Genomic DNA, 72,089 nt, shown 5'->3' with positions numbered 1-72,089 from the left:
GATTATTACCTTTCGTATTTCATGATACTACCTTGAACCTGTTTTCCTGTACTTTATATTTGATTCCCCCTGTCACATCCTGTGACACAAAATATTTGTGACCAATCCTCATCTTGTATATTTTTACCGTTGAGCTTGTTCCCATAGCAGACCAATCTATTAGGCCCTATCACATCACGATTCTATCTTTTTGATGGAATCCCCACTCCATTTGCCATCATATGCTTAATACTAACAAGATCCTCTCCTTCGAGTGCCTAAACAGATCATAGCTCGTAGAGAACAGTGACACTTTTTCTGACCACAGTACATGATGTACACATTCGGAACATACATGCTATATGACTCTATTTTTCCTCACCTGGTCCACAAATGTAATCTGTTCGAAATGGCTTGAATATATATTGTGTAGACTTGGGATATTTCGAAGAAACTCTAGTAAGTTAGACCAGTCTAGTAAGAATGCACTTTTCATTCCTTAAAAAAATGCCAGCCCCAGTCGGCCAAATACTCCTACCCTCTTGTAACCTCAAAGATTTTTTACCAGGGCTAGTATCATCACTCTGCAGTCTGATCCTGTTGCAGTCTTTCCCGAGCTTGAAGGGCAGTATTCCCACCTGTACTTGTGTGTGTAGTTAGAGGCGTTTTTTAGCATTTCTGCCATGTTTATGCCTTCCTCTAATATGAGGGATGTAGCCAAACTATTTGGACTAGCTGTAAATCCCCTTGTGTCCTTGATTCATCATGGGTAAAAAGAGCTTTTAGTATAAAATCTGGATCCACAGGTGAGAGTTTCGTAGGAAGGGTATGATGTTGCCTTCTGCCTTCACAGGAATGTTGTTTTATGGATTTTGTTGCTGTTTCTTGTTTCTCTTTTTCTATGTTTTGCTTTGATCCTTTCTAATTTTAGTCCCTGAACTCAAATCTTCTTGCGCCGTTATACTTACTATTTGATTCCTTAACGCACTCCGAAATTTTTGTCAGCCTCTGCTTTTGGTTATAAGATTTTGTATGTTTAGATTTGTTCTGCTTTCTTGTTCTTTCCTAGCAACACAGTCACAGAGTTTGTCTGATGGTCCAAATGAGGTTCCACCTCAATTCTCGGCACCAGCTGATCCTGTATCCCCTCATCTTCTGTGGGGGATTCAATAACATGTATTGGTTTTACCATTTTATGAAGCTCCTCCACAATCACATGCTTGGTATCTACCCTTTTCCCCCCTCCAGGTATTATTTCCAGATGTCATAAATCTCATTTAAGGGTCCTCATGCTGTTAAGAACGAGCATCTCCACTGCACCACCTCAGGACTGTTTGCTGTTATGTATCCTTCTAAAAAGCATAACTGTCCAAGAGTGCCCATGTGACTCCTGTATACCTAATTTTTTGCATTTTTGTCAGTCTAGGGTACGGTCTGCAGCCCGATATCTGACTGGGTCCTATATTGAGCGATGAGGGAAGACACCCCCAGAAACCTGGGTCCGCCAATATATATATAAGCAGCCATGGACCGGGACCTCCCCTTCCCAACCCCACGATGAAGGACCATCCACGTATTAGCGTGGTGTTAGTCATTGCAAGGCCCTGGTTTGGAAGGCCCTAAAAGATGACAGATAAAGCAAGCAGCAATGAAGAAGGAAAGAAATAATTTGGAAAACCAGAAGTAAAAAAGAAGAAAAGGGCAGAGGAGGGAAACCCAGGAGAGAGGGCTTCAGCAGGGATGTTGGAAACCAAACGGATTGGCAAGACCTGGAACAGGAAAGGAGAAATAAGGCTGCAATTACTGGGAACAACGGCACAAGGCAGTAAATAGGTCTGCAGCAGGCAGAAAGTCCAGCAGCAACTACCCTCCCTTCAGAAGAGATTGTGATGCACTGACGACTATGTCTGGGGCCTCTTTATAGGTCTGGAGGCTTGCGTCCGTGATTTGTGTTGCTGTGAGCAACCACCAACATTGTTTTTACTGTGCATGTGCAGAAATTGGCTACTAGTCCCATGTGCATGCACAAAGGGATAAAGAATGCGGCCCCCATGAACCGGGGTTGCCACATCGAGAAACGCTGAGGGAACCCCCACGGTTTCTAGTCATAAAGCTTCCAGGTAAGTCTCCAAGAAGGCATGGTGCAGCGCGAGTGGTAAGGTCACGCTGTGACAGTAACTTTGTATTTGCTGTTCTAATGGATGGGTTTATGTCTCTCATATCATAGCTGATGTTTTCACATTAGTACACTAATGAGTTAACAAAATGTTTAAGGCAGAAATCAAACTCTCCCTTAGTTGGTCCTGTCATTGAAGTGTGATCCTTTCCCTCACTAATAAACTCTCTTCTTGCAATTATTGTGATGGATCCCCCCATATGATGCTCCACGTGGGTTTCATACTTAAATCGGTCCGATACATCCTACAAATTGTTGGAGGTGTTTTGAGCACGAGGCATATTTTGAAGGATTGCTTCCCCAGGACAAGAGGTTAACCATGCTACTCTACCTCCCCCAAGTAACTGAACCTGGTGTAGAGCAGAGGAGGTGAGTATGATCTGGTGACCTTTTCTCCAAAATACCCTTGGATTCTGAGGTGACTGGAGTCACTGGGATCACTGGTCCAATTGACCTCGGAAACAAACTCATGATTTGAGAAGTTCCCATGACGTTATCAATGGTTGAGAGGGACTGACTCTGCCCAAACCTACATAGAGACGGTAGTTGAAACATCAAGACAATTTGAGAGGAAAGAGTAGAGTCGATTCAAGTGGTACTAGTTTTGTCCTGCCTGTGAGTATTCTCCCAGAGATTCCCTTGTGCCTACCATTCTTGCTTTCAAGGGCATACATCAGAATCACGATAAAATCAATGAATACGTTTGCTCACACACTTACCACTGCCCCTCTCCAAGTGCAGAAATGTCACTTTTCTGTGCACTTTGCACACGCTGCATGCTGTGGAGATGCTTATAGTTGCCTAGTCTTCCTATTCCACTCATTGCTGGTATTGTAGAAATGAAAGGTGGACCCAGAGCAGCCCGCCCAGCATGATCACAGACACCAGCACGGTATGGCAGGGAGGAAAAGGAGGTTTTCTTACACAGCTTCACTGAGTCACCTTTCTTTTCCCCAACACCTGCGCAACAGCACTTTGCTGTGCACTTTGCACAGTGCAGAGATGTTTATATGCTCCCCATTGCTGGTAGTGTAGAAAGGAAAGATAGGTGGAGAGTAGCCCGTTCAGCATGGTTACGGTCACACTCCTACATATATAACAAATGCCATTCCAAATGAACCAGCCGGCAGAAATGCAGTTTACAATTATGGAGAAAGTCTAAGATGTTCAAAATCCAGTCTAATTTGCCATTTAGCATTATCCTTCAAATCTGCAGAAAACAAAGAATTCTATTACATAGCTCCGCTTCAGCTTTTCAAACCTTTGTTAAAAGAGGAAGCATTATTGGGTGCCCATTATTTATTTCATGCTGTGTTTAAAACAAATCAAATCAGCCTAACAATTGACAGATTTAAACAATACAAAGACATGTTAGTAAATTAGCATCACCAAGAAGACAGAAATTGGCAAAGAGACTCCCATAGTTCGTCAATCTTCTCTTGCAGGTGGTCAAGAAGCACTAGGAGATCACACATTCAAAATGAAGCAGCAGCAGCAATGACCAATGAAGAAAACATCATCGTACAATCCAACCAATCTGAAAAAGATATACGAGTGCTCATATTACCGTTACATGGTCAAAAAGTTGTGTTTACCTAAACATCACTGAAGAAATCGAACATGGATTACACCATGAAAACAGAACATGCAATTGCAATAATTAAATCCTCTGCTCTTGTATGATAGTGGCAACGCTGGTTCAGGCAAAGCCATTCTCATTCAAATAGTTAATACATTTTTGCAAGATAAAAAAAACAGATTACAAAATTTTAGGCGTTGTTACAGCCCCCGCAGGTCTAGCAGCGTTCAAGACAAGTGGTTTGACTTTTCACTGACTACTACTGCTCGCAGTTGAGTATCACTAACTATCCAGAGAATCTGGATTTGAAGTAGGCAGAATTCTAAGACAAAGGAAAGCTCTCCTGGTAGATTAGTTAAGCATGGTGTGTGACGTAATGCTAGCCTTAACTCACCTAAGAATGCAAGAGGTCTTTAAGAGATGATATGTAGAATTGTTTGTCGGAAAACATGTCATTGCTTTTGGTGATCTCCTTCAATTAACATCAGTCAAAGGCAAACTCATATTCAAAATATTAGGACACAAAGAATGGCATGCAACACTTGAACGCATAGTGAACGTTATTTATTTGTTGTTATTTATTTATTTGTTGGTAGCACCCACCCAGTATCACGGTGCTAAGAAGGCATTACAGTACAATACAGGCTGGTTTGAGACAGTAGTATTACATTTCATCCATAGTCGGTAAGAAAGCTCAGTGGGTTGAGCGCTCGCTGCTGCGATCTGAGCATGATCATCTGCAGGTTGCAGGTTCAAATCCCGGGAAGGCAAACTCAGCCTTTCATCCTTCCGAGGTCGATAAATGAGTATTTCGGTTGGTGATATTGTATGTAAATATGTGCTCTGTAAAGCGCCTTGGATTAAGGCGCTATATAAATAGCACATCATTATCATGGATAGTTAGTCATTTACAGCGTGCACATGGTGGTTTGAAACAGTAGGATTACATTTCATCATAGATAGACACGTAAAGTGTGTACAAGTGCTGTAAGAGTTGCACATATTTGTTAAACAGTGAGGTTTTTAATTTCCTTTGTAAGTGTTTACAGGTAGGTTTGTTTTGGATATGCTGAGGCACTGTGTTCCAGAGTGTGGGAGCGATGGTGGTAAAGCAGGAAATTCCTGCTCTCTTTCTGGCAAATCTAGGTATGTGTAAGGCAGATGTGGTGGAAGAAAGGAGAATGCATGAGTTGTGTTCCTTGGTGGTATGGTTCATGAGGCAGGGGGGCAATGTTGTGTAGGCAGCGGTGGGTGATAGTCATGAGTTTAAAGTTGATAGAAGCTTTGATGGGCAGCCACTGAGGACCCCCTTCTGATTTGTGAGATGTGATTGGAGCGTTACATGCCCCAAACAGCTCTGAGAGCGTTATTTTGAAGCAGTTGGAGTTTGTTAATGTTTTTGGTTGAGTCCCTGCAAAGATGGCATTGCAATAGTCCAATTTGCTGCCTGTGATGGCTCTAGCTAGGGTAAGGCAGTTGTTAGGAGTAAGGAATCTTCTGAGAGGTTTATAAGTTTGGTGGAATAAGTTGCTGAGGAAGCAACATGTTTTTGCATGTTGAGGTCAGCGTCCAGGTAAACGCCTTGTTTTTATACATGGGCTGAGTCCGAGATGATGTTGCCGTCTATGCAGAAGGAGGAAAAGGCAGGACTTAGGTGTTTGAGGCAGTGTGGAGATCCCACGATAAGGAGCTCTGTTTTTTCTTCATTCAGGCAGAGATGATGGGTAGCCATCCAGGTCTGTATGATGCTGAAGACGCGGTTAATGTTGGTGTAATCTAGTGAAGTTGGTGTAGGGTATGTGGAGGCTATCTAAGTGGTCAGAGAGGGGTTTGCTATACATGTTATAGAGGTAGGGGAGAGGCCCGATCCTTGTGGAACACCATATGGAACAGGTATGGGGTCAGCTGATTCAAGCCCCGCGAAGACCGTAGTGGATCGGCCAGATAGGAAGGATTGGATTCATAAGGTGGCTTCGGGAGCGAGGTGGAAGGTTGTGGTGAGGTGTTTACAGAGGATTTTGTGATCCACCAGGTCGAAGGCTGAAGAGAGGTCTAGTAGGAGGAAGACTGCAAGCTTGCCATTATCCCTAATGTGGTCCCTAACGTGGTCAAGCTGGATCTTGAGGTCAAGGAGGCCAGATTCTGTACTGTGCCTGGATCAGAAGCCTGATTGGCTTGTACCTAATAGATTGTTGTTTTCAAGGTATAATTGTGTGTAGTCAGTGTGGTCCAGGATTTTGAGGAGAAAAGGTACTGTGGTGATATGTTAATAGTTGGTGGGGATGGTGGGGTCTAAGGTGGGTTTCTTCAGGAGGAGCGCAAACCATGCTTCTTTGATGCTAGTTGGAATTGAGTGGGATATGAATGATGCATGATGCATTAATGAAATTGGCTATAGTAGGAGCCAGGGGATCTGCACATCTTTTGATGACATGAGCTGGGCTCATGAGGGGGGGGGGGGTATGGCAGAGATTTGGAACTGGGGGTGATGGGTTGTGGTCATGGAGGTGAGGACCAACGGGGTAGGTGGCAAGGGTAGAAGTAGGGATTTTTTGAGGATAGCTTTGTCCCTTCATTTCCATGTTTTGGAGTCCAGGGAGGATTGGACTCTAATTATTTTGAAGAGCTCTTTGGTTTTTGAGTTTGCGTCAGAGATTCTAGTGTTGAAAATGTTGGCTCTAGTAGCAATCATAGCTGTTTTATGAGTGTCAGCTGAACACTGGAAGGCAGTTTTGTTGGTGGAGGTAGGGTTCTCCCTCTAGTGATGTTCAAGAGCATGTTTCTTTTTCCGGAGACAGGCTAGATCATCAGTGTACCATTTTTGGGGGTTCCTTTTTTCTGGAGGTGGTTTTGAGGGGAGCATGTTTGTCAAGTACAGTTAGCAATACAGAGTTTTACGACGCTAGTAACACTTCGGTGTGGAATTGTCTGGGGCTGATTTGAGCGAGTCTAGAATGTTGGGAGTTAGAGGTTCGACTGTGAACTTGTGGGTGTGTCTGGCAGTGATTAGATTTAGATTTAGATGTTATTTGCTTATATAGCGTGCTTAACCCTGAGGTGGCTAGGCGCTTGACTTAGAGGGAGTGTTACATACAAATTATACAGTGTGAGGATGCATAAAAATAAAAGGTACAGGAACATATACAGATATGGTACATATACAAATGTTTTACAGGTTGCAGTCATAAAAGGATACAGTAGTATACATTATACAAATATACATTAATATGCAAGAGATTAGTTGTGAGAGTGTATTTTTAGGATCTGGTGGTCGCTGAGAGGAGCCAGGATTTCACTTTGAAACGGAATGCTAGAAAGGAATGTTCATCTCTGAGTGCCGGGGGTAGGGAGTTTTCGCAGCTAGAACTGGGAAGCTGGTTCCCCCTGATTTGTGGAGTCTGAATTTAGGAATGCTAAGGCAGTGGGCATAATTGGCTCTGGTCTTGATGTGTTTTTCCAAGTGAATTTATTGGTCAGATATTTAGGAGCTGCATTGTTGAGACATTTGTGGGTGATCACGAGTGTTCTGAAGGTGATTCTGTCTTTTATGGGTAGCCAGTTGGCCGACTGTCTGGCATGGGAGCTGTGGTCAAAGCAAGGGATATTGAGGGCGGCTCTAAGGACGTTATTTTGCATTATTTGGAGCTTCTGGATGTTTTGTTTACTAGTTCCTAGATAAAGGGAATTGCAGTAGTCAATTTTAGATACTATCAGGGCTCTGGCCAATGTGATACAGCTTTGTGAAGACAGGAATGGTCTGCAGGCATTTATCAGGTTGGTAGCAGAAGAGGAGGCTATGGAGTTTACTTTTGTCTTGATAGAGACAGTGTGGAATCGAGGTAAACCCCTATAATGTTGGCGTTATTGGAAACCCTGATAACATTTCCATCTATGTTGAAGGAATTGTAATGTGGGTTGAGTTTGTTCAGACGCTGTCTGTATCCAATGAGCAGAAGCTCTGTTTTGTCATTGTTGAGACACAAGCGATGCTTGGTCATCCAGTCTTGTATTTTGCTGTAGATTTCGTTGAGGCGGGAGGAGTCAGTCTCATAGGTGCCAGTGAGTGTGATGAGGATCTGAGTATCATCCGTATAGCTGGTGTAAGGGATATTCATGTCATCTAGGAGGTCAAATAACATCTTGGTGAAGATATTATAGAGTGTGGGGGAGACGCAGGAGCCTTGGGGAACTCCGCATGTAATGGGGGATGGGTCTGCTGATGCTGTGCCTGAAAAGACCCTCATGGATCTTTCAGATAGGAAAGATTGGATCCATTTGGCTGCATTGGGAGAGAAGGCGGTTGATGAGGTTAGGTGGGAGGTTAGTATGCTGTGGTCGACTAGGTCAAAGGCCGCAGAGAGGTCTAGGAGTAGGAGTAGTGAAGGGTGGCCATTGTTTTTTGCCTCATACATTTAGATCTTCAGATCGAGAAGGACTGTCTCGTGCCATGTCTTGGTCTGAAGCCAGGCTGACGGAGATGTAGAAGGTTGTGAGATTCGAAGTGGTCCTGAATTTGAATGTATGCAGCTTTGTCAAGGATTTTTAGCAAGAGTTGGATGATGGTGATGGGACGGTAGTTTGTGGGGATGTTTGGGTCTAGTGTGGGTTTCTTAATCAAAGATTTGACCCAGGCATCTTTTTGATTTTTGGGAACTGTGCATAAGGCAAAGAATGCGTTGATCAGTGTGGTGATAAAGGGGGCAACGTCTTTGGCTCATTCTTTGATGATAGAAGCTGGACATATATCTCCTTTGCATTTGGAGGGTTTGAGATTGGCAATTATGGATTCTACCTATGAGTTGGTGACCAGTGAGAATTCGATGAGGTTGGTGTCGTTGATGCGTTGGTTGTGAAAGGCAGTACCTTTAGTGGCTAGGAGAGTTCTCTTAGTTTCAATGTTGGCTTGGAGAAGCGTTATTTTATTCAAAAGGGCCTTCTGCATGTTAGCACACCATAAGGCGTCTTTGTGACATGAGGTTTGGGGGGGTCTGAGGGATTCCATTCCCTTGAGGATTGTGAAGAGTCCCTTCACATTTGAGCTAGCGTTTTGGATTCTGTTGTTAAATGTATCACTTTTGGTTTTGATGATGGCTGTTTTATAGTTGGTTGCAGCTGTTTTGAAGAGGGCCATATTTTTGGGGGAGGAGTCCTTTATCCATTTTGTTTCTAATGATCGTTTAGTTTTCCTTAGTGCTTTTAATTCTGGGGTAAACCATTTGTTTATGTGGCTGGGTTGTTTGGCTTTTCTGGTTTTGAGGGGGGCTATATGGTTAAGTGCTAGCAATAGGTTCTTGTTGAACATATCAACTAGCGTTTCTGGGTCTGATTCACTGGCAGTGGTGGGATTTATGATTGACTGGATGAGGGGACAACGAGTTTCTAATGTGATGGACTTCTTGTTTCTAGTAGTGGATGGAGGTGCTTGGGCAGGCGGGGTCTGGGTGTGGGAGAAGGCTTCTAGTTCAAAGTGAATGATGTGGTGGTCTGGCCAAGTACATGGGGTGTTGGACAGTATGTTCAAGCTGCTGTTTAGGTGAGCAACCCAGTCGAGGTTTCTGCCTTTGCAGTGGGTGGGCTCGGATACGAGTTGGTTGAAACCTAGTTTGAGAAGGGATTGCTTTATCGTTACTGCGTTTGAGTCGAGAGGGTCTTTGTATCCGAGTTTTAGATCTCCTAATAATAGGATTTTGGACAGGTGCTTGGTTTGGTGTGAGAGTAAGTTAGAAATGTCTTCTTCAAAGGTTGATGTTAAACCTGCAGGCCTGTATATCAGGTGTATTAGTATGGTGCTTTAGGAGGAGATGGGCAGTTTGACAGACATGAGTTCCCCTGATGAGATTGACAGCAAGGTGTATTCTCGTAAGCCTAGTTGTGTTTTGGAGTTGATGGCAACACCACACCCTTTGCTAGTAGTCCTGTCTGTTCTCATACTGTTGTATTTATCTGGTATAGCAAGCATGAGGTGAGGACCAGCTGCTGGATGAAGCCAGGTTTCTGTAATAGCAAGAAGATCTAGGTTGTTGGCTAGTATGAGGTCTGCTATTTCCAAGGCATGTGCTATGAGAGATCTGGCATTTATGAGAGCACATTTCAGATTAGGTGTGGAGGGTTGCGGTTTTTCTTTGGAGAAGGTAAGGATTGAGTGGAGTTGTGATATGTTTGTTAGATTGCATGTTGTGGGTGGTGCGTTAGGAGATGGGATGGTTAGGTCTAGTGCTGTGTGGTGATGTGCGGTAGCTTAGTAGGTGGTTTCTATGTGTGTTGTTGGGCAGATTGTGTGTGATGTGGAGGGTGGCAGTGAGGTTGGATGTGTCATGTGGTGAAGTGGTGAGAGGTGTGTTAGTGAGAAGTTGCATGTCTGGTTTTGGTTTGCAGGGGAAGTGGAGGAGCTACTGTGGAGGAGGATGGCTAAAGTGAGGACGGTGTGTCTGGCAGGTGCCATGGAGGTGCTATGCTGTCGTGGTAGTGCGCTGGGTTTAGGTGGGAAGCAGTTTGTTGGCACTGCTGGTTTATGCTTGCAAAATATACATATATCAGCTATTATTTTTCAGTCAATGGCAGTGCTTACAAAGTACAACACATATATAGGCTATATCGCTTTCTGTGTCTGTCGTGGTAAAATGCAGGTTGTTTCAATCAGTGGAAATGCTTACAAAGTATAAAACAGATATATGCTTATTCACTTTTAGTGGCTGTCGTGTCAGATGCAGTCTGTTTCAATCAATCTAGCGCCTACAGAATAGATCATGGAAATAGGCTATTTCGCTTTCTGTGTCTATCATAGCAAATGCAGGCTGTTTCAATCAATGGCATCACTTATAAAGTACAACAACAATATTTGCTTATTCACTTTTAGTGGCTGTCTTGTCAGATGCAGTCAATTTCAATCAGTGGCAGCACCTACAGAATAGATCATGGAAATAGGCTATTTTGCTTTCTGTGTCTATCATAGCAAATGTAGGCTGTTTCAATCAATGGCAGTGCTTACAAAGTACAACATAGGTAATGGATATAGGCAATTTTGCTTACTGTGTTCGCTGGAATACGAAGGGGTTCGCTGAAAGTAGGAGTGTTTTTGGTCATAGAGGTAAAAGAGAATATGATCAGGGAGTAATCTGACCAAGGAAGGGGGAGGATGGAAGATACTTGGAGAGGAGTATTGCAGGGGGGTATCCAGTGAAATGCTCTGCCTTTTTCGTGGGTAGGTATGAGAACCACTTGAGTGAAGTTCATTTCTTTGAGGGTGGCTGCGAGGGCAGAGGCCTTTTGGTCCAGGGGGTCTTTGTAGCCTAGATTGAAATCTCCTAAGAAGATGAATTTAGTATTGGGCTTAAGGAATGGAGTGATGAGTAGGGGGATGTTCTTTTCTGAGTTGCCAGTGTGGGAAGGTTGGCGGTAGAGGAGAAGTAGATTAATGTTGTTCTGAGAGGAGGATTCAAGTTTGGCCAATAAGATTTCATAACCTGATAGCTGCTGCAGAGGGGATGTTCTGATGGGGAGGGTGGATTTGTGGATGAAAGCAACTCCAACTAGTGGGTCTAAATTGTTAGGTAGTAGGAGGTCGTGGATGTTGGGAGCATGAGCGCAGATGGAGCGCACATTGATCAATGCACCGATGAAGGCATTTGAGGGGGAGGGGGAGTGGGAAGAAGGTCCGGTATGGAAGGGAGTTGATCTATGGCATCAGTTTCACCACCTACAAAATATACGCCTATCAGCAAACCTACAGATGCTTAACAAGTACAGTTTTACAGGAACTCTATAGGCAACATAGAATAGGCCCTCAATTGATGGACTAATTAAAACAGCAAAATCAAAAAAAGGTGTTTAAGGTCAACCTTTGTAGACTGTGCCCAAATTAATCAGATAATGTTTCAAAATTAAAGGCAACCCACAGTCCACACCAACTGCATAGAAAAATTAGAAGTCCATGGCCTGACACTTCATATTTGTCCGAAAGCCACTGCATGCCTAAATCTCCTAGAGAAATCTAGATTAAACCAAGTTGGATTAGAACAAATATTACCTCTCTTCCTCAAATGCAGAAACATTCTGAGACGCAACCTTGATATAAATTAAGGTTTATTTAATGCAGCAATGGAGTTGTGGCTTACAATCATATTTAAATGAAAATCACCTCCAATTTATACTCATCATGTACGACAGAGTGAGTACACAGTGAAACTCTCAGGGTACCCAAGCAACCAGCCGTTGCTGCAGATAGGCAGGTCAGCAGGGTAGAGAGAGAGAGAAAGCAGTGGAGAAAAGGAAGGTCTTGAGCTGGTTCTGGAACTTCAGGTGATCCGCCTCAAGAATGAAAGGGACAGGGAGGGCTTTCCAGAAGGAGGGCACCTGCAGAGGAGAGAGATCTACATCCCACCCTCTCACTGGAGAAGCATCTGACCCTCAGAGAGTTTGTGGTAGTTGAGCGAAGGGCTTGAGAAGGAAGGTATTTTGGAAGAGAGTTGAATGTAGTGTGGGCCCCAGCCCCAGAAAGCCTTGTGGGTGATACAGAGCATCTTGAACTGTATCCTTGCAGCCACTGGGAGCCAGTGGAGAGATGTCTGGGCTGGACAGATATGGTGTCTGGGCTTGAGACCAAGGACACATCTTGAAGTCCTGTTCTTGATTAGTTGCAGGGGGTGGAGAGTAGAGGACAGAAGATTGAGAAAGAGGCAACTGCAGTAGTCCAGCCTGGAGAGCACCAGAGCTCTGGAGGCAGTGAGCTTTTGGGGGAATGTGAGAAAAGGAAGAATACCTCAGAGGAGGTGCAGCCGATAGTGGGGCTTCTTGCCAAGGTCCGTGATGTGAGGCAAGAAGGAGAGAGTGGAGTCGAAAATGACACCAAGATTTTTTGGCTGACAGGAAGGGAAGGAAGAGCTCCCAATGAGGAGGATCTCAATCTTACTGGCAGTAAGGCAGAGTTAGTTGAAGGTACCCCAATCGTGAATCACGGAAGGACAGTCAGGAATGAGCGAGAGAGGAGAGGAGGCTGAGGAGTGCCATCCACAGAACACTGAAAGTTAGAGGAGAAGGTAGAGATCAGGTGGGCCAAAGGGGCCAAGTAGACATTGAAGGGCCAGGGTAAGAGTTTAGAGCCTGGTGAATACTACATGTGGAGAGAGAGGTGGTGGAGAGTAAGGAACCAAGTTGGACCAGACAGTGTTAGTCCAGGAGGAAGGATGCACAGGTTCTCACAAGGTAAATGAATCAGATGGCGTGATTGACTGTGTCAAAAGCAGAGGAAAGGTCAAGGAGGATGAGGACAGAAGGAAGGCTGGAATCAAGATTAGTGAGCATATTTATGTTTATGTTTATGGTTATGGATTTATAATGCACCTTGGTCCCAAATGGGCACACATAAAAACAAGAACAAACAGCACAACATAAACCCTAAAAACTCTAAAACCATAAAAAACACATTGAAAAATAGAACCATAGGACACAAGTCATAAAACACAATACAGCAATAAAAACCATCAGAGGACAATCTAGGATAGATAAATGGATAAATGTCCAGAATTAGATACATGTCTGGACTGCTTCTAGAGGGCACTGTGTTTGCGGCCTAAGTCCTTTGCTAGTTTCTGCTAGTTCAAGCCAAGGGTAGTTGTAAAGGATGTTTCCTGTCAGCCCATTGTCCTTGGGCCTCAGCCCTGCCAAAAGTGCTAACATCATTAAGGCAGAACCCCTCATAGAGGTAAGTTGAAATTACACTTAAAATCTCTCCTACATTCCTAGTAAAATATTTGTCTGAATTTACTCACTGTATGCATCTGTACCAGTAATTCTCTTTTGATCATGATAGTTATGCCTTAATACCTTAGGATACTGCTGGAATAATGAATTCTGCTAGCCACACATGTTTATGGCCAATTACAATTCAGCCTACTTCTGGCCCACCCACTAATATGGCTCATTTTGTTTTTTGCCTGCATACTTTACACATAGCCTTTTTAGACTTACTAGTTCATATATGCACACCACAACTGTTGAACTTGTAATATCTGCCCCAGAACATCTGGCACTAAGTTGTATAGAATTCATGTGTTAGCCTACAAAACCATTTTAATTGGTATAGCTAATCTGCTTGCCCCATAACATGTAGCTAGATTGTTTCTTTGTTGTCTATAACATCTTTGACTGACCCATTGTGTTAAACCGCATGACTAGAAATGATCTAGAATGAATCTTAGTGGTTTAGCATCCACTAAATCTGTCTATCTCACTATACTGCTGACCCCATAACAGAGCTGGATTGACACTCTTTTTGCCTGAAACTCGAACTATAATCTTGTTGTGTTTAGAATAGCAATTATGTTTGTGTTTAGACTAGCATTTATCCAGAGTGAATCTGTCTAGAAACCAGTACTCCCCTGTGCCACCCCCCTCAAAGAGCAGCTGTGCTCAGTTGGAAAGGGATATACAGGAGCTCACACTCCACCTCAACATGGCCACCGGCATTGACAAACACACCTGTTTCAGAGAAAAAGCCTCCTCAGACCAATGTAGTCCAGCTTACCCTGGAGCCACATCCTCCGATGCTCCTGATAGGCCCAGCAAACAGGAAGTACCGGCCACAACCATCCACTATCAGGCGATGCTGGCCTTCCACCAAGACTCTCAAAAAAAGGCCCACGCCTGCCCGGGCCTGTCTGGGACACAAAGGGCCAACACCCGACAAGAGCCAAATCTGCAGATATGTGCCCCTTTCCACCCTACCTCATGCAAAAATCTTCCTACCTAGATGTTTTCCATCACATACCAGTATCCCACCAACCAGGTTCTTCCCACCCCTGACCACCCACATGCAACAATATCTGCCCATCATTCCCATCACAAGAACAACTATGGCTAGTACGCTAGTCCCTCTCTACTCTGCCCCATGCAGGGGCGTAGGAGACCCATACAAACTGGGGGGGACTGGGGACAACTTGTGACTTTTCTTTTTTTATTTATTGTTTTTTTAGTCAAAGAACTCAACTTTTCACAAAATTAGTACGTATTAAGTCACATATATGATCACTGTATAAAACAAGAGAAAAGAAAAAAAGAAAACAGAAGAAAATTAAGAAAAAGAAAAGCAATTCAGTGAGAGCACAAAATCCTTTTATTTGATGTCACACTTCAGAAGGTTCAGTTCACGTAAAAATGTTACCACTTACTTCCCAGGTCAAAAGGCTTTCATGGCCTGCACATACCTCGTCCCAAAAAGATTGGGTGTCCACCCACCATTCCTAGCTTGTGCAGAAATCTCACAAACTCTACAACCCTCTTAACCAGGGCTTTGCTGCAGACACAAACCACAGAGTAAAATGATCTGTCAATTATTTTGTAGTGAGTGATGATCATGAGCAGTTGTCCAAAAAAACAAATATTTTTTCTGGCGTTCGGTACAAATATAAATTGTTTTGCTATTGTTTGTATGTCAACCAGATCCATTATATCTTTGTGTATATTGCACACACAAACATGATTGAGTCTTTTATGAGCGGTGGGGGTCGTGTTCCTGGGACCCCTTCCCTATCTCCTGCTCGTTTACATCTCAAATCCTATATTCTGGAATGAAAGACGCCCCCTAAAGGTTGAAGCAGTAATAATGGCATAATTTCCAGCAGACCTGAATACTTTATTGGTGTGTCGCTGTGTTCGGCAAAAGGTACGGAGCACAGACTACAAAAGAAACCTCACCCAGAAATTGACCAAGAGCGGAAAGGGTTGAGAAGGGGATTTGCTAAACCCGGTGAAATCCTTGAATAAGGAACAGTTCATGAAAATAGAATGTTTTCAGTTTAGTGTGTTCTTTTCTTCCCCTGAAGAATTTCCTGTAAGTATGTTAGTTGTTGAAAAGGAATTAAACATGTCGGGTATGTTTGTGTGAGGAATGAAAGAATGGATGATTGGTGGACCATCGGTATAAATCAAAGGGGATACTAATGGGCGGTACTCCACAATAACAAAAACCGTGATTGAGTATCCCAAGGTGTGATTACAGGCAACAACACACTAGATATAAGATGAATTGCCTTTGTGAAATATATTATTGTAAAGGTTTGTTGAAGTATAAAGTCGACCGTTTGTATGCAACAATTTACAAAATGATAAGAAAAAATTGAAAAATTGCTTGTTTTAAACGTTGATGAAATATGTGTGTTTTTATAAATGTAATGAAGCTGTTATATATATTTTTATATGAAAATAAAATTGTGATATCTTTTTTGATACAAAATCTTTTGTAGTATGTCAAAATTTAATTTAAATAAGACATGTGCTTATGGTCAATAGCTGGTTGGAGAGTGGAAAACAAGGGACCTTCTGCACATTGAATACCAAGTTGTAGACAGTATTTTTAGGAGGGCTTTTGCAGGAAGGTCCAAGACAAAATTATAGACCAAAAACTTCTAGTCTCTCAAATTTGCGAGAGTCTTTTCTGAGCCATAGTTGTGCGCAACCAGGTTTTCAGTCGTTGTACATGGGTACACGGGCTGACTCTTGCTTCGCCCAGTTAGAAACTGCTATTTTCCCACTCGGACTTCCTACGCTTCCGACCTTCCTTGTGTTTTGGGATTGTGACATTTCATGTGCAGCACCTCGGACTAGATGCACTCTTCAGTGTACTGCTGCAACCATAGGCATCCTTGTGCCATCGGGGTAGGTGGACCTTCCTGGAAATTCACAGCCTTGTTGTCTGGATTCTTTTGACTCTTTTAAAGCTGCTCTTGAGTGGACATTCTCCCGGTAAGACTGGTGTTGGATCATGAACCATGCTATTATTGTTTGACCACAATATCATGTAATATAAAGTGGGGTTGTCTCTCATCCCGATCCAGGTACCATCTTGGGCAAATTCCGGGATACCTAAAAAACATCACCCTCATAGTAACCACCTTCCTTCAAGTGCAAGCTCTTCTTATGAGAGGTGGATCCGATCAAAGGCTTCTGTTTGGTTGGTTACAGATTTGTGTTAAGGGACCTAACCTTGCTCTTGTCTCCCAGAGCAGGTGTGTCGTGAGGGGGTGTCCTGTCTTCCAACTACTGGATCCCTCTGCTTGTCTGTTTGCATGACAGAGGGTTATACAGTTGTGGGAAGAAGTCGTCAGCGACCAGATTCCAGTTCCATAACGAGTCTGAGTACCTTGTGGGGTATTGGTCTTGATTCATGACACTCATGGGGATGTTTAATGCTGGTGCTCCACTTATGGAAAACTCAGGCACTTGGGATTCCTTGAATGCTGCATTGACCCAGGGGTGCTGAGTATTAGAGAGTCTAGAATCTTTGCTTTCTAGTGGAAGCCCCCAGGAGGATGACACTGCGTTAAAAACATGCAATACATATATTGCCATGTTATAGAGGCATGTTTTTAATTTGGCTTAAGGAACAAATGCATACGGATTAACATCTTTGATGTACTGACATGTTTTAATTCAGTTTAAGGAACAAATGCATAAGGATTAACATCTTTGACATATTTACATGCTTTTATTCAGTTTAAGGAACAAATGCATGAGGGTTAACATTTTTAACATATTGACATGGGTGTAACACTGATGGGATAAATATATTCCCATGTTAACAACTTTAAAGTATTGCCACAGGTCTACCACTGATCAGGAAACAATTGTTGCTGTCCTGATGAAGGCCAATACATGAGATTGAGTAACACTCAAGTTAGCTCTAATAGGCCAAAACACACTGTCTCAACATGTTATCTTTAAAAACAATATCATTCTGTACATGTGTAATAGATTATTAATGTAAACACAGATGCTGAAATCTGTACTACAAAATGAAATGTGTTCTTAATCAAGTCATAATAATGTGGCTTTTCTATTTGTATGTTTTCACCCCCATGTACAGACTGTTTGTTTAGAATTTTTTAGTATGTGACACATATAGGTGCGGTAGGTGCTGCTGCCTGGTGTCTCCTTTCTGGCTCAGAGCCCCCTTCCACCAACCAGCAGGGGTCCTACGCTCCTAATCCGGAGCCTCCAGTGCCGCCTACCTGCAGTGTCCTCAGGCTTAGTTCCACCCCCCCCCAGTGCCTACTGACTGCGCCTCCATTCTGGTGTCGACACCCGCCCCAGCTGCCTCGAACCTCCATTGCCCTGAGGCTTCCGCCTACAACAACGGATGTCTGCTGACAGCACCTCCACTAAGGGTCCTGCCTATCATCCACGGCAGCGGGTCCATCCACGGCGGCAGGTCCCGGTTCCTCCATCTCACCACTCAGCCTGCTACCTGTGTCTCCTTTCTGGCTCAGAGCCCCCATCTACCTACCCACAGGGGTCATATGCTCCTAGTCCGGATCCTCCAGCTGCAGTGGCACTTGCCTGCAGTGTCCCCTGACCTGCCTCAGACCCCCAAGTGTCTTCTAACTGTGCTCCCCATTCCGGCTCCTGACTTCCATCCACAGAGCTGGGTCCTGGGTCCTCCATCTGTAACGGAAGGTGCTTGCCACCTGGTGCCTCCATTCTGTCCAGGGGTCGCCATCTGCTTTTCCCGCAGGTAACCTGAGCTCCAGGTCCTGAGCTTCCTGCTGCAGCAAAGTTTCACCTCTGTGTCTTCTGACCTGCCTCTGCCGCCTGTGACCCCCATCTTGTTGTTGTGTGAGACACTACTTCCCGCACCCTCAGCCAGGAGTGTCTGTTGAGTGTCTGTTGTGGACCCACCTTACAGCGGCAGGAGCTGTTACATTTTACACTTGATACGGCCCGCCTCCTCTATTGACCATGGCTGTACTGTTATCCTCCCACCTCCTGTCTGGGCCCCACGCCTGCTTCCTGGATCTATCTGCTTTGCTGCTGAGAATCCCTCCTAACAGCGGCAGATGCTGCTACACTCGTGGCATTTACGATTTGCATTTGAATTTGCATTTGATTTGCACTGCACTTAGACTTGCATTTTGGATTGAATTTTAGATTTGCATTTGATTTGTGCTGCACTTAGATCCCTGCACTTCCCCATCCATCTGGCTGCCTGACTTCCTCCTCTGGCGCCTCCTTTCCGCTTCAGGCACCACCATTATCTACTGTCCCTACTTGCAATTTCTACACAGGTCTCTGTCCTTGCCATCTCTAGTCTCTACAGCCACAGCCCTTCCCTACTTGTCCTATCTCTGAGCCCTCTGATATGCGATCTTCCAAAACTCCTTTCCACCACCCTGTCTTCCCTCTCCCTCCCCTCTCTCCCTCCTACTATCTTCTCCTCTCCCTCTTACTCTCCTTTTTCCTCCCAATGCCCAGTCCTCTCAACTATCCTCCCTCTCACTCCTCCTATCACACTTCTACCTTCTCTCATCGCCCTAATCTTATTTACCCCCCTCCCGCCAACCATTCCGCCCTCATGAACATGGCACTCTGGAACGCCAGATCCATCTGCAACAAAACCACAGCAGTTCTTGACTTATTCTTTCGCCTCAACCTTCATTTCCTCTGCCTGACTGAAACCTGGATTCCCCCCCATAACACCTCTGTCCCCGCTTCACTCACCACCTCCTACTCCTCCTTCTTTCACATCCCTCACACTACTGCCCGTGGTGGAGGCGTTGGCCTCCTCTACCACCCTAAATAGATCTCCTCCTCCTCCTCACCATCTCTCCCTTCTTTCCCTTCCTTTGAATTCCTTTACAAATCTTTCTCCTCTCCACACCCTATTTCCTTCCTGATCATTTATCGTCCCCCTGGTCCTCTCTCTTCCTTCTATGAAGACCTTGATCACCTCCTCTCGCTTATCTCTCCCTCCCCTCCATCAGTGCTTGGTGACTTTAATCTTCATCTTCCTTCTCCCCCGCAATCCTCTCCCCTCTTCTCCATCCTAGACTCCTACCTCCTTTCCCCCCTTCCTTCCTATCACACTCACTCCTCTGGCTCCACCCTTGACCTCATCTTGAATTCGTCCTACCCCTCTTGCCCAGTCTCTTCTCTTCCTGTCTATCTCTCTGATCACGTCCTACTCTCTTTCTCCCTTTCTCCTCTCCCACACTCCTCTGCTGCTAATCCCTCCCCTCCAATATACTCACGGCGTAACTTACGTAATTTCGACCCTACTCTGTTTATTGACACTTGCTCTTCTTCTCTTCCAACTCTCCAAGACTTCTCTTTACTATCCGCGACTGATGCTCTAGCCTCCCTTTCCTCCTCTATCTCCTCTGCCCTTGATCAACTTTACCCCTTTCTCTCTTCCGTCCAACTCAGAAACCCTCTCAACCTTGGCTTACCCCTCATCTCCTCTCTATGCGCTGCCTTCTCTGATGTCTGGAGAGACTCTGGCTCAAAACTCCCTCACTCTCCAACCAAACCTCTTACTTCTCTTACCACTCACTCTACAACTCTTGTCTTACCTTGGCTAAATCCTCCTACTACCCTAGCCTACTCCAATCTCAAGCCACCCACCCTTGCCGCATCTTCCAAACTCTTTCTCAACTTCTCTCTCCTCCCACTCCTGATCCCTCCTCCAATTCCAAGCTCTCTCCTTCTGACTTTGCTAACTTCTTCTCCTCCAAAATTCTCACCCTCCGGCAAAAAATCAACACCCCCTCTGATTTCCTCTCTCCCTCTCTCCCCTCCCCTCCCTCATCCTCCATGTCCATCTTCTCACCCGTCTCCCCGTGCAATGTCTCTGCCCTTCTATCCAAAGCCCACCCCACGTCCGCCCAACTGACCCTCTCCCTTCCCTCCTTATCCCTAAGATCTACCCTCTTCTTATCCCCTACCTTACCTCCTTCTTCAACATCTGCCTCTCCTCAGCAATCTTTCCCGCCACGTTCAAGCATGCTACGATTATTCCTATTCTGAAGAAACCTTCTGCTGATCCACTTCTCACCTCGAACTTCAGACCTATCTCTCTTCTCCCATTCCTCTCTAAGCTTCTTGAGCGTCTCGCCTATTCTCAGCTCTCATCCTTTGTCACTACTTTCTCTCTCCTTCTGCCCTCCCAATCTGGCTTCCGTCCCAAACATTCCACTGAAACTGCTCTCACCTCTATCCTTAACTCCCTCCTCTCTGCTCGCCATGCCAAGCAATCCTCCATCCTTATTCTCCTCGATCTCTCTGCAGCCTTTGACACTGTCGATCATCCCCTCCTTCTCCACACTCTTTCCTCCTTTGGGTTCAAAGGCTCTGTTCTCAACTGGTTATCCTCTTACCTCTCTTCCCGCTCCTTTACTGTATCCTGGGGCGGCCGGACATCTCCTACCCATCCTCTTGATTACAGAGTACCCCAAGGTTCAGTGCTTGGTCCTTTTCTCTTCTCTCTTTACACCTCACTCATTGCACCTGTTATCTCCTCGTTTGGCATCTCCCACCACTTCTATGCCGACGACACTCAACTCTTCCTCTCTTTCTCCTCCTTCTCAACTGACCTTCACCAAAAACTCTCTTCCTGCCTTACTGCCATTAAGAACTGGATGTCCTCCCGCTTTCTCTCTCTTAACACTGACAAAACCAAAGTCCTATTCTTTCCCTCCAACTCTCTTCCCCCTCCCTCTCCTCCTCCGTTCATTCACTTTCCTCCCTCTAATCTCCCTATCTCTCTCCAAGCTCGTAATTTAGGCGTCCTCTTTGACTCCTCTCTCTCCTTCACCCAACACATTTCCCTCACTTCTCGCACCTGTCGCTATCACCTCTTCAATATTCGCAAAATCCGTCCCTCCCTCGCGTTCCACGCTACCAAACTCTTAATCTCCTGCCTCATCTTCTCCCGCTTCTTCTATTGCTCTTCCCTACTCTCTGGACTACCTACATCTCATCTTGCCCCCCTTTAAATCCATCTACTACTATGCTGTTTGTACCCTTTGTCTCCTTACCTCCTGTGACTCCATCTCCACCTTGCTATCCTGCCTTGGCTGGCTACCATTCCACGCTCAACTTAAATCTCACTTTCTATGCCTTGTCTTGAAATCCCTCCATGGTCTTGCTCCCCCTTACCTCTCCTCCCTTCTCACTTTCTACTCCCCTTCCCGTTCCCTTCGATCCGCTGACCATTTCCTTCTCACTGTTCCTCCTGCGCCTCCTCCCGTTTCCGCTCCTTCCAACTCCTAGCGCCTCTGCACTGGAACTCCCTTCCTCTCGCAATCCGCTCCACCCCTACCTTCTCCTCTTTTCGCACTTCCCTCCTCCATTCTCTTCCTTGAAACCCCCCCTCTCCATCCCCTCCCTCCTCACTCTTTCCCCTTAACTATCTCTCCCCCTCTCATACCTCCCCTCTCTCTCCCTTCCCTTTCCCTCCTCCAACTCATCACCACTACTCCCCCCCTTCTCACCTCAGTTACTTGCTCTTTTCACTGTTTTGTTGAATGGTTCATATTGTGATTTTGCTTCTACCGTTATATTGTTTATGTTTTATGTGCTAAGTTGTTCCACTATACAGCGCCTTGGTCTAAGGCGCTTTATAAATCAATAAATACAAATACAAATATACATTTTGTAAAGAGACCTTTATTGTGTTTGTCCTCGGTATAGTTTTGATTGGTTCAATTTGTGGAAATACAAGCCAAATTTAAGCATTCAGTGGAATGAAATTAATTAATTATTTTCTCGCAGACTCTGACACTGTTTGGATATTGTAGCCTATGATTCCTGGGACATCAGGGTTAAAATCCAAGCTCCTCATTTATGTATACATTCAAGCATCAGGCAACACATCAGTTTGCGGTGTGCACTAAGTTAATAGTCATTTCAATATTGATGTGTTCTCTCCCAAATAGGCAAGATGGCCCCTTGGAGGGAAAGGGAGGCTGTGCTGGAAGGGAAACAGCCAAGCTTAGTTGTGCAGCGTCAGCATTTCAAGGTGAAATATCCTTTATGAGTGCCATCATTTTTGCAACACTCAAAATGGCCAGGACAAGTCATGGAAAGCTTATGCAGAGCCACAAAGCCTTGTGCTCATGGAAACCTCACAAATACCTGTTAGCACGACGCTTTGCTATCAGTAGTGCATTTAAACGGAAGATCATTATTTATTAGTGGATGATGGCAATAGACCGTAATGTGTGGAACAAGGATCATTATAATGCCCATTGTCTGTGACAATTCATCATGGTAAGTGTGACTATTGAGGGATAAACACTGTCACACGGGCATTTGCACCTCAAAACCCATACAATTAGCTACGTAAATATCTACCATATCCCGAGTAAAGTGTAGTTCCAATCCCACACACCCTTTAACCCATCTATCTTATTTCTTTGATTTTTTTTGTGGAACTGCACATGTTCATGAATTCATGCTTAACAAACTGCAGTACTGAAATAATGACAAAAACATCTAGTAAAATGTTCACATTTTTTTTGTTGTTGTTTGTTGTCCTAAAACTACATTTTCAAAACCTAGAGGAAAGAGTTTAGGCTGGCATTTTTTTTGCATTCTGCTACTTTTGGTCTCCCATGCAGGATGAAGAAAATACATCTGCACTCATACTGCTTTTGCTTCACGTCATTCTGTAGAAATGTATATATTTGTCACTTCGCTGTATTATGTGATTTGTGTACTTTCCAAGCCATATCTATAAGAGGTCATGTTTTAGCTTTTGAAAGCCAAACATGAACACATAATTGTACATACAGGATCTGAGAAGATATGTTGGCAAGGGCCTAAACTGCAGACTGGGCTCAAATCTCACATTCCCCACTTAACTAAAGTGTATAATCCCTCTAGACAAGTCTTGTGTCTCACTCTCGTCTCTCTGAAATTTAGGAGTTCCTCGCAATCAGTCAGTTCATGGCACACGCTATTCAAAAAAGACCAAAACATTGTTTTACAGGCTATAGTGTTGCCGCATATACAATCATTATATTGACCACTCATGTATCACAGATCACAACGTTCTGTCTATTGGCATACTCATGACAACTTCTTGTAATATCACTTCTCTTGCTGGCCACGAGCGTACAACACAAATTCACTCCTTGTGATATTGTGGGATATCCCTTTTGGGGGTCTCAATGGATATGCAAATAAGTGGCCCTCAGACTTGCTTTGCCCCACGGGGCCCTGCAAACCCAATAAGCTTCCCTGCCACTCACTCATACCCATTGGTCCATTTGAGGCAGTGTTTTAGCTATTGTGATACAAGCACTTCACAGCCGCCCAGCGACACCGCCCATCGCCCTTTCAGGCACTCTTGCTTTGAAACCCCTGCCATCAATTATGCAGGTTGCCCATATGCCCCTTAGTACTGCCCCATTTAAACTGGCAGTGATGTGCCCCGGGTGGGCAGGATTATGGCCCCTGTGTGCCCAGGCTACCAAGACATCTTACTCCCAGATCCCAGCAGACCAAAAATATAGCTCAGTGGGATAATGCATCTGTTGCAGGGATCGGTGTGCAAACTGTGGGTTCTCAGACTCGCACCACATCTGGGCCAATCTCCCTTTCGGTCTTTTTTGATCGATAGCACAGTTACCAACGTTTCATGTAGTATCACAGTGGTATATCGCTACAAAGCCGCAAGTCTTTGGTAGCATGCACTATATATGAAATAGAAGCTGCCAATCAAGGTGGAGCTCTGGTTGTGAGGTCAAATCGTCTTCCCTGGAAATGTTTGTCCGCTATTGGGGCTAAAAATACCCAGGCCGACATGCCAAGTAGAGAAGTTCTCTTGTGAAGTGCCAGGGGAGATAAATGCCAGCGATGGATGGGCAATTTGCATGATTCTCGGGTGAGGGGAATCATGAGAAGGAGTCAATGCTTCATGTCAGATAATCTCTCCGCCTCTGCATCTCGTTGTCATTAAAATCCACTCAGCGTGAATATGGGAGGCTAGAACTAAGAAAAAGTTCTGCCAAGTACCCCCACCCGAGCTCAGCTTCCTGTGAACTTTCAAAACTTGCTACCAAAGTAAAACATACATAAGATCAAGTGAAAAGAAACCCATTACATTTTTGCAGATTCCAGTACCACATTTTACATTCACATAATGCATGTATGCGGATTGACCAACACAGGGGTGAATAAGACTCTTACCTGGATCTTGGAGTTGGCGTATCCCGTCATCGTGTCTCGCACACCACGTCCCACTTCGCAGGAGTCTCAGGACTTGCAGCAGGAGGCCTGGCCGAGGCAGCAGCAGTCACACGCTGTCACCGACTTGTCAGGGCTGTCAGACTCACACAGTCACTCTCTCTGTCTCAGAACGAAGCAGCACGTGCCTGCTTCTAGTGTGAAGGTGAGGACTGGAGGAGGAGGCTGGCAACTGTGCTGGTGCACTGCGCACTCCAAGCAGGGCTGGGCTGCCAGCACGTGCAGTATTCCCCAGGGTAGGGGAGGAGGGGAACGCTGCACACAATCAAGATTTGTTGTCAACAACTCTTGCTCGTGGTCTTGCATTGTTCTCCTCCCTCACCCCTTGTTAAATCATGATGGAAAAAAATTGCTGCGGCCCGCGGATTCGGATAGAATGAATCCACACGGCCGCGCATGCTGATGGCATTTGCTGCTAAAACTCACAGCAGTGCAGACAGGGCATCTCAGGACACACAAACTGAGGGGAAACTGGGGGGATAAATGCCATTGTATCCCCCCCAGTTAAGATTGTGGGGGGAATGTGTCCACCCTGTCCCCACCATGTCCTACACCCATGGCCAAATGCCCTATCAAGCCACAGCCAGCCTGCTCACCTTGCCTGGGCCCAGCCTGAATTATCTGCCTCACAGCACGTATGCAGACTCCCTCAGCACATATAATATCTCACCCTTACACTGCCACTATAACCCGTTCCTCAGCCTGTGCACTGCTACCCCTTACCCCCTTGCCTCAACACCACACCACTTCCTAGTCCTACACTTCCCCCACACATAACACCCTTGATAGCCAATGTTGATGCCATCCATAGCAACTCTCATAACAACCCTCCAACATTTATATTGCACACTAATGAACACCAGATCCATCATGGCACATGTGCCTGACATACATGGCCTCATTACCATAAACAGTTTTGACATTCTTGCCATATTGGAAACCTTCTTTCATGCCGCAGCTGACCCTGCCTTATCTATCACCATCCCAATTAGATATACCATCCTCTGCAGCGATATATCCACTAGCAGAGACATTGGTGTCACTCCTTTCTACAAAGACACCCTCCCCATCAGGGCATTCCAAACCAGCCCACACCCAACTGTGACCTCCTATCAGTCAAACTCCCGCTCTCCTCCACTGCCAGCATCAACATGCACCTCATATACCAACCCCCAGGACCTAGCCTCTCATTCGAAGAAGACCTCCAGCATTCCTTAACCACCAACCTCAAGGCAAATTATAGGCTCCTACTTCTAGACGATCTCAACCTAGGCTTCAATGATACCACAGACAAATATGCCATCTCCCCAACCAATGCTCGCATTGCCTTGGACCACATGCAGTGCATTTTAAAACCTTCTCACATCATAGTATGTATGTTAGACTAGCCCACAAACCATAACTGTGGCCCGACAATTCTCTCTAACACCCCCTGTTCCTGGTCAGACCACCAGATCATCTTCTTCATCCTCCCTGCTGCCAAATGTCCTACCAACCAAGCGATCATCTCTTCCCACTGTTCGTGAACCACCATCACAACCTAGGTTTCATCTCCAACCCCAACACGGCCGTCAACCAGTACAATGACATTTTATCATAAACGTTTAACACTCTTGGCCCGCTGAAAGAACATAAGACCAAACCCATCACACATTAAAACCTGTGGTTTACCTCAGACCTACTAGGCTTGCAAAAGAGAAAATTCTCTGCCGAAGTAAACGGGCAAAAAGCCCCTACAGATGCCAACAAATCACACTTCTCTTCCTGAGCTATGGAATACAAGTAAGCCATACTAGTCGCCAAAGCCTCTACCCACAATACTAGGATTACCAATGCCAAATCTGACACAAGCAAGCTCTTTTGCATCTCGTGTGAAACAGAAACCTCTTCTACACCCCTCACCAATTTCTTTAAGGGTGACGTCTGCTGTAGCAAGACACCCTTGTGGGTAAAAATACTTCCGGAACAAATCCTCTTGGAACAAACAACCATCTGCACCAAGTCCCATGGAACCAACCCTTGCCACCAACTCCCACCATCACCCTCATCCCCCCTGTTTCACTTCCACCAGATGTCTTAAGCAGAGGTTGCCCTCCTCATTAATGGCCTCAAACCTTCGTGGTGCGAAGGTGATATCTGCCGGCCCCACTAATCAAGGACTGCATAGAAGCCCTGACCCTCTCATCACTGCCATCATCAACTCCTCCTTCGCTTCCTGCTATGTCCCAGTGAGCCTAAAGCAAGCCTGGATCTCACCACCACTTGAAAAGCCTTCTCTGGACCCTACTAGTGCCACCAACTACCATCCTACTACCACTGTCCATTTCATCCTCAACATTATTCACCAAGCAGCCCACCTCCAGATCCAAGCTTATTTAGAAAACAATCACATCGTTGGGCTGTGCCAATCTTGCTTCCGCCAGGATATGGCACCGAATCTGCACTGCTAAGCTTAAAAAAAAATACTTGTCCAAATTCAAGATGATGGCAAATTGGCACTTCTTCTTCTACTTGAACTCTCCACCACCTTCAGCCTTGTCTACCACCCAACCCTCTGCCATCACCTGCCCACCATGGCAAATGCTTCCCCTGAAGCAACTAACTGGATTGCTTCCTTTCTAGCTGTAAGAACCACTCAAATCATCACTGGAGGCACTGCAGCCTGACCTACCCCTTTCCCATGTGGCATCCCACAAGGTTCATTTATGATAGTATGACAAGACATGTAAGCACCGTTGCCTCCTCTTCTGCCCATACCATGAAGCTCATCAACATCAGAAGACCATTCGTATCAACTACCAACTGACTCTCAATCGCACAAGCCATCCTTGGAGCTAAGCTAGACTATTGCAATGTCCTTCTAGCAAGAACCCCAGAAAGAAACATTAGCAAGCTGAAAACTATCCAGAACAACAATCGCTTTGCTGCTATCAGTTGTTCCAAATGCAATTTCATTACAGCAACTAGAAGAAATGCCCACTGGCTCCCAGTTCAGGAACTTATTACATTCAAAAGTCTCTCCATCACTGATTGCTTCATTGCCAAAGTAGCTCCTGCATACTTATCTCAAAAACTCATTTCACTGACCTCGAGCAGGCCCACACGCTCAGCATACTGCCACCACCTCTCTGTACTGCTAGGCTCGAGCTTTCCTGTGACAGCCCCTTTGCTTTGGTACTCCCTATCGATCACCGTCAGGGTGGAACCATCATACCGAGTCGTCAATTGTGTGACAATTTGGCTTTTTAACTAATCCGATTTGTTCTCTTCCTCATTCACCTTCCTCTTTTTTCTACTGCCATTATGTTCTGTAACAAGTGCCCACATACCCAGGGGCTATGTACGGTCTACAAATGCAAAAATAAATAATAAATAAATACATCTGCATAACTCATCATACCACTGACCACAAAACACATAGCCATTGACTGTTTTTGTTTGCCTGAAATTCTAACTAACAATGTTTGAATCATTGGGCCTCATTACAAAGTTGTCAGTAAGCTTCTGGTAGTGTCTGTGACTTACCGTTTATGCTACTTGATATCCCGGTATTACTGGGAATATTACAGGCAACGACAAAGCGGTAAGTATCCATTGCCATGGAGTCCCATAGGACTAATGTGGAGTGGAACCACTGAAGCACACTGGCGCTTCAGTGAAATATCTACCGGTGGGGGCCTCAGCTACCAGCAGGTTAGGTCTGCGTTGTTCACTGCCCCTACCAGCAGACTCGGAGTATGCCGGACTGTAAAAGGTGCCAATAACCATAGACATCTTTAAAAAATAAGATCACATGTCCTGGATAAATGTTCACAAAACATTATGTTGAAAACGTCTGATTTGGACCCCCGCCAGACTTTGACAGCAAGGTGTACTGATTAATTAGAGGCTATGTTAAATAACATTGCAGGTATGAGGTCTAAGTTAGTCCACTATAAGTCAAACCATCAGAACTGATTTTGTCAAGGTGTAATTAAGCTGAAGCAGGAGAAACAGAAGGCAGCATTTTGCTGGAATAAAAATAAAACGCAAGTCAACACGATCATTGGAAAACCGTTGAAAGAAAAAAATAAGAAAGGGATATATGAGGCTAAACATATTTTTCAATGCCAAAATTGACAAATCAGGAAACAATACAAAAAACGTTTTGAAATTTTGAGAAGCTTGGAAAAATCACACCTGAAAAGCGACACGCTCTGCACTACAACTCAGGACTGCATAAATATGCAACAAGCATTTGCTAATAAAATTGCCAAGGCACATGCCTATATAGCTCCAGAATCTGGTTCAGTCATGTCATCTGGCCAAGTTTTAAAGAAGTCCAAGGCTAGTGGTTATCTCGTTAGCTTGTACCTGATTCTTATTCAGACATGGAAACGATTCTAAAGAAAATGCACCCTGCGTCATGCCCAGGTGATATCATTGCTTCCAAAATAATGTTATTCTTTTTGCCCCATTTTAATGCCTTTTTTTAATGCTACTTTTCTCACATATATTCCACACTGTGTGAAGAACATAGCTGTTATACCATTATTGAAAAAGGCTGGATTGGATTTAAAGGATGTCAATAATTTTAGAACAAACACGAATGCTCTGTTTAATTTAAGAATTGTTGCTACATTAGCCACTGTGCAGCTACAGGATCATCTGGATCATACATATATTTTGCACCCTAAACAGTTTGGTTTCAGATCCAACCATGGAACCAAAAGTGCTCTGTTAAACCTCTAAACACAGATGTTGGATATTGCAGAGGAAAGTAAAGCATGGTTTGTGAAGCTGTTAGATATTTTGGCAGCTTTTTTGATCTTTTGGAAAACACGAGGCTCCTGATAGTGTTATCTTCAGTGGATCAGTGTTCTCCTGCAACGACTCAATGCATGGAAGGTTTTGTCTCCATTAGAAGAGCTGGCGTTTGCTGGGAGCAAGCATTTCACGATTATGAAATCTCTACTTGTGCAGTACCTCAGAGCACTTGCTTGTCCCCAGCGCTTTTCCACATTTTTATGTATGCCCCCTATGTGACATCTTGGAAGCGAATGGGGTCAAATTCACTAGTTATGTTGATGACACGCAGCTACTGTTCGAATTAAGTGGTGACTATGTTAAGGATTCTATGAAGGTCCACGATACTTACAAGTTAGTTAAAGACTGGATGACAACCAACTGTCTGTGTTTGAAACTGAACTGCTAAAACTGAACTGCTGATATTTGGATCCTCTAAGACTAAAATGAAATTAGATCCACTCTTCGCCAACTTTTCAATTGATGGACACTTCATAGGTACTCAAAATAAAGATAAGTCTTTAGGCGTGTTGCTGGACAGTTTGCTTGGAGCAGATGCCCACGTGGATAGTGTGATCAAAAAATCACAGTATCATCTTAAACTGCTGAGGCTTGTAAAACCATATGTGGCAAATAAAAAGTGTGAAAAACTTTGCAGGCCATTATAATTCCTAGTGTGGATTACTGCAACACTTCTGGGCGGATCTAATTAGAATAATATCAGAATATAGCACTTCTGGGCGGATCTAATTAGAATAATATCAGAATATAGCAGGTGCTTCAGAATTATGTGGTCCTTGTCATTAAGAATATCTCCAAAAGAGAGCCTATCCCCATTGGTTGCCAGATGTGTCACTGATCGTTTTTATGATCACTACTGTAACACATAAGTGCCTCCACATTACAGCCCCTATGTATCTCAAGGAAAGTCTTAATTAACAGTTGCAAAAAAGAACTACTAGATCTACTGATACCTTTTGGCTATTACGCCCAAAGGTAAGGCGAGTAAGAGGGCTATGACATTCCTTCCATGTCCAGGCTACAAATTCCTGGAATGGATTACCTGCTGATTTACACAAGGAAAAATGCCTCCCTACTTTTTGGAAATTATTGAAAACTTTTTTATTTGATTAATTATTCTTTGAGTAATAACTCCCCGGCACATAATTGCTCCTCTGGTAATTATTTTTCATGGTTTGTCTGTCTTTTTTGTTGTGTTCATTCTACCTGTGCCCTGATCCCTTCGGGCTGCCGTGCGTGATAAATATAGAAATACAATAAATACCAAACACATAGCTGAATTTCTCTCTTGGTAACTTTCTGCATACCATGCACATAACCACACAGACTCTGAAGATACTTTGAAACATTACACTTTTATTGCTTTTTATACTACGACCATGCATATCTGTCATATAACTGAATTATATTCAACCACTACTGCATAGTTGACCTAGCACATAGCGGGCTTGATTTAATTGTGTCTATACAGGCATCCATAGGAATTGTTTATATTAATATGAATACATGAACACCATGTGCACAGCCAGATTTTATTCTTGTGTAATATTAGGAGCTTTTTCATATCGCTTTGCACATAACATCTGCAAGGTACAATAACTGCCATCTACACCTGCTTAACATCTGCATAGCTCTATCAAGTGTCTTCATTCCTAGTAATTAGGGAGGTTGAATCACTGTGTGTGCCTCCACAATAACTGCAGACCGATTTATGCTACCTTCATACCTAGTATCTAAATAGTTTACTTTAGTTGTGCCTATGTACCAAACAAATACAAGCGTTACTAACCGATCACCTACAAACCTTAACTTGCAGTACTTTAACCATAACAACTGCGTTGCTCATAGTATATCAACTCCACCCCAATATATAAATGGTTAGATGCACCATATCTGCCTGAAGAACAGCACAAAGTTAAATCAACACACCAAATACGCCATCCTGTCCATTGATGGTCATCAATAATTGGAGATTTCAACATCTGGCTCGAGAAAGAAGATGACGTTGTTACAATGCCACTTGGAGCAAACTGTGCTGCATAACACCTGAAAGAGATGGTCAAAGGTCCCACCAACAAAGTTAGACTCGCTGTGGAAGGAATCTTTTGTAATGAAACCATAATCACTGTCTGCTCCCCAGTGCACCTCCACTGAGGGGATCACTTCTCTATCCCATTCACAATATTCACAGACACACGATGCCTCCCAGGATCTTCAAAATAACCATCAACCATGCCAGACCATAGAAATAACTCACATCAGCACTCTACTAGAAACACTAGAAGCAACCAAATCTACTGTACCCACAGTTGGACCAACAACCACAATAGATGCAAATCTCCACCACATTCAAAACTGGATTATTTCCATGTTCGACTGCATTGCCCCTAAAAACCTTTCAACAAAGACTGGAACACAATTCCTACCCCTACACAAGAGCTATGTGACCAGATAGTTACATATTTAAACCACAAAACCGTAGACATCCAGGATCACCTTGACAAAAAGGAAGGCTCCCACCCGCACACCACTGAGATTTTACCAATACCTCACACTCCCCCCTCTCAATTGTCTTCTGCCTTCTGTCTGCAGAGGACCTACAAACTACCATTGATTCATACTAGCCATGATGACCTCCTGAGCATCTAACACCCCCAATCTTTACAAATCAATCATGAACTCTGCAGTTTAGTGCCCATCTTCCTATCCCTCCTCAACAACTCCATCAGCACCGGAGGAGTCCCAGCTCAATTGATATCTGCATACATCAGATCTTTGCCCAAAAAGCACAGAGCAGACCCATATGACCCACCCAGCTATCACCCCATCTCTAACAAGACTTTCATTGGGAAACCTCTGGAAAAATGTATATATCAGCAACCACGGTACTTCATCAAAACAAACCAACTCCTGAATGAGGCACAGCCTGGTTTTAGACCTCTTAGGAGTACAGAATTGGCTCTGTGATCCATATGGGAAGCAAGTCAAAACAAAAGCAGATGGAAACTCAGAGAATGCGCTTATCCTGCTAGACATCTCAGCATCTTTTGGCACCATCACTCATGATATCCTTCTAAAAAGACTGGAAGATACTTGTATTAAAGAATCAGCTCTATACTGGATAACCTCCTTCCTTATGAGTAGAATGGAAACCACACTCTTGGGCCCCTATGATTCCTGGCCTCCCCACTCAACTGTGGGGTACCCCAAGGATCCAGCCTCCCACCTCTACTTTTCAACATCTAAATGGCACCCCTACTTGACATCATAAATAAATCTGGTATCTCCTGTTACAACTACATGGATGGCACACAAATAATCTACAAATGTGCTAACCACCCATCGCCAAATGCCCCAGACATTAAAAACTGCCTTGCACAAGTGACACATGGATGACAGCAAACAGACTTAAACTAAATAATAGCAAAAAAGAGCTGGCGCTCTCTAATCCTACAGGTTCTAATTCTACCCAAATAATGTGGTTTGATGAGATGGGACCATGTCTGAAACCGACCAAGCATGGTAAGAAATCTTGGAATGAAAATTGACAACACACTCACTCTTGATCCAAGTGTCAAAGCCATCAACAGAATCTGTTTCTCCCAACTGTGCATGCTACGTCACATTTTACCTGAAATACCATAAATCCAAGATTACTGGGATGAAAAAGCTGCACTGAGTAATGAGGATGACTCAGAGTCCAAAGCACATTCTGTGCTCTAGTGTTTGGGAAAGTCAACCCAAAGCCTAGAGATTTAAACCAGCAAAACTGCTGCAAAATAGTTTACCTCACTGGCTGGACAATGCAACTTCTCTTGATGCGGAGTGGATGACTGGAGGGTTGGAACCATGTTTGTGGGGTGAAAGGTTTTCCAAAAAGGGGAAGGAATGCAGACTGCAGACAAACGTACACAAAGAGGATGCCAGAAGCAAAAGGAGAGCTTCTGGGCATATGCCAGTACTACAAAGAAGCCTCCACTGAATGGAAGCCCAGAGAAATCTGAAACTGAAAGGCAGGAGTTGCTAAAAGACGTGAAACAGTGCAGAGTTGGCAAGGGAAGGCAGAACACCGCACAACCACCGCAGGCATGCAGCAGAAGGACCGACATAAGCCAGTCAAAGCCGGCAAGTCCAACCAAGGAACACAGGGACCCTGGATGTGTCAGAAAGACTTTCAAAGTACAGCCAGCATAATTAAATTAAATGAGAACGAATGAGCAAGGACAATGTTCGAAAGAAGACATAACGATCAAGTTTGTGAATGTGTCTATTACATCTGTGTGAGAATCCCTGGCAGGATAATGCACCAGGCAAGTACAAGTAGTTGAGACAAGTATAAAAGACTGACAAGTTTGTGGGTGTGTGCAGAGCACACATGGGAAAAGCTCTGGCAGGAGAGTATACGATGCAAATGCGGCAGTTGAAACAAGTGTGAAAGACTGACAAGTTTGTGGATGTGTGCAGAGAACACATGAGAAAAAAAACTGGTGGGAGAACATATCAGGCAAATTGAGAGGCATACGAATATACATAAAAAATCCCTGGCAGGAGAGTATGCCATGCAAGTTGAGAGACTGTGCAACCTATTAAATGCTGGCAGGAGAGTATACCAGGCAAATTCAAATTGCAAGTGTGTTCTTACCAGAATGCCCTCGCAGGAAAACGTATCAGGCAGTATTGAGTTAAACAGTCTATATTATAAAAGCATTCAAGAGAAGGATACATATCAGGACTGGCAAAAGACTGGGCAAAAATATTAAGAGAGAGAAAAAACCTGGCGGAAGAGTATGCCAGGTTTCCTGACAAGACAAAGAACAGTAGACAAAGCTTTTCATGTGCTAGCTATGTTGTTGGGCAAGAGAAAACCTAAGTAGGCCATAGTCTTGAACATAAAGCAGAGTGGCAAGAAATCTAGGGGAAGGGGCCCACCCTCCAAAACAAGGAACTCTGGCTTTATGGAATTTTTGTTTTGGAGTTACATATTTTCTTTTGAACACTTATACTCATCTCAAAGCAAGAGACAGTCCCCCTTTTCACCATAGAGTTTAATTATTAGAGCTGAAGGTCAGAATAGAACGTTGGACCCGAGACAGTTTTCCTTTGGACATTCTGATGCCGACTGACCCTTAGTTTTGTTTTTAGGTAGGGAAACACCTCTAGAGGGAATAGAGAGTCATTTTTCAACCCGCCACAATACATGACTTTGAACAAAAGCATGACTCACTTGTGCCTGACTTTCATTCATGACTCCTCACGGTATTTTTGAAAGTATCAGTGATATTTTGGTTGAATGCTACAGAAATAAAGAATCCGATATGGTACATGGTATAAATGCATATTGTGTGGATGGTAAAGAAGTAAAAAAAAATGAGATTATGTAGGTGCCAAGTGTATTATGATTAAGAATAGAACTAACAAATCGGGTAGACTGTGGCAACAGTTCATGGACAGGTGGGAAATGTCAATGCTTAATGGGTAAACCAGGGGCAATAAACCAGGAGGGACAACATGGTGCTCTGGTAGTAAGAATGTTACTTTAGATCATTTTTTTGTACCAGAAGGCTGATACACATTTTTAAGAAACTGGAATTGGTAGAAAATGATGTTAGTGACCGTGTATCATTATGCCTGCATGTTGACGTAGATGTTATACCTAAGTTGCAGATATGTACTGCTGAAGGACTAATGTGTTCAGGCGGGAACAGGATCTCCTGGTCAGCGAGAAACATGGACAAAATTAGTAAATATTGGTCTGGATCACATTATGAATGGTTAGCACTAGTAGAGGGTATGTCCCCTGATGAAAAAGAAAGATAGATTTTACAGCTAACAGGTAATTTCATCGGGACCAGTAATTAAGGAAAGGACGTCAGAGAAAAAAATCATTAGTTGACACTGTAATTAAAAAGCTAAACAGACCATAAGAAAGGAGATTAACCACATACAATGGAAGAATGTCGATGAAAGAGAGACTGCTCTTATTATCTGTAAAATAACAAATATATATATAATAATTGGATGAAAAGACAAAAATTCTCCTTACGAAAAAGAGAGTGGAAAAATATGTTTACAGCACTTGGTAAAAGTGACGCTAATCAAATCTGGGAAATCCTAGGAAATGATAAAGTAAATCATGCCAAAAATTCTATCAATCTGATCTGTGAGAATAGTTGGAAGGAATATATAACAAATACTTTTTATATCTCTTGTCCAACGGGGAGTGCCTCGCCTAACAATGTGTGCAAAGGATTTAAGTTAACCTTTGATATGGATAGTATCAGTCATTCCATTAAGAGGCTGAAATGGTATAGAGCCATGCAGTTTAACAGCCCAGCTAATTTTGTCCTTCAGCAAGGGCCTATGTTTTGGGCAAAAATGATATATCTTTTCAGAAACTATGCATGAATAGGGTTATACCCTATTCCTGACGACAAGCCATACTAATTCCCATGTATAAAAAGGTATAAATACATTGCTGTCTAACTATTCACTTCTTTCGATGTTGGACATCATGCTGGATAAATTGCAAAAAAGGCCCATTTCAGCATCAATACTAGGCACGTATCAGACTGGGATTTAGAGAAGGTTCTTCAACTATCCATAATATTTTGCTATTAGATACCCTGATAAGTATGGCTAAATGTAAGGATGGACCAGCACTGTATGGTCTATACATTGTCTTGAAGGTTGCCTTCAATACAGTTAACAGGGCAACATTGTGGCACACATTGGTAAATTATGGAATTCCAAACTGGCTGCTGCAGGTAGTGATTCAACTTCATACCAAGTCTCGGGTACATATTTGGTTGAACAGTGGAGGGGAAAATCCCCTATTCCTACAAAGAGGTGTCTGAAGTAGTGGTGTGTGCTCACCATACTACTATTGAAGGCAAGCTCCTGTTATGCTCACACCACAATTAATACAACCCTCTAGGGAAATAAGCCAAGATAGCTTGCAAGGATAAAAATGTTTTTGTACAGAATACAAAATTATCAGCAAAAGTCTCTGCTGCGCGAACATTTTCTGACTCCAGAATGAATGTTGGTGCCTTTTGAGAGGGCACAGCATCACTAATGACATCACATATAGGGTCTGAACCCACACAGATAATTGTTGAGACCGTACACATGATCCTACTCCATAGGGGATGCCAGGCTACAATTGGTTTGTTTATCAGCCATCTGTTGATTCCCACATTGGTCAGCTGGGCTCATCTCTCCCCGTAGTGAAGGTCAGGTCTCTCATAACTTACATTGGGAAAACTATGATAATATGCTAAGCCTACTACTACATTACTGTGGCATGCACCTGGGAGGTTCGGAGGCTGGTGCCCGGGGGCATGGAGGGAGAAATACAGTCACACTGACCCACACATTCTGCACTTTGTTGATACTGCTCCTCTCGCACCCCAAGGATCCACCCTCTTTTTGATCTATAATGTATCCCTCCATGTACCTCGTGTTACAAAGGATGTATTTTTGTGAATAGGTGAAACAGTCAGGCATGCTTAGATCTTTTATAGCTGGTTATTTATTGGGGGAACTGGGGTCCTTCGCTATCTTGAAATGCAGGGGTGTAGGGATCAGGTCTGTGGTGTGCGCTCTGGCCCTGGGAAGGCTGGGTGGGGATTAGAGTCCTGCTGGCAGCTTGGTTGTGATGAGTGGGCACTGCTAGGAGCCTGGTGTTGTCTCACGGCCTTGCAGGGTACATTCCTTTCAATGATACTAAGTAATTGCAACAGTGAAGGGACACGGGGAAACTTCCGTGAGAGCTGGCCATGTGGGCTCATCTCTTGTTACTGATCTGGGCCTATTTCAGTTCTTCTAGGGAGCTGAAGTTGTGCCGCGCGGCCCTGCTAGGCTATGTGTCCGCCATAACCACAAAATCGCGTTCCTTTCAATGGGCACGATAGATTTATGCATCTATCGTCTGCACTATATATATTTCTGCTGTGTTACATAGCATGGTCTTCTCTGCCCTTCTATACTACACGGTCTCATATGGGATTCACCTCACCTTAAAACAGCTAGGGTGGTGGGATAGACATCCCAACACTATTTAACCTATACATAGCAGATTTGCCTTTAAGATAGTTTAAAGTTTGTAATGTCTGCCTAGGATTGGTGACTCATATTTAGAATGGGTATCCTATGCGATCAACATTTCACTAACGGAAAATACGTAAGTTGGCCTTAGTAGAACTGTGAACGAACTGTGTTGTTTTGTTAAAGAGAATGTTTTAATACTAAATACAGAGAAAAAAAACAAATATATGTGTTTTGGGGAAAAACATTGTAGGACATCTCTGATATATACCATAGAGGGTTCTATTGTGCTGGTCAATGAATATTAATATATTGGGGTGTGGATCACTAAGAAGGTAAATTATGTGGATGTAATAGACAACAGTAGTAGAGCAGTTCTACTTACTGCCTTAATTAAAACAATTTGCAAACAGAACAGCAAGTTATAGCCTTCAGGGTATCAGACGATTGTACAAGCAGTGCTTCTGTCCAGCCATTATTTATGCCCTTGAGGCATTGGACTTTGCTGATTGTAATTGGCTGAAAATTCTAGAGGGTACATTTTGGCGACCAATACTTAATCTTCCCCAAGCTGTCCCGATTGAATTATTGAGATTAACATTGGGACAGGAATCTTTAACAGGATAAGTGGAAAGGAGATTGGGTAATTTGTAACTTTAAAGCAATCAAAAATCTGACCTGCCCTCTCCTGAATGTATTGCGGAAGGCCTGTATATTGGAAGCTAGACAAAAAGCTTTTTAAAGCAATCGAATCGGCCTCTGATTGGGATGTAGATTATCGCCACTTGAAAGCTGAATTTGAATGAAAACTTGATTTACGGGATTGCTGATTTAACTATGACCATTTATGTACATTAAAAAGGTATTATATCTCCCTCTCCAGAAGTTAGCAGTTTTGCTCTGCTAATGAGAATTAATTAAATCCCTACTTTAACCCCAGGCCCACAGATGCAAATACCGTCTACGGAGAGATCTTGTCGAATTTGTAGATCATCTTTGATTTTAGAGAATAATCAGCATGTTCTCACTGCGTGTAAAGATGTAGGTGAGGCATATACGTCTAATTTGGCAAGATTTGTGCACAGTTTGGAGTCCATAAGCAGTAACGATTTTTGGCAGAACTACCTGAACTCGGCTACCGTCTCATTGCAAATGGCTTTATTTAGAGTATGGAAATTGATTATCCTCAGATTGAAAACAGAAAGGTGGGAAATTGAAACTATCTTTTGATTATTCTATTGTTTATTCTTAAGATAATGCATATTTATAAATGGCAGGTGTGATGAGCAATAGAAATATGTATTACCGGTCTTACATTTATTGTATTAGATTTTAAATTGAAATATGTATATTTTATCATTACATATTGTACGATATATGTGAACAATTCATTGTAAACTGAATCCCATTAAATATATTAATTTAGAAAACCCATAAATAATGACCCACAGATCCAGAATTGAGACCCAGTATCCACTACATCAGGCTACAGGACATCACCAATGTTTACTGTGGGTAGATTTGCGAGGCTAGCAACTTGGCTGAATTTCATGACGCAGGAAGTGTGGTTACTGGCTATTTCTGCAAGCCATAGACAGAGGCTAAGGTCTCACAATCAGGAAATAATGTTTTTTTTTCACAAGCCACATAATGTGGTGCATATTCCAAGCCATGTAGTGGGAAAGGCACCAGGCTAGGTCCAGTGCCTATTGTGGGTGGCTTGGTCGGACCAGTGTCAACCATAAATTGTGTCTCTAACATGTGCTGTTCAAAGTGCCACACGTCAGTATTCACTGCAAAAATATGTTTGTTAAAGGAGATTAATAGTTGCTTCGTGCAAGATACAGGTGAATTATTAAACTTCATATTTCAAGTATTGTAATTTAATGACTGATATGTGTATTCTGAATAGTGTCCCCTCCTATTTTGTATATATAAAGTTACATTCAGATGCAGCCACTAATGCACTTCAATATATCATAATTTATTCACAAGTAAACATACTTTATCTGGCCACTAGGGGCTGGTGCACTGATTGACAGCTAATTCATCAAACCACACAATGATGATAGACTCTGCTATAGGCAAATAATGCACTCACCTTCCTCCAAAGAATTGTAAGATAATCTCTACAGACACAAGTATTTTATCTGCCCACATAAAACACAGTGCATTTAAATAGAGATACTGAATGCAGTCTCCAACCTTCAAAGAAATATAAGACTTTTTCTACAGAAGCTACTAAAAGTTGGTGCACTGATTTAAGGCCAATAAATATAATCACCTGCCTACATTCCAACAATTCTGAGATGTTCTTTGTAATGTGAGAAGATGTCACATGTGTTTCTGTAAAGCAAGCTGGTCATTGAGATATTGGAACAATTCCTAGTGACAAAATGGTGGCCTGTCCTATTTACATTTCCTACCTCTCCCTTACATGCATCCTGTTAAAATGTTCATATTTTTAAGCTATTCCTCCACTGAAGCCTATTTTAATGTTCTACCAATGCCTCAACTAAATACAATTAATTATCTACTTCTATCTCATCTAAACCTTATACCATTAACTTCAACTATATTTGCACTCTCCTCCTGCAATCGCTTCCTAACAAACTTCATCCCAAACTTGAATCATGTGTACCATATCTGTGTCATTTAAGCACACATTTGGGTACATAAAAAACTGTGTTGTGTTTGTGCCCTCCCCGTCTTTCTCATGCAAAGGAATAAAACTGACACACTCCGGACAGGGAATGAGGCAAAGAGTCCAGGCTGTGAAAGTTCAAGGCAAGGTTTATGTAAATAAATGGCATTCAAAGATCTCTGTTGCCTCTGAGAGCGCTCTGACCAAAATTAATGTTACAATACATTTTATAGGGCGAATGACGCAACTAACATAAAATACTACGTTGGTCCCAGATTGGGCAGTCCATATGGTGCCTAAGGTGTGGGTGGCATCTCTTCCTCCGTGTTGGCTACTTGGTTGGCAGGAGGGTGGACGTCAGGCATCTGTGCTCCGGAAGGGTGAAGGTCAGGTCGCTGTAAAGCAGGGTGATTACTATCTAAGCTAACATAACATATTCTCAAAATACATGCACTAAATAACAATCGTTTGTAGTGTTTGAATAATTCATCATGTCTCTATAAAAGTTAAACGTATATCTATACTATCAATTACATTGGATTATAAAGGCTTTAGGTTAAGGGTCTTGACCACCATAATAACACTGATTGAAGTTAAGGTCTGCATTCATAAGAATCTCTGGTATGTGACATTTGTTAGTAGTAGACAACGATATACTGCAGTAGGGGTCTAATGTTAGTTGGGGATCTTTTGGGTGGGCATCATGGCTTGGTCAGTGATCCGGCACATGAAAGGAATACCATGAAGGGGCGCAGGGTCACAATAGCTGTACGTTTCTACTGGCGAGGGTGCGGGGGCAAGGACACGTTTGTGGAGATGGACGAGCTACGTGCTTAGCTCATGCTGGTTCACGTGCAGGACTGTGATCTCAGAGGAAGAGTGATGTGTTACATTTATTATTTGTTGCAAGCACCTCCGGCTTCAGCGTGAGAATGGAGCCACAGAGTTTTCCAGTCAGAGTGGGAACGATGGTAGGGGCCATGTGCCCTGTGTGTCTCGCCGTTGCGAGAAAGGGAAGAGAGCCGTTTTTGTTCTGTTGCTGTGAGGCCTAGTCACCAAGATGGAGTCAAAAGGGGGTACAAAAATTAATGCCCTCAGTCCTGCGCAGTGGTCCCATCTACGCAAATGTCAACCTAAGTTGACATCGCATAAGGGCGAGGGGTGAACCCGTCACTGAAGGCACTTGGTCCGGGTTTTGTACTGAGAAGTAAAGGACACGAGGGGCCTGATGGCCCCTCACTCCCACACATTCCCCCCTTTTGTTACATCTTAAGTAACAAATTATGCCACTTTATTTCTTTCATTCTCCCTTCGGTAGTACTCAGCTTCAGCAACTGCTTCTTCCCAGGCTGGGGTACCCTTTATTAACATCCATGCTCTGCATACACTTCTCAAGCTATTCCATCTTCTTGCATATTCATCTGGAGTGCATATTAAGTATATCCCACCATCCCCGTCCAGGTCTACCCATACCTCATTATACCATTGCAATTCTGTTGGTTCCTTGAGTGTGATGTGGTATAAATTATCGACCATGTCCCCATATTGCCTGCAGATGGCAGTCATCCTGTACTTTGGAGTGTTATGTTCCCCTGTTTGTTTTTGTGCATCTATCATAGTTGCTACCGTTGTCGGTCGGCCCATTGTTACCATCATCATAGTTGAGGTAGGCATGCTTTTTACACAACACCGGAGTCCTAATTGTCACACGCAGAAGATTCTTTCCCCAGCACTGTGGCAGCCCTATCTGCATCTGATGCTCTCCTAATCGGGGAGAGTGGTGTGTGTATTCGCCTCCCAGTCACAATTTCATGGGGTCTCAAATGGTGGTCTTTGTATGGTTGTGTCCTGAGTTGAAACAGTGCTACGGGTAGGCAATATACCAGTTCTTCTTCAATGTATTGCACAATTTTGATAACTTACTCTTGAGCAGGCCGTTGATCTTTTCCACCACTCCATTAGCCATCGGATGATAAATGGAACACAGTTTGTGCTTCACCCCGAAGAGTGACGTCACTTCCTTGAAGAGGTCATTCACAAAGTGTGTGCCATTGTCTGACCATATCACATATTCCCCACCGGGAAAACACTTCTCGTACTAGGAACTTCGCCGCGCACTTGGCGTCTGGGTGGAGACATGGACCCGCCTCCACCCACCTTGAAAAAGGACATACTACCACAATTAGATACCTTGCCCCATTACATCCTCTCCCATGTCAGAGTAGTCTATATGGAGTTCCCTGAATGGCCCTGCTGGTCGTGGCAAAGTGCCTCGCAATGTCCTCAATGTCATCCCTGAATTGTATGTTTGACATGTTGTACAATCTATGATAAATTTTGACAAATGTTCCTGTAGGTTGGGGACAAACCAATGTTCCTGGATGTCTGTGGTGATGTGTTGTTTCGCTACATGGGCTGGAAAGTGCAGCTGTTGAAATGTTAGTTCTAATAATTCTACCGGCATCACTACCTTCCCCGTTATCTCCTGTCTCCAAATGAGGTCTGTGGCCGATTGTTTGTACCCCTGCTTGCTCCACAACTCTTGCTCCTCCGGTGGTGCTCTCCTCTGTAGCTCTATCAGCTGTGCTATGGGTGTGTTACTATAGGCTTCTTCTAGTGGCTCTACGGTGGCTGTTTTGAAAATGCATTTGGTTGCTGGTGTTATATTGAAATACAAGGCCTCCTTCGCTGCTGCGTCAGCTGCCGCCTTTCCCAATGAGATCGCATCTGTGTTGTTGGTATGGGCTTGGCATTTTACCACTGCCACTACCGATGGCTCTGCCAACACCTCTATCAATTCATTCAATAGCGCGGCGTGCTGTACTGGTGAGCCATCTGCTTGTCTGAACCCTCTTCTGTGCCAGCGTGATAGTCCTGAATGGACAGTGGTGGTTGCATATGCTGAATCTGAGTATATAGTCAGTGTGCATCCTTTGGCTGTACTTAATGCCTCAATTAATTAGTTCATCCGCTTGTGCAGAGTAATGGGACGGGAGACGCTTTTGGACAATTGTCTCATAGCTATCTTCCTCCATTCGTACTACTGCCATCCCTACATGCTTCTCCCTTGTTTCTGAGTTGATTGATGCTGAACCATCTATGAAATATATTTCTCCTTACTTCAGGGCGTTTTCACTCGCTTTGGGAATATCATAACCCTCCCCCTCATAGGTGGCACAATCGTGTTCCTGCATGTCCTCCATTGTACATGGCTCTGTAATGAATGTTTCTGGGTTTACTGTTTTAAATCTAACCACATGCACATTGGTACTTGAAAGTATTATCTCATATGCGGTTGCTCTCTGTGTTGTCAGGGTTGATTTTGGCCGCTCAAGAATCGCAAATAATGAATGCTCTGCATACAACGTTACTGAACATCCCACTACAATTGTGGCACCTTTTTCTATGGTGAAGGCCGCGGCTGCGAGGGCCTGTTCGCACGCAAAGTAACCTTGCATCACTGCATCTAGTGTTCCGCTGTAATAGGTCAATCATTTGTGGCCTAATGATGTTTTTTGTGTCAGCACTGCCATCATCAGTGTTCCATTGCAGTGCGAGAACAAGAAAAATTCCCTCTCATAATCTGGGTTCACGAGGACTGGGGCATCTGTGATAAGGTCTTTTAGTCTGAAGTACTGAGTCATCATTTCATGTGTCCATTTTATTGGGGCTCTAATTTTTTGTGCTTTTTTAATGCTTGCAATAATAATTGTGTGTGTATGCTGCATAATCAAGGATCCATGCTCGGCAATAGTTACATATGCCAATAAGTGTTTGCATGTCCATCACTGTCTTAGGTATTATTATGTTACGTATAGCAGCTGCCCTATCAGGGAGTATTCGTTTTCCATCTTTCAATATCAACTGTCCGAGGTATACAACTTCGGCAATGCAATACTGTAGTTTCCCTTTATCGACTTTGTATCCTTTGGTGGCTAACACATTTAACAGTGTTATGGAGTCCTCTCTGCACTTTTCTTCTGTTTTGCTACAGATGAGTAAATCGTCCACGTAGTGTATAATGGTGCTCTCTACGTCTATATTTCCAATGTCTTCACGCAATAATCTGTTAAATATACTTGGTCTTTCACAATATCCCTGTGGGAGTCTGCGTTGTTCATATCTGTTAATTCCGAGTGTGAATGCTGTGAGGTACTGTGATCCTGGGTCAAGTTGTATGGAGGAGAAGGCATTCTTCAAGTCAACCTCATTAAAACATGTAGATTCATTGGGTATGCTGCACAGTATTGATGCCAGGTTAGGCACCACTAACGGGAACTCTTTTTGAATGACGTCATTAAGTGGGCAGAGATCTTGGATCATCCTCCACGCCCCTCCTTTCGCTTTTTTAATCGGGAAGAGGGCTGTGTTACATGGGGAGTTTGATGGTACTATGATACGTTGGTTCAGGAGTGCATTGATTGTCTCTCTAATTCCTTCCTCTGCTTCTCTGGATATTGGGTACTGTTTCACTCTTGGCGGTATGGCACCTGGTTTAAGTTTTATCTTTATCAGTGTTACTTCGTGTAATAACCCTACATCATGGGGGCCTGTGGTCTAAATTTCTGATGCTACTTTTGCCATGTCTTCCTCAAATATTGTTGGTGGGGCATTAACATTAGCCATGAGTGGGTTGAGTACCTTTCTGTACTGGATCATGATGTCACATGGTACACTTATTTCCATTATTATCTCTCCATCATCTTCATTGTCAGTGAATAATTCTTCATCAGTTAGGTCTCTTAACATTATGTTTGGATCTATGCATATCACAGTTCTCCACTCGCAACCATGCGTGTCCAGGCCTCTGACCACATTACGTTTGCTCGATACCTAAACTGCCTCGATGTCTATGGACATTATCGTGCCTGGCACGACATCCGTATTTACAAATGGGCGGAATATGAAGTCTGATGGTGTCCTCCATTCTTTTCTCGTTATCTCAGGTACTACTCGGGCTAACACTTTGATGCCATAGATAAACATATCTATATCAATAGGTTTCCCTCGCACCACATCTTCATTCATCATCATACTGATCATTAACATTGCTCTCACTGGGTACACTCCTGGGGTGGAACACACTATTCCCAGCTCGGTAAACGAAATGGTCATGTTCAATTTACTTAGCAAATCTCTACGCAGCAAGTTAATTGGTGCGTCTTCGTGAAACATTAAGGGTGCGCACACTGTTTTTCCCCCCACCGTTATATCAATATCTTTGGTGTAAGGAACTTTTAAAATAGCCACAGAGAACCCCTGCATTTCCAAATTCTTGCCTGAAAGCGGAAACCGCCCTTCCATAAAACATGATTTTTCCTCTCCTGAGTCTACCATAAAGATAAACTGCTTATTTCCTATCTCAGCCCCCACTAGTGGTTCCTCTTCAGCACGTATGGTGGTGGATAGGACTGACACGCAAGTGCTCCCTGTGGGTTGACCTAGTCTGCGTACCTTTCTTGTCCGGGCACTGAGAAAACATTATTTCTGTGGTGCAGCGGAACGGTGCAGGTGCACCATGTGCAGTTGTTGCAAAATTGTTGCTGCTGACGTTTCCTACAATGTTTTGTCTTGTAATGGGCTGTGATGCACTGTGATGTAGTTGTGAGGGTGGTTGTCTTTGCTGTATTTGGGCTTCGTTATAACATTGGTCTTGTAGTCTTCCCCCTCCCATTGGTAATCCATAGGGGCTACTTGGGTGTGGGCATCCCCATACCTGTTCATTGTCCATGGGTGGTTGCCCTTGGAAATACCCTGAGGGCCGCTTTCTGAAATCCCTTGAATAGTGTCCCCATCTCCCACAGTTCCAACATGACCCTTGCTGTCCTCCTCGCATCCCTTGGCCACCGAATCCTCTATTCCCCATTCCTCCGAACCCTCCTCTCTGGCCCCGGTACCCACCTCTTCCCCTTGCCGGCCTTTCTTGCCACTGTGGTCCTCTGTGTTGCTCCTCTCCGTTCCACGGTCCTTGTTCTCCTGCTGCCCACAGCGCTGCTATTCCCACTGGTCTGTTTCCTGCACTTTCATCCCCCGCGTTCTCCCTATCTGTTGCTACATTGGCGTTTATGGCGGTGACCTTCACTAATTTATTCTGTACCAGTTTGGCTTCGTCTGCCAGCCTTTTTTGTGCTATCTCCTTTTCTCTCTCTTTGATCCTCCTACAGTTGTGCACAATTAAATTCTGAATTTCAGGCCAACCCTTGGCTTCTATTCCAGCTATCTTGTCCAAGGCCTTCTGTACCTCCTTCGGGAGCCCTTTCTTGATTATAAAATAGAACAAAGCGGTGGATTGGTTCCACCCCGTACCAGTTTCGCTTCTCCACACGTCCTGCACCCACAATATGAATTGTGTAAGGTCTTCGTTCTCCTCCATCGTACATTGCATTACCAAGTGTAAATCTGGAATATCTGGAAATGTGCGCCGCAATGCGTCCCATACTTGTGCTTGAACATTGTTAAAGGGAGATCCATTGTGGCGGTCACAGCTCATTGTTACTCCTAGAAATCCCGCCTTTTCCCACACCGCATCTGCTTGATCACCAACGGCGGACACTTGCAAACCTTTTACATCACCTATCGCCAACGGTACTCCTGCCGTGTTCTTCTCGAAAGCATGTATCCATTTCCCCGCCCCTCCCGCAAGTGGGGGGAGGAGTTTCAACAAGTTATTTTTATCCATCTGGGCCCATGGGATATAGTGTGGCCTGCCTGCTTCTTTGTGTATTAACGGCATCTGCAACTTATACTTCTTCCCTGTTTTACTTACAGTCCCTCTCTTTGTCTTACTTACCAGCATATTCCCTACTTGTTCCCTTAATCTACCCTGCCATCGTGGGGGTGATTGTGGATCCATGTCATCGAAACGATGTGGCAGTGGGGATCCTACCACTGCCACTCCTTCCTCGTATTCGTCTAGATCGCTCCACACCTCCTCTACTTCCTCTTCTTGCTCACCATTCTCCTCTTATCCTTCTCCGCGCTGGCTTTCTGGGGTGGCTGGGCGTATAATTCTCACTGGTTTATCATTCAGATGGAACAGGAACTCTCCTGATTACCATTCTTTTTCTCGCCCTTGTGATGTAGGTGTTCCCTGATAGAGTACGGACTGTGCTGGCTCTGGCATCTCTGGGGCTAATTCCTCTGTTGCACTTAGCGGGGGTGTGAGATCTGCTACGGACAACAGTGGTACTTCCCCTCCCCCCAGTAGCATTTGGCCTCGGTCGCACAGTGCCCTTAGCCGCGTTATTTCCATTTGTGCATGCGCTAGCTGGCGGTCTAAATCTCCAGTTAATCGCGCTAAATTCACACGGGGTGCACTTGTCGGGCCATAAAGGGCTCCTTTGTCGTATGGTGGTGGCGCCGTGGCTACCGCTCTATTTGAGGGAGTGGGGGTGGGACACGCTGGTATATATAGAGGCTCGCTGCATCCTACTGCCGGTCTTGTCATTAAGGGGTATATATTAGTCTTATCGTTCTCAACTGTGGTCGTTGTGCATTCACCCTTGGGTGTTCCACTTACCTCTCCCTGTGTTTTCTGTTTTTCAATTGTTGTTTCTATATCTACCTCTGCTGTAGGGACAACTTCCTCAAACATTTGCCACAGATCCAATACTTCTCTTCTGTTCTGCAACTGTTTTCCTTTGGTTACCAGACATTTGGTCGAAAAAATTGGTCGACCAGACAAATGGTTGAACCAATTTGGTCGAAAACCAAATGGTCGAATTTTTTTTTTTTTATTTTCACCCATTTTTTGGGTCCCCCCCTTTTGGGGTGGTTCCCCCCCCCCAACCCCCTTTTCTTCTCTAAAAACCCCTTTTTTTAAAAAACGAAAACCCGAAAAATAAATATATAAATAAATAAAAAATTCGACCATTTGGTTTTCGACCAAATTGCGTCGACCAAATGTCATTCGACCAGTTTTCAGTCGACCAAATGACTGGACACCTTTTCCTTTATATTTTGCGAACAAGTGTGTGGACACTAGGTCTAACACCCTTTTGTCGAATGACCCTCCCTCTGGCCAGATTGGTGTCACACTGTCCCCTTTTATCTCCGTCACCCATTGGTCGTGGTACTTTTGTATCCTGTCACTATATAGTGGGAGGTGTTGGCAAATGTGAGCCAATGGTGTTATTCCCCCCATGATGGTGTTTCTCCCTTTGCTTGTGGGTGTGTGCTTGCACCCGATCCTTCCTCTAATTGCACCTTTCAACCACCCTTCTCCTTGTAAAGATCAACAATATATTAAGTGTTTCTCACTTATTGGCAGTTATTGGGCATCAATATTCAACGTTACCTTTGTAATCATTGCATTTCCAAGTTCAACAGTTCACTTTTGCATATATAACCCCTTACCAACAAATCACTAACAACATTTTGACATACACAAAAATGATGGACAAAAAGAAAAAGACATATAACACATAACATGCACATGCACTACCTGCACGCTTTTATCTCCCCCTTGTTCCCGTCACCGAACACTTTTTACCCTTCCCCGTTTTACCTGCTCTTCTCATTCACTCCCCACCTCTTCCACCCTTTTACTCTTTCCAAAAAATTCTTGCTTACACATGAAAAAGAATATTCTAAATAACTGCTCCGAGCGACTCAATATATGAGACTCCTTCTATTTTTTCTTTATCTCCACTTATTTATCTGCACTGGACGAGACAATGCTACGTGGTGCCACCTTCTATCCCGTTCGGGCTAGGATACCTCTTCTCTTCTTCTTCTTACTTCTCACAAAAACCTAATGGCCATATAAAGGAGAGATCAGAAAAGCTTCAGCATCACTCACACAGTCCCTACTCTTGGTTTTAACCCACTATCACCTGTTCCCCCTTACCTTTCCTTAGGAACCTTCGCACCCGGCACTCACATGTTCAGTCAGGTAATCCGAGGATCACTGTTCACGGTCTGACCCCAGTCAGGTCCGCACCCCAACCAAGCCATGGCCCGCCTCGGCGAGCAGCTTTTTCAGTTGGGTATTCGTCAACCGGGAACCCTTGACCCTTTCTCATAGTGCGCACAGGCTGGTCAACCGCAGAGGCAATGGTTTTGCTGGGGGGCGTCCTGGATCCCACAGCACGGTGTGGGCGTCGAAGCACCTCTCCAAATCACGTCGCAGGGGGTCACCAAATGTTTGGGCCCTCCCCCTCTTTCTCATGCAAAGGAATAAAACTGACACACCCCAGACGGGGAATGAGGCAAAGAGAGCAGGCTGCGAAAATTCAAGGCAAAGTTTATGTAAATAAATGGCATTGAAGGATCTCTGTTGCCTCTGAGAGCGCTCTGACCAAAATGAATGTTACAATACATTTTATAGGGCATAGGGCGAATGACGCAACTAACATAAGATACTATGTTGGTCCCGGATTGGACAGTCCATATGGTGCCTAAGGTGTGGGTGGCATCTCTTCCTCAGGGTTGGCTGCTTGGTTGGCGGGAGGGTGGATGTCAGGCATCTGTGCTCCGAATGGGTGAAGGTCAGGTCGCTGTGAAGCAGGGTGATCACTATCTAAGCTAACATAATATATTCTCAAAATACATGCACTAAATAACAATCGTTTGTAGTGTTTGAATAATTCATCATGTCTCTATAAAAGTCACATGTATATCTATACTATCAATTACATTGGATTATAAAGGCTTTAGGTTAAGGGTCTTGACCACCATAATAACACTGATTGAAGTTAAGGTCTGCATTCATAAGAATCTCTTGTATGTGACATTTGTTAGTAGTAGACAACGATATACTGCAGTAGGGGTCTAATGTTACTTGGGGATCTGTTGGGTGGGCATCATGGCTTGGTCAGTGATCTGGCACATGAAAGGAATACCTTGCAGGGGCGCAGGGTCACAATAGCAGTACGTTTCCACTGGCGAGAGTGCGGGGGCAAGGACACGTTTGTGGAGATGGACGAGCTATGTGCTTAGCTCATGCTGGTTCACATGCAGGACAGTGATCTCAGAGGAAGAGTGATGTGTTACATTTATTATTTGTTGCAAGCACCTCCAGCTTCAGCGTGAGAATGGAGCCGCAGAGTTTTCCAATCAGAGTGGGGACGATGGTGGGGGCCATGTGCCCTGTGTGTCTCGCCGTTGCGAGAAAGGAAAGAGAGGCGTTATTGTACTATCGCAGTGAGGCCTAGTCACCAAGATGGAGACAAAAGGGGGTACAAAAATGGATGCCCTGTGTCCTGCGCAGTGGTCCCATCTACGTGAATGTCAACCGAAGTTGACATTGCATAAGGGCGAGAGGCGAACCCATCACTGGAGGCACTTTGTCCGAGTTTTGTACTGAGAAGTAAAGGACACGAGGGGCCTGATGGCCCCTAGCTCCCACACAGTTGGAACACTGATATTTGTAAACTGCATCAAATAAGCCAGACTCATGCCATCATTTTCTGAAGGTGATTATTCGATTGTTTTCCCCCTTTCCTTAATATCCATCCTGCTCATAGTAAAATATGAATGTGTTCCACTCAAAGCCATTAGCTCATTAACCTTCGTCTAAGACCAATATCTTCCTACCATGATGTATCGCCAGTGAAATGTGGAAACTATATTCCACTATTGTAGCACAACCATCAAAATTCTGCATCATGTTATTTCCTTCCATCTGGTCACCTCTAACCCAAGGAAATTAGAGGAGGCACAAAGTGCTTCCCCTGATCACATGCAACACTTGAGTATATGTCTATCACACTGACACACCAATTCCTGGCGATGGTGTTACTCACTGACAGAATGAAAACAGCCTGCCAGTGGTGGTTTTTGGTTTCTTGCAGAAGGTTTGTGACATAGCAGTTTGATTGGGACTGACATTTTTGTGTTAGGCCAAGGTTGATTTGCATATGGTCTTTCCCCTTTAGCAATGGAATGGCAGGCTGAAAATTGTCAGGCTGCAGAAATTACCCTAGCATTGTCAGTGGTTAGGATTCATTCAACACATTCCACCATCATCCTTCAGTTTTACAATAAATACCCCAAGTAGTCTGGGTGTGTGAAGACTTGGGTCTATAGCTTGCCGTGACTAGTAGCCCAAGCTGCACCTGACTGATGAGAACATAACATGTCTGGTGTTTCTTGGGACCACATGCAGAATGGATGTGACTGAAAGTCTCATTTGAATATTGTTTTTTCCTTTTTGAGCAATGCCAGTTGTGAAAATTAATTTAAAACCTTCAACCACCACAGCACATGTTTTCAATAGTCAAGCCCAGAGCTCTCTCCTACCACATGCAGAATGGATGTGATTTATCTTTTTTGGTTGGGAGGCCCCCTTTTGGGGTACGATCAAGGCTTAAGTGCATATAGTGTTTCCCGTTTTAGAAAGGCATATAGAAAGCAGGTGGTCTGAAGGGATGCCCAGGGCAATGTCAGTTGTGAAGATTAATTAAAATCCTTCAGACACCAGACTACAATTTTTCAATAGTCAACCACAGAAGGACACAGATGCCCAGATGTAAGGTATGAAGTTGTAAGCTTCATATGCAAAGAGACCAAAGTTAGATCTTACTGATGTTGCCCATCAGGCAGAAACATCTTGCAGTTGCGTGTGGTCTCGTGCAGATGGGATGTGCCCAAGCAGCAAGTCTGCCTTTTCTGATGTGCAACCATCCCTCATTTACATATAGTCTTATTCACTCTGTAATTACATGGCAAACTGAAACATGTGTTCTGGAGGTTTTCCTAAATAATGGCATTCATTAAGATTCATTCAAACATTGTCCACACCAGCGACTTCCTCTCAGTCATGGAAGGGTTGGTGCTTTACAGTAGCCCAATACTTAATTTGTAGCTAGCGAATGTTGCCCAAGAGCAACAGACCCATGGACATGTCACTTTGACCTATCTGAGGATGATGTCAAGAATGAAGATCACACATGAATGTGTTGTAGGCAAGGCTAAGGGATGTGAGGAAAGGTAGTCGGACAGCATACATGTGTTTAATTAAATGTTGGGAGTAGGCGCAGCATGGTAGTTTGTGAGAGGAGCAGTCAGAGGAATAATGATATGCTTTTTGATTCTAAGGGAATACATTTCAGCAAGGATAAGGAGGGTGTCATAGACAAGGATATTGGCATGTGACGGAGGGGAGGAGGTGGCAGGAGAGCATGCCGTTTTTCCCCTCATGATTCCTTTGCAGGTTTGAGACTACCCTTTCCATCTCCTGCTCTGCTATTTGAAGAGGACAGCCTTAGAGTTTGAGGAGGGTGGTAAGAGGAGAGGTACTAGTTAATTTTATTTTTTATTTGAATGACATATACCACAGACCAATGCTACTATAGATTCGGTGCATTAGGTTAATTGGGTTGACAGGAACAATACAGGATAGCTTTGTTTTTTTTAGATATATGCAGAGATATATGCCGAAACAAAGCACCGTGTGGTGGTCTGTTAGTAGGAGTAATAGCTTTGGGTTGAGAGCATTGGGGCATTTGTATTCCAAGGGTAATTTTGACTTCCCATGATGCTAGGAAGCATTGACTGGAACAATGATATGTAGGTTTATTGTTGAGATGTGGCCTTCTGGTGTGTGATGTCTGTTGGAGAAATTATTCAATTACTCTATGCAGGTGGCTTAATTGGTAAGTTTACAGCTAGTTTGAGCCTATACTTTGAGACAATTAGTGCAAGTAGGTTAGTGGAGGGGCTGGTTGAAAACGTGCACCATCCTTTTTAGAGGTGTCCCTTTAGAAACATCTCAATACTGTGCCAGTTTTCGTAACATACTTCTGATGACATATTCTGCAACGCCTTGTCAAGGAGTGGTTTCTGTGCCAAGGGAGAGCACACAGAGACTGGTCCTGGTTGAGAGTGCGGGATCATGGAAAGCAATGGGATACAAAGGGAGAATGCAGCAGTTGGTACCAAGCTGAAGTGGAAAGGCTGAGCCGTGGTGGATCCTCTAGGAACAGCTCAGCATGCAGTGAGCTCACTCTGCAAAATCGAGGAGCCAAACACATAAACCACATTAATCATTGGATTGAAAAGACAGAGTAATGAGTGTTACAATAGAACACACTTTTCAACCATTTTTTCAATGTTACCACAAGCATTTTGTTCCCTTCATTTCTGATAAAAGTGGCTTAGCCTTCCACTGGGCAAAAAGCAATATGCAATTATAAATGTTGAAGCTATCAGCCATGGTGTGTATTCCAAATCAGGTTTCTGAAGGACATCATATACTGCTAACATTTCACTCACAATGTCTATCAGATATCACTCAGAACATCTTGTTGCAAATGGGTTTTTGGGGGCAATGTGTCACACTTAGATGGATTGATAGGGGTGGAAAATGTATCGCACTTAGATGTTTTGTTCGGGGTGGGTATTGTATCACACTTAGATGGATTTTGGAGGGTGGGACATGTATTACAGTTAGAGGAATTGTTGGGGGGGATGTTTCACATTAAGATAGATTATTGAGGGTGGGAAATGTATCACACTTAGATGGATTATTGGGGGTGAGAAATGTATCACATTTACATGGATTGTTGGAAATGTGTCACACTTGGATGGATTGCTGGGGGAAATGTGTCACACTTAGATGGATTGTTGGGGTGAGGAAATGTATCCCAATTAGATGGATTGTCAGAGTGGGAAATGTGTTGCTCCTACATAACTGTACTAAAAACCCACCCTTCTGAATGCTCACCCTCAAACTCTGAACTAAACCCAACCATAACTCAAGCCACATACACTTCATAGCACAAAACTAAACCATGCAATGCCATACTACATTACCACATGACTGCTACCAACTGAAAATGCATCTACACACAGTGACCGGTTTCTCCAAACTGAAGCTTCCATCGAAGGTCTCTTGCTCTTCTCCCTTCAATCCCTCTAACAAATCTCACCAACCCTCCATCCATTGCAGATCTGCCAGAAGGCCAAGAGACCATGCAAGTGGCAACAGTGCTCAGTACGAGATCCAGAAACATAAAAATTATATATTAGATACCATTATAATCATTTTGCTAATAATGTGTATTTTTGCAACACAGTGAAGAATTTGCAAATGTGGTTATCATATTTTGACTCTGTAAAATCTATCACCTCCGGCATAAGTGTATAATTTTCATAGCAACGCACAGTCAACAAATTCCAAAATTTCATGTAATGATTAAGTTTGATTGTTGTAGCTTAATAAGTGTTGCAACTTGCAATGCAACTTTTCAAATGGCAAAGCAAGCTGATGAGCATTTCAGGGTGTAGAAATGTGCTTTAATGTAATGCAAAGGTTGCAATGAGAAGGGATCTCATGGTATGCTAATGAGGCCTAATTTCAAATGAGCTGTGTCTTGAAGATAGAGTTATTCTCACCATTGGTGTTTGACGTTGTTAAAATATTCTAGCACCATAGTTCTTTCAAAAAGTACTAATGGCATCTAATTAATTTTCACACATACTGTTCTATTCAAATTGTCAATTACATTGACGTTTGTATCCTTATGATTAGACACTCGTTATTTTAGATGACAATAGACGTGTTGTTCAGAGGAAAAAAAAAATAACATTGTACCACTTATTATTCTCCCCATGGCTATATTGCACATCTACAATGAAAACTAAAAACGGATCCTCTGCATTTGTTCCTCTTGAATTAAAAACACATTGTATTAGGTAAGAATTGGAATGGAATCAGAATATCTTAAACATAATACTGTCTAAAGTTAACAAGACAGCGTATTTATTTTGTCGGTACCATAATGTCAGTGACATTTATTAATTAATACATTTTGAGATGCTTAGAAAAACATTCTCACATTTTCCTATGTGGGTGTTTCACATGTGCTATCTACTGAAACTGAACCAGGACACGGCACCCAGTAAGATTGCATTGCACTTTTAAAACATTCAATTTCATGCAAAAGCTGTGTGTGCGAAAAGTTGCTAAAATGGTCTGAAATCCATTATCAATCTAAATTACCAATAGTCCTTCAATACGAAGAAACATTAATAGGAAAATACTGTTTCTGCATTTCTACTCTCTTTTAGCTGTGGAGTGCTATTAGGGATAGAATTCAAAATTTAAAAACAAATAAACTTTGCAGTGAAATGCATTTATTAACTACTCGGACATTACATATCACATATTGTGCTGCATACGTTATATACTGAAACGCTGCACATCGAAATGTATATACTTCATACTGAGATTTATATGCAATAATATAGGGCAGCAATAGAAACCCTATAGTTAAGGTGAATCGCACTCCCATAGAACCCCTTAAAATTCTTTTGTTAAACATTTTTTAATCGAGTTTCGAGTAACGGGTTTGGCAGAAATTCTGAAAGTGATTAAGGATGTGTGGGTCCCCAGACTGCAAAGTGTCATAAAGATTTCTTAAAAAATAAAAAAGTTATTAAGAAGACAAACATATTTTTTTTTCTCCAAAAGTGCAGCCTACTTCACATTCATTTTCCCATAAACAAACAATGTCAATTGTTGGCAAAGTGCACAGTGCACAACTCAAACCGCTGGTCGGATTTGGACCAGGTTCGAAACAACTTGGGCACAAAGCAGTGACTTGGGATCCATGCATGGTTTGGGTTTATTCCGTGCAGTAGTTATTTAAATATTTGACATGGGGTCGGGGGGGGCGCTGTTGCACTTGGTTGAACATGGCTGCCTGAAGAGGAAGCTCCATCCTGGCGACCACATCCTTGTTCGTATTTGCAGCTGTATGGTGCTATTAATGAAGCAACATTAAGGGGTTACAGCTTAAATTCTCCTTTACATACCATCCATCTCCGGAGTCACCCTTTGTCTTCTGGCCAGAGATATTGCTGTGTGACTGTGACCGTGAGCTGGCATCACTGTGACCCGACCCTCGACTCCAGCGAGGGCGGCCCCCTATGAGTGGGGATGCAGTCGCTGCTGGGCCTGCTGTGGGGGAGGGGTCTGGCGTCTCTCTGATCCCAGCTCTCCGGATTGCCATCGTGGGGAGGTTGCTGGTGCCTGCCCTGAGGGGGCTGGTGAGTGCCCTTTCCTGCCACACTTCAAGCAATGCTGCCCCTCCCCCCCCCCGAAACAGCGGACACCTGCTCTCTGTGGATCTAGGTGGGTGCCGGAACACCTACTGTGGGAGACTGGCTGCACTCCACTGCCGGACCCTTCTGCCCATGACTCGCGGAGGGTAAGTCATCGTGGAGGACAATCATCCGCGCTGACAGAGACAGCCGGCGCTGGTACGGTGAAGGTACATGGCATTCCGGGATCTGCATGGATGGGCCGATTCATCTGCACCGGTATGGTGAGTCCCTAAGATGCTGCCGGCATCGGTGCTCGGACCGATGCATTCCTGCACTGATCTACTCTCTCCTTGCTCTATGCCCGCGGACTGTGTATTATAGCTCATGATATCTTGGTATAACTACTAAAGCGCCCTGGTATTGTCCTGAACTTTATGCTACGTGCGCACACCCGTGGCCCTGCATTCAATACCCTCAGCCTGGGTGTGCGTTCCCTCCCCTGAGCAGAGCCCAGCTACTGTACATACCATGGGACCTGACTACTACCATTGAGAGGTGCACGGAACCCTCCATTATCTCCTTGCCTCCCTCGGCTAACGGGGAGCTCGCCGCATCCTCCTTAATACAGGAGAGGACACAGTGCAGACAGATGTGGCTGGGAGCTGATGACCCGATCAACATAAACTGCTGTGCCACCACCTTTAAATCTATTCCTCATGCAACGCTGTATTTACTGAAATGCCGCTTGGGACCTGCTGGATTGTGATTGCTGAATTGCTCAGACCCCTGGGCCGACACCCAGCACACCTGAGCTGCGCTTTAAACATCTTGCCTGTGGCAGGACTGGATCGGATCACCCACAAATACACTTGCTGAAGTCACCGGGCAGCGAACCATGCTACACTGACTGCTTTATGCCTGACATTGGCTATCCTTTGACTTCATTGCCAGTTGCTGGGTGAGGAAGAGACCATCTGTTTCCATTTCGGCATCTACATTGACGTACTTATATTGGTTTGCCTCTCCCGTCTCGACTGCAGCGTACAGTCCTATCTGGTTTGTGGCCTCATATATATCCAGGGACCCTAGAAAATACTACCTATCTTTCTCTTTGGAGTTCTTGTCACTGAGAACTTGTTTTAGTTCTGCATAATATAATACCAGGCCCTGAGTCTATGGACGTTGAACTGTCCGGGTACATATTGCATCACTGATCCCACACTGGCTTACCACAATCAAACTGGGGTCAGCTACAGCACCCAGAATTTGCTGACTGCTCAATAGTCGCTCTCGACCACCAAATTGGGCACTGCCCCGTGGCGAGGACGGGAGGCTTGCCTAAGCCTCTCCTATATTGTCCAATTTTCGACGGTAGACTTACCTAAAACCATGACAAAAGGCGCAGGGAAGAAGAAAAGCTCCATCTGCATTCTAATCTTGATGATATGAATGGAACCATATTGTCAATCAATGCCCATATGGAGAAGACTGATAGCCGGGTCACAGAAGTTGAGACGAGGATGGGCGCTGCAGAGGACGACTTAGTGGCCCTCCGGGCGGAAGACTACACACTTTCCAGACAAGAACTCGAGGTTGCCAAAAAAGAACAAGGACCTTGAATCGCGCTCTAGTCACAACAATCTTCGCATCATTGGGTCCCGGAGGACAGAATTTAAGGGCCCATGGAAGACTATATTGAGCGTACCTTAATAACGCTGTTGGGCTTTCCTAAGCTCTCACCACAATTTGCAATAGGGAGGGCCCACTGTGCCCTGATGGCGAGACCAAATCCTGGTGAAAACCCGTGACCTATCATTGCAAGGGTCTTACCTTTTTGTGACCGAGATGCACTCCTCAGAGTGGCAAGAGCTAAAGGAGATCTCTTTTTGGGCTCCTCCAGGATCCATGTATACCCTAATTTCTCAGTGGCTGTCCAGCAGGAACGCAAGGCCTTCCTGGCAGCCAAAAAAAGACTATGCAAACTGGGGGTCAAATACTCTATGCTCTATCCTGCCAAACTGAGGCTCGAATGCTCTAACAAAGCTTTCTTTTTCACGATTCCGTAAGAGGCCTCCAAGTTTATTGATGAACATTTTCCCTGTTGATCGCACCTGTCCGCACCGACTCGTACACGTTATGTAAATTGTTGGGAAACATATGCTGGGTTTGGATGATCCCTGGACCCTGCTGTCAGGAGGTCTGTCAGATCAGTCTTGTGCTGATTGGTCAATTTTGTCTAGTCATAGTTACATCTCATTGTCATGATAGACCACCTGTCTTGATCATCGCTTGCACTAAGTACCATGAAAATCCTTAAATGGTCCCAGGTTCAGAGCATTGCTGGCAGGCCAGCTCGCAGGCCCCTGGCCGTTGATGCCATTGTTTTGCATTTTGTTAGATGAGATTTGGGTTCTCATTCCTCTGGTTGGGGGAGGGATGTCGGTGGGGAAGGGATGGGAAGGGAGTTATGTTAAAACATGCTTGACATGCAGGAAAGAAGTAGAGTGTAAGACTGCAAAAATGGAGTCAAGCTAGTCGGAAACATGATTGCTGGATCCGAGGTCCAGGCCCCTGGGTGCCAACCCGACATTTTACAATGTTGATATCCAATATCTATCCCAATGGCTGATAACAATTTGGTTTATATGAGATGGAATGTACGGGGATTAGGACATTATAAGAAAATGTGATGTCTGCAGTTATATGCTGAACGCCATGGTACTAAAATACTCTTTTTACAGGAGACATACTCACATGCTGAGGGTTGCGAGGGATTTGCTAGGGTGTGGGGACCCCAAAGATACTATACTGATTACTCTACACAAAATCGAGGAGTCATAATTCTGATTCACAGGAGTATCAACTTTAAACACAGGGCATCTCACGTAGACCTCCTGGGTAGATATGTTCTGCTCTATGGTACCTTACAGAACAAAGAGGTTGCGTTATTAAACACATACAGGCCCAACATGGACGACCCAGAATTTTACAAGCACCTGGCTTGTCTTCTTGTCAGCTTCCCTCTTGTACCGATCCTTGGGGGAGGTGATTTCAATACGATACTAGAAGTGAACTTTGACAGATCGGGCTCCAAACCCTGCCAACTCTCCAGAGCAGCCAAAACTATCCTTGACTTGCTGCCCCAGTTGGTGGTCCCTGACGCATGGAGACTAGTGTACCCTGATTCGCGAACATATTATTTCTACTCCTCGGTGCATGATTCGCACTCAAGAATTGACAAATGGCTGGTATCAGACGTACTTATTAGAAACGTCACGTGTATGTAAATTCTCCCTAGTACTCACTCTGATCACTCCCCGGTGACCATTTCCTTAAGCTGGGGTCCAGATAATAACAAAACACGGTCATGGAAAATGAAGCCACAGTCCTTACTTGACACGGCCTTTAGAACTGAACTGGAAACTGCCATAGATGACTATTTTGCACTAAATATGGGTTTAGTCCATACAAAGGCCACCCTTTGGGAATCATTTAAAACCTACATTAGAGGCATAGGTTTATTCAATGAGAGTGGGATACTAGGAGTGATTCAGAGAGACATCCTTCAGAGCGAGTTAGCATTTTCTACCCTTGAATCCCAATAGACTCTGCAGCAAACCCCTGAAATTCTAGCAGCCATAGGTACAGAACTGGATACGTTCCGCACACAAGCAGAGAGTGAGAGGAAATGTATTGACAACCCCCACCTTGCTCGGAAATATGAGGAGGGAGAGCGATCTGGCTGTGTATTAGCTAGACTTATCCGCCAAGAGGTTGGTTCTCCAAACCTCCCGGCTATCTAGAGACCCGATGGCACCTTAACTATATCACCACGGGACATTAACACTGAATTCCTGTTTTTCTATGAATCGCTTTACTCCAATGTGGATAGTGTCTCTACAGCTGAAGTTGACACATTCTTAGACAGTCTTCCCCTTTCAGTGCTCTCAAATGAGACCAGTAGCTGCCTGGATGTACCAATTACGGCTGAATAAATCTCAGAGGCTATTGACTCACAGGCTTCGGGTAAAGGCCTGGATTCCTACGGCCTCCCAGTCGAATTTTATAAACAATATAAATCCTGCATGGTCCCTCAACTACAGGCGCTATGGGAAGAGTCATGCGTGGTGGGTGAATTGCCTCCCTGTCCCCGTGAGGCTATAATATCTGTACTACTTAAACCAGGCAAACCCCCTACTCAATGTGGCTCGTACAGACCCCTCTCTCTCATTAACTGCGATGTTAAGATTTACGCTAAAATATAGCCTTGCGATTAGCCCCATATATGTCACATTTCATTCATCCAGACCAGGCGGGATTTATTCCTGGGCGCTCTACTTCCCTGAATCTGAAATGCCTATTTAATATTATTAGTAGAATCAATCCGAACATCCAGGCAGTGGCAGCTACTCTTGATATGCAAAAGGCATTTGATTCTGTATCGTGGAATTACCTCTGCCGAGTCCTCGAGAAATGTAACTTTGGACCGTGGTTTCGGTCCTGGGTTAAGTTGCTTTATTCTGATTCGGTGGCCAGGGTCCGCACTGAGGACAGATGTTCACCCATGTTTCGAATAGCCAAAGGCACGAGACAGGGTTCTAGTTTTAGATAACCCATACACTATACTGTAGTTAAGTCTGTGTATTGCCACTCATGCTATTATATCTTGTGCCTATTAAATGTTTCCCTGCCTAGTTTAGTGTCATGTATTATTGTCTGCTTTCTTTATGTTCAGCTGCCTTACATAAATTCATGAGCAGTGTTGTGCTGTATTGATCTTTTAAGTTCTATTGTACTGTAAAGCCAAAGTGAGCCCCCCCTTTAAGTAACAATTTGTAACCGCGGTTATAATAAAAGTCAATGAACGGTAGCTGCGGGTATAATAAAAGATTTTTTTGGTTATTATTTTATTGTATTTGTGTATTTATATGTGTTACGTAGTGCTTAAAAGGACTGTTTTGAGTGTAGTATTTTAGCACTTTTGGGGTACTGTTAGCATGACATCTGGCTGCTCTGTATTTCTCAGACTTAACCAGCTAACTATTGCCCAATCTCCATCACTTCCTGTGCAAACTCCTAGAATAACTGCTCATCTTCCAGCTTAATCTCCTCACTGAATCTGTTGGTTGTCTTCATGACCATCAGTCTGGCTTCAGAGCTGCCAGAAGCACCTGCTGTGTCCTCATATTGCTTGATATCTCTCTGCTTTTGACACAGTCAACCATGCCATCCTGCTCAAATGTCTCTGTGAAAACCTGGGTATCACCGGTCAGGCCCTGGCATGGCTGATATCTTCCCTCTCTGACCGACCCTCCCAAGTCCAACTTGGGTCCTTCCTCTCTGCTATCTTTTTCTCTACCTATGGTGTCCCTCAGGGCTCTAACCTCTCTCTGCAACTCATCCAGAACAGGACTGCAAGACTTGTCCTTGGCCTCAAGCCCAGGAATCGTAATCTCTGCACTGGCTCCCAGTGGCTGTGAGGATCAAGTTCATAACCCTCTGCACTGTCCACAAGGCCTTCTGGCGCTTGGGGCCTCAATACTTTAACTCTCTCTTCCTAAATATCTTCCCTCTCAAGCTCATCGGTCATCGCCTCCAACTCCCTTAGGGTTAGCTGCTTCTCCAAGCAACAAATGGGTGGTAGATCTCTTTCTTCGGCTGGGCCTCTCTCTGGAACAGACTCCCTGACTCCCTGAAACTTGAGGAGGACTATCTCCGGTTCTGGAAGCACCTCAAAACCTTTCTCTTTGCTTCTGCTTTTTCTCCTCCTCTCCCCTGCTGACCCCCTGGCTTAAACTGAATCTGCACTGGTTACCTTTGCCACCCTCTGTTCTCTGGCCCAGGTCCCTCCCCTGCCAGTTGACGCACACCAGCACTGCATGCCTAGCAGCCCTTGCACTTGGGGACTGTTTTGGTATCCCTACAGACCCACTACCAGCTCTTGACACCTGATATCTGCACTTACCTTTGCACTTGCCACCTGTTGGCCGTTGCTTTTACTTATTGTTATTATTCTATGCCCATGTACTGCACTGTCACCCCCCCACTTTCCCCCTTGCCCCATCCCAGGCACTTGCGCGATCCGAATGACACCTGGCCTAGTAGGATCGTTGGTTGTCCTCCCTTTGTTCCCCCTACCTTGGCTCGTCGCGCCTTGAAACACTTGTGTATTGGCGCATTATAAATCCCATGTCAGATCATATCATAAGAAGTATGGAAAAACTTGGACCAATGCATTCCCCGCAATCCAAACCATTTAATTGTAAAACCGCTCAAACCTAGGTGCATGTTCATATTTAGCTTCTCAAAAAAAGCTAGCACCAAAACAGCCAACTGTCTCTGATCAGACCCACAGTTTTCAAACAAGCTATGAGATCTGCTGTCTTTCTGTGATTCCAGGAAAATGATTCCTAGTTTGAACTAGTTTGTATGCGGGTATGTATGATGTGTGTGGTTTTGAGTTTGTAATTGGTTGATGGAACTTTTGTAATTATCTGCGGCTTTCCAATAGCCACAATAGTACGTGGCGTTCCTACCCATGGTAGAAGTGGCACCCGGTGCAGCCTTGGCTATATCATGGCAAATGGCACATTGTGTATTTGTGGACGTGTGGTAGCCGTGGCTATCTGACATTTTGGGTGGAGTAGCATCATCGATGCATTGAGTGTTTTGGGGTGTTGGCAGAGACCAGGGGAGTGGAGGAAGACCATGGGCAGTGAAGCGGGGCCTGGTAGCCATGTTTGGAGTATTGGGGGATGGAAATACATTTTGTATTCTTAGTTTGATCCCATAGCTGTGGCTAACAGTAAATGCCCATGTGTGGCTTTTCTGTAACAGTGTCTATGGAAAAGCACGTGCATAGGCGCATTGATGCCTTTCATCATTTTATTGGTTGTACGCATATGTGCAGTTATATTTAAAGCTGCGTCTATAAACAGTACATTTTCTGTGCGATAATCATATTATTATGTGGATGATAAAGTAGAAAATGTTATTTGTGGGTGTTATTTTATCTGCTTAGATGTTCTCTTATTTCATTTGAAGGTTTGATGGATGATTTAGTTTGGTGTTGGGCTTGCAGAAAAACTTAAATCGGATACAAAAAATGATCTGTAGCCATGCTGAATAGCCGTGTTGGGTGGGGTAAAAATAAATGTTGTGTGTTTCATTGTTTGTTATTGGTTGTTGTTACCTTTCTATTTGTGTAGCTGTCAGTGATAGTCTGTGGGAAACATGTGTCATCCATTTTAGTCGTTTTATTGGTATTCGTTTTTGAAAGCATATAAGGCAACATTTTCTGCAGTTTCATCCTTTTGATTGCAGAACTCTCACTGTGCACATGTGATGAGGGTGGCTGATGTGAAAGTGTTAATACATATTTACATATTTGAAGGTTTATTTGCAGTGTTGTGTGTGTTAGTTGTATTAACCACTGCTATTAGATGGTGTTAATTATCATTTTTTTCATCTGCTCTCTTTTTGTGGCAAGTATTTTTTAATGTATGTTTTAACTTTCACTAGCATGAACATACGAAATTAGATTTGTCAATCAATTCCATTTATATGTACGCATTTCGTTGTCGTATTCATGTTAGTGAGGTTGAAGGTTTATTTTATTTTATTTGTTGTAATTGTAATGCACTTTCAGCTATGCAGTAGTCTTAGCTCTTTTGAATAGTCTGTGAGGTAGTACAATTGATGGTGTTTTGCAAGTTCATTTTAGTAATTTTTTATTTTTGTATTTTGTTGTAGGTGCATTTTTTCTCATCATCCCAATGAACCTGCACCAGATGTTGTATATTTAACTCCAGTGAACGGCCAACCCATATTCAAACCATAGTGGTACTGCTGGAGTTGGGTGCAGCACATTGACAGTGTTGACAGTTCGTGAAAAAGCCTTCTTTGTGATCCTCTCTAGTAATTCTGATGATTCCTCAAATGGAGTGTCCCAATGCTTTAGGTGTTTGAAGACTCTTGCTGTTGGTGGCAGCACCTTTAATGTGTGGAGAATGATTCTGCACAACCACTGCTCACACCTAGCTTTTAAATGGAGGTAAAGCTGAAGCCACTCACTGCAGCTTAGTTTCCAAGTTTAATTATCCCACCTAAATTCTTTTATTGTCCAGGTTTAGTTACCCTACCTCCTCCCGTTCTATTGCAACTACTTAGCATAATTTCTCCTATTTATTTTTACTCATTTGACATATTGTTGATCTATTCCTTGTTCTCCAAGTTTACATATCCCACTCTATTCTCTCTTCTTCTCCAAGTTTACTTAAACTAACCCATCTTCTGTCCTGCAACCAGCCAGTATAACATCCTTTGTTTATTCTCACACAGTTTATATATCCCTGTTTGTTTATTGTAGTGGTAGCTTTTATACTTTTGTTATACTGTTGTATGTTTCTTTTTAATCCAAGATGGATTTATTTCCCAATAACCCAATGATTAGTATGTGCAAAGAGAATAGCAGTGTTATGTGCAGAAATGTTGTATCTTATATATTGCATGTGATGTATTGCATCCAAGATATGAGGGTCATAAAACTCTGTGTATTAAATTGTGTTGCTTAAAGTGTGTGTGTTTTTTAACTGATTATGTTTTCTATCTTTGAAGCTAGAAGGATATGTTTTTTTAAACATAGATGAATAATTGCAGCTACAGTGTCTTGTCACACCTTAAAACACATGTGTACAGGTGTATTATAAATGACTTATATCATATCATAGCAAAATGAAAGAGCTGAGGGCTGGAAGGTTTCTAATTAATCTGAACCCCCGGCATTGCTCTGGATAACCCTCCGGACCATTGTTCCTTGTCTGCCAAGCCATTACAAAAGGGCAAAAACCATATACAAATCAGGCTTGGTCCCACCCCAAAAGGGGCATACCAGCCCAAACTGCTTATTCACATCCCTTTTGTACGAGACCACATGCATCCCCAAACATGTTTCGATCTCATTGGGCCTCATCAGTGATGAGTAGCTTGGATCTCTAAGCCCAGCAGGCATGAAACCCACATCTGGGCATACCCGTCCAACTCTGAGTGACTACAGCAAAACAAAAGAGGTGATGGCTGGAAGGCCTCTAGAATTGCTATGGGTTGGACCCCTTTTGCAATGGCACAGACGGGCTAAACATCGGTGGTGTGGAAGGTTGGCCAGAACAATGCCAGTGGTTCAGATTGAACCTTCTACCCACCACTTTTGTGGTTATATCATATCATAAGCAGCATAACTCTACCCTTGATAAATATTGCAGCTGTGTTTGTGCTTTGTAGTTGGATATTCAGGTGTTTTCTTTCACCCTATTTTGGTGGTGATGTACTGTATTATAATTTTGGAAGTGTTGGAATGTGCATATATATTTGAGAGGTTTTATAAGGCAGTGCACCTCACGAATAACTTAAATATGATGTTCACCAATGTGATTTTGCTTATTTGTGGAGATTTGTGCATTCTGCTAGCTTACTGGGAAAGTTAAGTTGAACTGGTAAGTTTGGAGTGAATATTTTTCTCTTGAGAAGTGGTTTGGGAATTGTACTGGGAGGATATGGTTAGCGGATGGCAGGTATTATTAAAGTATTTTGGCATGTCAGGTAAAAAATACAGCAGGTACGTGGTTTATGAGAAATGATGAGGAAAAGTGAAGAAGTTGAATTCATAGTGGCTAAGTGGGTAGGGTTGTATAGTTTGCATTTCAGCTTGTATGCAGTAATGTATAAAATGTGTTTGACTCTATATAGGTCTGAGTTTGCACATGGCATGGTTTATGCATATATTGCTCTTAATATGGGCATGTTTTACCATGAATTGTTAGAGTATGAAAGAAATGGGTACTGTGGTGTATACGATTAGCTCCCTTTTTATTTAGGCTTATCATTCAAAAAGTGTACTGTTCCAACCACAGATACATCAAAACCTGACAAACATAATGCCCACCTAGTGAAACTCTACTTTTATCATCTTATTTACGTATGCTAAATGAGCTACAGAATAGCATCCAACATCATTCAAGCACTTAGAGGAGAGGTCTACATGGGCATTCTTTTATACTGCATTATTCCATTCCCATCTAATTGTTGGTAGTCATTTAGGAATAATAATCAGCAACCATATTTGTCAGTTTCACAATTTGCTTGGAATAGTGTGCTTTGGAAGGGCAGGAACCTATTTGGGTTTCATGTTATGTAATCTCATATGTTGTTACACGATGCACTGACATATTTGTAAGTACTTTTGTGTTAGATGTGTTGATGATTTTGAATGTGGCCTTAAATATAACAAATCTTATGATGGAGTGCAGCTGATACATGGTAACTTGGTTTTGATGTTGGGAAATGTTTTTGTTTTTTAATTTGTGATAATCCCTGGGTTCTGCCATGTTACAGGGAACATTAATTTCAATTGTTAGGTTTCCAGTGAACATTTCTTCTCTTTAGAAGTGGTTTGGGAATTATACTCTGAAGTTATGGTTAAAGTATGCCAGGTATTACAGAATACATGTTTGGTGGGATGGGGCAAGGGTATTATTGATGAAGTTTGCTAGGGTAGCTGTCTGGGACTGCCCAGGGCACTTGGCCATTCTAATCGTAGTGAGAGTGGGGATGGGCAGTGGAGGGAGGACATATATGCTGATAGCATTTGTTGAGTAGCAGTACTAGTGACTAGGTTGTAGGTGCAGGATAGCGGGTTAGGCCATTGGCCCTATGATGCTTGGATAGGTGGAAACAGGTGGGGTGCTTGACTTTGCATGTTCTTTGATGAGGATGCTTAAGGATGACTGATTAAATGGATGGTGTGAGAAGCAAGGGTGTGGCAGGACCCAGTTATGTTACCAGCAGTTTACTGAATGCTGTGTGCTTGGAGTTGGCCTACAGTTCCTCTTCAGCAGAGGCTTGTAAGGCATGGAAACTGGAGCTGGGTGGAGCAACTAAGTGGCAGTACATTAACTTGCAGCTCTCTTCTCTTATCACCTTCCTTTTGAATTGAGGACACACCAGAGATGCATGAATGGTAGGATGTTACATCAAAGCAAAGATGTGTAACATATTCCTGTGCAACACCTTTATGAATGTGAATAAAGAAATTATGCTAATGTAGGCCATGTTTACTGTGCTCAGGTCTAAAATGCCCAATGTCCACCTTTAGCTTATATTGATTAATCCATGTAGAGAGAGAATAGCACATGCTCTTCTTTGACAATTCTGGTGTAGGAATGTCTTGTGTCTTGTAGGCTGACATACCTTTTGTAGATTAGCCTGATATGATTGGAGAAAGTGTGTGAATGATTGCATGTAGCGTAAATAAGATGAGCAAATTATAGTTTGAATGGTTGGCAATTGTGTTTCTCAGTGTGTGATGCATTTGTATTTTGTGTAATACATTTTCAAGATGCTAGGCCAGAATGAAACCTGACCTAATTGTACAGGTCAAAGTTACCATTTGTTTCACAGCCTAAGAATTCACGATAAGGGGTGCATATATGAAGTGAAAGATATGCACCACCTAGTGAAACTCTACTTTTCTCAATGTATTTACGCTATATAAGCTTCTCAATAGCATCCCTCATTACTCAAGCACTTAGAGGAGAGGTCTACATGGGGAATTCCTTTATGCTGCTGTATTTCCACTGTCATCTAATTGTTGGTAGTCATTTAGCAATGATAATCAGCAACCATATTTGGCAGTTTCAGAATATTCTTGGAAATTATGTTCCTTTGAAGGGCAGGAACCCATTTGGGTTTCATGCTATGTAATTTCACATGTTGTTACACAATGCACTGATATAGGGAGATGTAAAATGAATAGGGGTGCATAGCAATGTGTATCATTAAACAAGCAACATACCTCTACCCTTGAAAAATATTGCTTCTGTGTTTGTGGTTTGAAGTTGGGTAGCAAGCTATTCACTATATTCCAATATGTGTAACTACCTTTATGTTAGATTTGTGGATCATTTTGAATGTGGCCTTACATTTGATAATTCTTATGATGGAGTGCAGCTGATAAATGCTAACTTGGTTTTGATGTTGGCAAATGTTATTTTTTTTATTTGTGGTAATTCATGGATTTAGCTATGTTACACAGAAAGTTAATTTCAATTGGTAAGTTTGTGGAAAGTGAAGACAGATTGGCATCGGATATGTTTTGGGCCAGGTTAATAACTGGACAAGAGACTTCATTGAACATACATGTTGTCCATGTTTTGCACGAGTGTGACCATTTGCTTAGCTAAATCTATTTGATTGAGATATTTTCTTGTTTTATTTCTTGGTGATTTTGGTTGGGCATGTATGACCAAAAATGTTAGATCATTTTACCAAGGAAGTGTGGAAAAACACAAATAAAATGGGTAAGTTTCCAGTGAATATTTCTACTCTTTAGAAGTGGTTTGGGAATTGTACTCTGAAGTTATCTTTCCAGTATGCCAGGTATTACTGAAGAAATGTTCACAGAAATGAGGCCAAGGGCATTATTGATGAGATTCTCTAGGGTAGCATTCAGGGGTCGCCCAGGGCACTTGGCCATTCAAACCCTAGTGAGAGTGGAGATGGTCAGTGGAAGGAGGACTCACATGGTGATGTCTTTGTTGAGTAGCAGGAGTAGTGATTTGTTTGTAGGACAAATGGAGGATAGTGGCTAAGGCCATTGGCCTTATCAGTCCTGACTAGGTAAAAACAGGTGAGGCCCTTGTCTTTGCATGTCCTTTGATGAGGACACTTCAGGAGGACTGATTAAATAGGTGGTGAGAGGAGAAAGTGAGTAGCAGACTCTAGGCATGTTACCTGCAGCCTACTCAATGCTGTGTGCCAGGAGTTGAATTACAGTATTTAAGTAGAGGTTTGAAAGGTGTTTGAACTGGAGCTGGGAGGAGCAACTGAGTGGCACTGCATTATGTTCCAGGTCTCCTACCTCATCACCTTACTCGTGTATTGATGAATGGCAGGTTGCTACATTAAACCAAAGATATGTATCAGGTTATCTTGCTTTAATAATTTGCTAAAAGAAAACAAAGGATTTTTGGTCAGAAATACTTTGTTATATGTCATAAAAAGACTGTCCTCTAGGTGAAACAATTTTTACTTTTATTCGGTTTCCGTCAAGGGCAAAGTTTCTTCTAAAAACCCACAAACCATTATTTTTTGTTGTAGCTTTTTTACCACTGTAACCATGGTGTATGGGGGGTGGGTATGGTTAATATATAATGAACCTGGGATCCTCCTGCCAATTTCTTTTTTTCAAATTTTGTTTTTGTCTTTATGTTGTATAGGAATTTTAGGTCCCTGTGTTATAAATACACAGTAAGAAAATCCTTGATCATTCCTTTTTTCCTTATTTTAGTGAAAGGATCAAACTGTAGTCTGGCTTTTTTATTCAATTTAGCTACACAGGTACAGTTTTGTGATGAGCCAACCGGTTTCAGTGGTATGGAGCACTTTCATCAAGGCTGGAGGAGCGTGATTAGTAGCGCTGTGGTTGTTGAATAGCTGAATCTAGCATACTTATTTGTGAGGACCTGCCTGTATGGGATACAGAGCGGGAAAGGGACGGGTGGGGGAGGGAGAGGAAGGGAGAAGAGGCACATACATGAGTAAATGTGGGGGTTACAAACATATCCCTAAATGGCCTTCTGGGGAGAATTCTACCCTAGACAGTAGTGTCTTTTCTTCTCATGGGGGTCCTGGTGTGTAACTGGAAAGCTTGAGTCCCACTGCAGGTGCTGACAATGTTCAGCCTTATGCAAGATAACCTAGGTAAAAACCATATATGGTTTCAATGGACCTAGGAACCTGTTTCTATGACAACGTTTTTGAAATCACCAATAACTGTAGGATAAAGAATTGTGTTCACACGGAACATCAGTGTACATACACATGTGTTGCTGTATTCATGCATAGTGTACACGTACCAAGCCAGGAAGTCTAAAAACACACAAGTACAAAGAGTGAAAACAATGGCGGAGGCCAGATACCTGGCATTTGCTGAAGAACTGGTAGAAAACATCGTAGCCAACCCATCCATCTTGGTTACAGAACCAATACCAGAGATTGGAACAAATAATGATGACTGTAACGAACTAGAGGTCTTGAAAAAACAGTTAATACGGACAGATCTCCATGGAGCAATTACGAAGGAATATCTCCGAGCACATGCAGCCCCAATGGGCTTAATTGTAAGGATCGAGCCTAGAATTTTCCTCGAACAGATTCAATTTCGTAAGGATTGGTCTTATATATCAAATAAATGTACAAGAGATTGGCTCATCCTCATCATCAGCACCGCCGAAACGGTCTCGGAAAAGATTAAGAAAGAAATTTAAGAGAAACAAGAAGGGCTAAAAACAGCAAATACATTGGCAATATACAAAAAAGTATCGAAGTTCTTGATACAGCCATGAAAGAATTCAAGGAACTCAACTTCAACAGGAAGGTTACAAAACTAAGGAAGGATCTAGCCAGTTTCTCACAAGAAAAGATCTACCCTTACATCACCGACACATATTATGAGGATCAAAGCCAAGTACAAACACCAGCAGGCCAATCGTTTAATCAATACAACAAGAAACACATATAGCGCCCTCAGGCAAGACCTCAAAATTGGACTTTTTCAAGCAGAAGTTCTAGCGGAAGTAACCAAAGCATTGCAAGTACTAGGAATGTCTTACCATCAACATCTAATATGAATGCCCAAGCTGCCCCCCAGTTTTTTTTCACAGAGGACAAGGAAAATCAAAAAACAAAAACAGAGGCCAATGGAATCAACAATGGCAGAATCAGTCCTCATAGTCACACGGAGCAGGGGACGGGGAGCTACATCGAATACCGCCCTAGTGACAAAGAAAAAAACAGTGACATGGGCTATGATAAATATGAAGAGTTCAGAAACAACACCTACAAGTGAACCCATGACAGATCCTACTAGAAACATCTATACCACTGAGCCTATTCAATCACTAGACCTTGAACGAAGAACGACGGACAATCTGGAAACATCTTTGGTAATTAACCTTTCGCAATATGTACTAAGTACGGACCAACTTGCACTGCTAGAAAAGGGCTTAACCTTTGTACCTACAACACGCCATGACCCCTTTAAAACACACATAGAGGTGGCCCAATTGATCAGAAAAATACACTTAAAACAGTATTTCAGTATGAAAACACAAAGGGAGGAAGTAAAATCTGCAACCTATCTAAAAAATAAATCAACCTTCTATCCGCCACCTAATGAGATCTCTCCAGAATCCATCACCTTTGAAAAAGCCCTCGTAAAAAAGATTGAGGAGCTCGAGAAGGAAGAAATACATACATTTAACAACTTCTCTAAAAAAGATCGGCTAGCCCTTAAAAACTGTACGGAAAACAATGACATAACAATACAATCTGTGGATAAGGGAGGTGCAATAGTGATTCAAAACACAGTGGACTATAACAAGATGGTGCTGACGCTTCTGAATGACCATACCAGCTATAAACAACTTGGAAAGTATCCAACAGAGGATATACGGAAACTGATCCTGCCCATCTTAGAGGAAGCCATGGTGGAAGGTCACATTAGTCTCAAGGCATATGAGTTCCTCACCCCAAAAACATCCAGAAAATCAGCTTTTTATGTACTTCTGAAAGTGCACAAGGCATTATACCAGTACATGGAAGACCAATTGAATCTTGGATAGGATCTATTCTAGAGCCCCTATCAGAATGTGTTGATTATTTTCCTTAGACCCATGATAGGCGAGATGAAATCACATATGAAAGATACAACTGCTATCCTAAAATTGCTAAATGAGTGCCCTTTTGATCCAGAGGTGAACATACTAGTAACAATGGATATCGAGGCGTTATATACA

Source organism: Ambystoma mexicanum, chromosome 5p (assembly GCF_040938575.1).
Source record: "Ambystoma mexicanum isolate Mex_15411 chromosome 5p, UKY_AmexF1_1, whole genome shotgun sequence".
NCBI lineage: Eukaryota > Metazoa > Chordata > Amphibia > Caudata > Ambystomatidae > Ambystoma > Ambystoma mexicanum.
The sequence above is the reverse complement of the archived record's forward strand: the minus strand, read 5'-3'. Positions refer to the sequence as shown.